The sequence below is a fragment of the Ranitomeya imitator genome, chromosome 3 (assembly GCF_032444005.1).
Source record: "Ranitomeya imitator isolate aRanImi1 chromosome 3, aRanImi1.pri, whole genome shotgun sequence".
Lineage (NCBI taxonomy): Eukaryota > Metazoa > Chordata > Amphibia > Anura > Dendrobatidae > Ranitomeya > Ranitomeya imitator.
This window is the reverse complement of record NC_091284.1, coordinates 21,384,167-21,456,255: the sequence shown is the minus strand read 5'-3', so window position 1 is coordinate 21,456,255 and position 72,089 is coordinate 21,384,167.

Below are 72,089 nucleotides of genomic sequence, written 5' to 3'. Positions count from 1 at the left end.
GATGGGCCGGATGGACGGGCCAGAGGCTGGATCAGTAAAGGGCAGAGAGCTCCACTCCGACTCAGACGCCAGCAAGGTGGAGGTGGGGTACTGGTATGGGCTGGGATCATCAAAGATGAATTTGTGGGACCTTTTCGGGTTGAGGATGGAGTGAAGCTCAACTCCCAGACCTACTGCCAGTTTCTGGAAGACGACTTCTTCAAGCAGTGGTACAGGAAGAAGTCGGTATCGTTCAAGAAAAACATGATTTTCATCAGGACAATGCTCCATCACATGCCTCCAACTACTCCACAGCGTGGCCGGCCAGTAAAGGTCTCAAAGAAGAAAAAACAATGACATGGCCCCCTTGTTCACCTGATCTGAACCCCATAGAGAACCTGTGGTCCCTCATAAAATGTGAGATCTACAGGGAGGGGAACAGTCCACCTCTCGGAACAGTGTCTGGAGGCTGTGGTGGCCGCTGCACGCAATGTTCATCGTAAACAGATCAAGCAACTGACAGAATCTATGAATGGAGGCTGCCGAGTGTCATCATAAAGAAAGGGGGCTGTATTGGGCACTAGTTTTGGGGGGTTTTGTTTTTTCATGTCAGAAATGCTTATTTGTAAATTTTGTGCAGTTATATTGGTTTACCTGGTGAAGATAAACAAGTGAGATGGGAATATATTTGGTTTTTATCAAGTTGCCTAATAATTCTGCACAGTAATAATTACCTGCACAGACAGATATCCTCCTAAGAGCCAAATCTAAAAAAAAAAACACTCCAACTTCCAAAAATATTAAGCTTTGAAATGAGTCTTTTGGGTTGATTGAGAACATAGTTGTTGATCAATAATAAAAATAATCCTCTAAAGTACAACTTGCCTAATAATTCTGGACACAGTGTATATTAAAGGGAACCTGTCAGGTCTCAAAACACTATTAACCCTCAAATATGGGGTTAATCTGCAGGTTAATAGCGATATTAAGCAGTGAGGCTGCTGCATAAAAAAAAGTGCGGCTGCAGAGAGGAAACAAAGTTTATTCCTCCCAGCAGCCTCCGGCTATCAGACGTAGAGGCGCGGCCGGCGCGGCTTCAGTCACTGCACAGCGCATAGTGAGCGGCAGCTGTAACCGCGCACCGGCAATGACTGACAGCCGGCTAATCCGTGGCCACCGCCTCTTACCTATGATCATCCATGGCCGTGCACCGTTCCACCTCCGCTGCAATATTTGTCTGTGGGACGGCCGGAGAAAGCGGAGCGTTGCACCACCTTTTCTCCTATAGTCTCATTGCTCCATTATGGGTCAGGCAGCAGATAAATCGATCTCAGGGATCCAGAAGCCAAATATCAGGAGCAGCTGGACCCCCCGCGATCAGCACCAGATCCCGTAGAACTTTACTTGTTGGTAACGACCCCTTTAGATTTGCCCCCATTACCGCGGTTCTCCGGTTCACTCCAATGTTGCAATGGGCACCAGCGTGTCAGAGATTAGAGTGCGAGCTAAGTGTAGGGTGCTGTATTATGTATGCCGCACCATGAATAATGGACATAAATGGAACATACATCATGTTTTCATCACTCCTAAAATATTAATTTCTCCGTTTGGTGATTGTGGACTCGTCTTATTCGCTGCGCTCTGCAATGACAGGAGGTAGAGGGAGAGATGGAGGGAGAGAGCGCTCCGCCAGTGGATTTCTCCAGGGCCAGATGTCTCGAAAGTGATATCAGCACTTGGATGTTACATGACAGGTTTTAAAGGGCAGATGAGAAAAGACTGGGGCGAGGCGCGGTAATTCATTTACATTCTCCAGACACAAAGGTGATGCCAGCCGGTAAGGGAGCGATGAGCTATGATGAGGGGCTGCGCACCTAGACCGGATTATCACCGAGCAAAGGCGAAGATCAGTCATGTGCTGATCAGGAGAAATGCAGAATAAGGAGAAACACACACGTATGTAAGTAAGGAACACACATATATAAGGGACACACACACATATATACAGTGGGGCAAAAAAGTATTTAGTCAGTCAGCAATAGTGCAAGTTCCACCACTTAAAAAGATGAGAGGCGTCTGTAATTTACATCATAGGTAGACCTCAACTATGGGAGACAAACTGAGAAAAAAAAATCCAGAAAATCACATTGTCTGTTTTTTTAACATTTTATTTGCATATTATGGTGGAAAATAAGTATTTGGTCAGAAACAAAATTTCATCTCAATACTTTGTAATATATCCTTTGTTGGCAATGACAGAGATCAAACGTTTTCTGTAAGTCTTCACAAGGTTGCCACACACTGTTGTTGGTATGTTGGCCCATTCCTCCATGCAGATCTCCTCTAGAGCAGTGATGTTTTTGGCTTTTCGCTTGGCAACACGGACTTTCAACTCCCTCCAAAGGTTTTCTATAGGGTTGAGATCTGGAGACTGGCTAAGCCACTCCAGGACCTTGAAATGCTTCTTACGAAGCCACTCCTTCGTTGCCCTGGCGGTGTGCTTTGGATCATTGTCATGTTGAAAGACCCAGCCACGTTTCATCTTCAATGCCCTTGCTGATGGAAGGAGGTTTGCACTCAAAATCTCACGATACATGGCCCCATTCATTCTTATATGTACCCGGATCAGTCGTCCTGGCCCCTTTGCAGAGAAACAGCCCCAAAGCATGATGTTTCCACCACCATGCTTTACAGTAGGTATGGTGTTTGATGGATGCAACTCAGTATTCTTTTTCCTCCAAACACGACAAGTTGTGTTTCTACCAAACAGTTCCAGTTTGGTTTCATCAGACCATAGGACATTCTCCCAAAACTCCTCTGGATCATCCAAATGCTCTCTAGCAAACTTCAGACAGGCCCGGACATGTACTGGCTTAAGCATTGGGACACATCTGGCACTGCAGGATCTGAGTCCATGGTGGCGTAGTGTGTTACTTATGGTAGGCCTTGTTACATTGGTCCCAGCTCTCTGCAGTTCATTCACTAGGTCCCCCCGCGTGGTTCTGGGATTTTTGCTCACCGTTCTTGTGATCATTCTGACCCCACGGGGTGGGATTTTGCGCGGAGCCCCAGATCGAGGGAGATTATCAGTGGTCTTGTGTGTCTTCCATTTTCTAATTATTGCTCCCACTGTTGATTTCTTCACTCCAAGCTGGTTGGCTATTGCAGATTCAGTCTTCCCAGCCTGGTGCAGGGCTACAATTTTGTTTCTGGTGTCCTTTGACAGCTCTTTGGTCTTCACCATAGTGGAGTTTGGAGTCAGACTGTTTGAGGGTGTGCACAGGTGTCTTTTTATACTGATAACAAGTTTAAACAGGTGTCATTACTACAGGTAATGAGTGGAGGAAAGAGGAGACTCTTAAAGAAGAAGTTACAGGTCTGTGAGAGCCAGAAATCTTGATTGTTTGTTTCTGACCAAATACTTATTTTCCACCATAATATGCAAATAAATTGTTAAAAAAACAGACAATGTGATTTTCTGGATTTTTTTTTCTCAGTTTGTCTCCCATAGTTGAGGTCTACCTATGATGTAAATTACAGACGCCTCTCATCTTTTTAAGTGGTGGAACTTGCACTATTGCTGACTGACTAAATACTTTTTTGCCCCACTGTATATATACACTGCTCAAAAAAATAAAGGGAACACATAAACAACAGACTATAACTTCAAGTAAATCAAACTTCTGTGAAATCAAACTGTCCACTTAGGAAGCAGCACTGATTGACAATCAATTTCACATGTTGTTGTGCAAATAGAATTGACAACAGATGGAAATTATTGGCAATTATCAAGACACCCTCAATAAAGGAGTGATCCTGCATGTGGGGACCACATACCACATCTCAGCACCAATGCTTTCTGGCTGATGTTTTGGTCACTTTTGAATGTTTGTTCTGCTTTCACACTCGTGGTAGCATGAGACGGACTCTACAACACACACACGTGGCTCAGGTAGTGCAGCTCATCCAGGATGGCACATCAATGCGAGCTGTGGCAGGAAGGTTTGCTGTGTCTGTCAGCGTAGTGTCCAGAGGCTGGAGGCGCAACCAGGAGACAGGCCAGGAGACGTGGAGGGGGCCGTAGGAGGGAAACAGCCCAGCAGCAGGACCGCTGCCTCCACCTATGTGCAAGGAGGAACAGGAGGAGCACTGCCAGAGCCCTGCAAAATGACCTCCAGCAGGCCACAAATGTGCATGTGTCTGCACAAATGGTTAGAAACCGACTCTATGAGGATGGTGTGAGTGCCCGACGTCCACAGATGGGGGTTGTGCTCACAGCCCAACACCATGCAGGACGCTTGACATTTGCCACAGAACACCGGGATTGGCAAATTCGCCACTGGCGCCTTGTGCTCCTCACAGATGAAAGCAGGTTCAAACTGAGCACATGTGACAGACTTGACAGAGTCTGGAGATGCCGTGGAGAGCGATCTGCTGCCTGCAACATCCTTCAGCATGACCGGTTTGGCAGTGGGTCAGTAATGGTGTGGGGTGGCATTTCTTTGAAGGGCTGCACAGCCCTCCATGTGCTCGCCAGAGGTAACCTGACTGCCATTAGGCACCGATATGAGATCCTCAGACCCATTGTGAGACCATATGCTGGTGCGGTTGGCCCTGGATTCCTTCTAATCCAGGACAAGGCCAGACCTCATGTGGCTGGAGTGTGTCAGCAGTTTCTGCAAGATGAAGGCATTGAAGCTATGGACTGGCCCGCCCGTTCCCCAGACCTGAATCCGATTGAACAGATCTGGGACATCATGTCTCGCTACATTACAGACTGTCCAGGAGTTGGCGGATGCTTTAGTCCAGGTCTGGGAGATCTCTCAGGAGACCATCTGCCGCCTCATCAGGAGTATGCCCAGGCATTGTAGGGAGGTCATACAGGCACGTGGAGGCCACACACACTACTGAGCATCATTTCCTTGTCTTGAGGCATTTCCACTGAAGTTGGATCAGCCTGAAACTTCATTTTCCACTTTGATTTTGAGCATCATTCCAACTCCAGACCTCCGTGAGATATTAGTCGTGATTTACATTGATCATTTTTAGGTTTTATTGTTCTCAACACATTCCACTATGTAATGAATAAAGATTTACAACTGGAATATTTAATTCAGTGATATCAAGGATGTGGGATTTTAGTTTTTTAGCAGTATCGGCCCCAGAGGCTTACATGTGGAGACGGACGTGCGGCGTGTCTTTCCAGACCGCAGCATGTCTATTTATCTTGCGGAGATGCGAGTTTCCGCAAACAGATATCACATGTACACTGTATTTGATGCTGTGACTTCGCATGGTTCAATGATCACATGCGGAATCACCTGCGTTCAATAGCCGGCAGCGCTTTGGATGGAGCAGACATGTGCTGTGACCAAAGCGCTGCCAATTACTAACCGTGGGAACATACCCTAAAATTTTTCAAATAGCTGAAATATCAAACATCAAACTAGTAAAGGACTAAAATTCCTTTAAAACTGCTCCTATGTACAACAATATAACTACTATAATACTGCCCCTATGTACAAGAATATAACTACTATAATACTGCCCCTATGTACAAGACTATATCTACTATAATACTGCCCCTATGTACAATAATATAACTACTATAATACTGCCCCTATGTACAAGAATATAGCTACTATAATACTGCTCCTATGTACAAGAATATAACTACTATAATACTGCCCCCTATGTACAAGAATATAACTACTATAATACTGCTCCTATGTACAAGAATATAACTACTATAATACTGCTCCTATGTACAAGAATATAACTACTATAATACTGCCCCTATGTACAGGAATATAACTACTATAATACTGCCCCCTATGTACAAGAATATAACTACTATAATACTGCCCCTATGTACAAGAATATAACTACTATAATACTGCCCCTATGTACAAGAATATAACTACTATAATACTGCTCCTATGCACAAGAATATAACTACTATAATACTGCCCCTATGTACAGGAATATAACGACTATAATACTGCCCCTATGTACAAGAATATAACTACTATAATACTGCCCCTATATACAAGAATATAACTACTATAATACTGCCCCTATGTACAAGAATATAACTACTGTAATACTGCCCCTATGTACAAGACTATAACTACTATAATACTGCCCCTATGTACAAGAATATAACTACTATAATACTGCTCCTATATAGAAGAATATAACTACTATAATACTGCCCTTATGTACAACAATATAACTACTGTAATACTGCCCCTATGTACAAGACAATAACTATAATACTGCCCCTATGTACAAGAATATAACGACTATAATACTGCTTCTATATACAAGAATATAAGTACTATAATACTGCCCCTATGTACAACAATATAACTACTGTAATACTGCCCCTATGTACAAGACTATAACTACTATAATACTGCCCCTATGTACAACAATATAACTACTGTAATACTGCCCCTATGTACAAGACTATAACTACTATAATACTGCCCCTATGTACAACAATATAACTACTATAATACTGCCCCCTATGTACAAGAATATAACTACTATAATACTGCTCCTATGTACAAGAATATAACTACTATAATACTGCTCCTATGTACAAGAATATAACTACTATAATACTGCCCCTATGTACAGGAATATAACTACTATAATACTGCCCCCTATGTACAAGAATATAACTACTATAATACTGCCCCTATGTACAAGACTATATCTACTATAATACTGCCCCTATGTACAAGAATATAACTACTATAATACTGCCCCTATGTACAAGAATATAACTACTATAATACTGCCCCTATGTACAAGAATATAACTACTATAATACTGCCCCTATGTACAAGAATATAACTACTATAATACTGCTCCTATGTACAAGAATATAACTACTATAATACTGCCCCTATGTACAGGAATATAACGACTATAATACTGCCCCTATGTACAAGAATATAACTACTATAATACTGCCCCTATATACAAGAATATAACTACTATAATACTGCCCCTATGTACAAGAATATAACTACTATAATACTGCCCCTATGTACAACAATATAACTACTGTAATACTGCCCCTATGTACAAGACTATAACTACTATAATACTGCCCCTATGTACAAGAATATAACTACTATAATACTGCCCCTATGTACAGGAATATAACGACTATAATACTGCCCCTATGTACAAGAATATAACTACTATAATACTGCCCCTATATACAAGAATATAACTACTATAATACTGCCCCTATGTACAAGAATATAACTACTATAATACTGCCCCTATGTACAACAATATAACTACTGTAATACTGCCCCTATGTACAAGACTATAACTACTATAGTACTGCCCCTATGTACAAGAATATAACTACTATAATACTGCTCCTATATACAAGAATATAACTACTATAATACTGCCCTTATGTACAACAATATAACTACTGTAATACTGCCCCTATGTACAAGACTATAACTATAATACTGCCCCTATGTACAAGAATATAACGACTATAATACTGCTTCTATATACAAGAATATAAGTACTATAATACTGCCCCTATGTACAACAATATAACTACTGTAATACTGCCCCTATGTACAAGACCATAACTACTATAATACTGCCCCTATGTACAACAATATAACTACTGTAATACTGCCCTTATGTAGAAGAATATAACTACTATAATACTGCCCCTATGTACAAGAATATAACTACTATAATACTGCCCCTATGTACAACAATATAACTACTGTAATACTGCCCCTATGTACAAGACTATAACTACTATAATACTGCCCCTATGTACAACAATATAACTACTGTAATAATGCCCCTATGTACAAGACTATAACTACTATAATACTGCCCCTATGTACAACAATATAACTACTGTAATACTGCCCCTATGTACAAGACTATAACTACTATAATACTGCCCCTATGTACAACAATATCACTACTGTAATACTGCCCCTATGTACAACAATATAACTACTATAATACTGCCCCTATGTACAAGAATATAACTACTATAATACTGCCCCTATGTACAACAATATAACTACTGTAATACTGCCCCTATGTACAAGACTATAACTACTATAATACTGCCCCTATGTACAACAATATAACTACTGTAATACTGCCCCTATGTACAAGACTATAACTACTATAATACTGCTCCCATGTACAAGAATATAACTACTATAATACTGCTCCTATGTACAAGAATATAACTACTATAATACTGCCCCCTATGTACAAGAATATAACTACTATAATACTGCTCCTATGTACAAGAATATAACTACTATAATACTGCTCCTATGTACAAGAATATAACTACTATAATACTGCCCCTATGTACAAGAATATAACTACTATAATACTGCCCCCTATGTACAAGAATATAACTACTATAATACTGCTCCTATGTACAATAATATAACTACTATAATACTGCTCCTGTGTACAAAAATATAACTACTATAATACTGCCCCTATGTACAAGAATATAACTACTATAATACTGCTCCTATGTACAAGAATATAACTACTATAATACTGCCCCCTATGTACAAGAATATAACTACTATAATACTGCTCCTATGTGCAAGAATATAACTACCATAATACTGCCCCTGTTTACAAGAATATAACTACTATAATACTGCTCCTATGTACACGAATATAACTACTATAATACTGCTCCTATGTACAAGAATATAACTAATATAATACTGTTCCTATGTACACGAATATAACTACTATAATACTGCTCCTATGTACAAGAATATAACTACTATAATACTGCTCCTATGTACAAGAATATAACTACTATAATACTGCCCCTATGTACAAGAATATAACTACTATAATACTGCTCCCTATGTACAAGAATATAACTACTATAATACTGCCCCCTATGTACAAGAATATACCTACTATAATACTGCTCCTATGTACACGAATATAACTACTATAATACTGCTCCTATGTACAAGAATATAACTACTATAATACTGCTCCTATGTACACGAATATAACTACTATAATACTGCTCCTATGTACAAGAATATAACTACTATAATACTGCTCCTATGTACAAGAATATAACTACTATAATACTGCCCCTATCTACAAGAATATAACTACTATAATACTGCTCCTATGCACAAGAATATAACTACTATAATACTGCCCCTATCTACAAGAATATAACTACTATAATACTGCTCCTATGCACAAGAATATAACTACTATAATACTGCTCCTATGTACAAGAATATAACTACTATAATACTGCTCCTATGTACACAAATATAACTACTATAATACTGCTCCTATGTACAAGAATATAACTACTATAATACTGCTCCTATGTACAAGAATATAACTACTATAATACTGCCCCTATCTACAAGAATATAACTACTATAATACTGCCCCTATGTACAAGAATATAACTATCTATAATACTGCTCCTATGTACAAGAATATAACTACTATAATACTGCTCCTATGTACAAGTATATAACTACTATAATACTGCTCCTATGTACAAGAATATAACTACTATAATACTGCTCCTATGCACAAGAATATAACTACTATAATACTGCCCCTATGTACAATAATATAACTACTATAATACTGCTCCTATGTACAAGAATATAACTACTATAATACTGCTCCTATGTACAAAAATATAACTACTATAATACTGCTCCTATGTACAAGAATATAACTACTATAATACTGCCCCTATGTACAAGAATATAACTACTATAATACTGCCCCCTATGTACAAGAATATAACTACTATAATACTGCCCCCTATGTACACGAATATAACTACTATAATACTGCCCCTATGTACAAAAATATAACTACTATAATACTGCTCCTATGTACAAGAATATAACTACTATAATACTGCTCCTATGTACAAGAATATAACTACTATAATACTGCCCCCTATGTACAAGAATATAACTACTATAATACTGCCCCCTATGTACACGAATATAACTACTATAATACTGCCCCTATGTACAAAAATATAACTACTATAATACTGCTCCTATGTACAAGAATATAACTACTATAATACTGCTCCTATGTACAAGAATATAACTACTATAATACTGCTCCTATGTGCAAGAATATAACTACTATAATACTGCTCCTATGTACAAGAATATAACTACTATAATACTGCCCCCTATATACAAGAATATAACTACTATAATACTGCCCCCTATGTACAAGAATATAACTACTATAATACTGCCCCCTATGTACACGAATATAACTACTATAATACTCCAGACCTGAACCCCATTGAAAACCTCTAGAATGTAATCAATAGGATGATGGATAGTCACAAGCCATCAAACAAGGAAGAACTGCTGACATTCTTGCGCCAGTTGCGGCATAAGGTCACTCAGGAGCATTGTGATAGACTGGTGGAAAGCTGCCAAGACGCATGAAAGCTGGGATTAACAATCATGTGTATTCCACAAAATATTGATTTCTGAACTCTTCCTGAGTTAAAACATTAGTATTGTTGTTTCTAAATGATTATGAACTTGTTTTCTTTGCAGTATTTGAGGTCTTCAAGCACTGGATTTTTTTGTTATTTTGACCATTTCTCATTTTCAGAAAACAAATACAACATTTATTGCTTGGAACTTCGGAGACATGTTGTCAGCAGTTTATAGAATAAAAGAACAATTTACATTTTACTCTAAAAATATACCTATAAAGAGAAATCAGACAAACTGAACATTTTGCAGTGGTCTCTTAATTTTTGGCAGAGCTGTATATACAGGATATATATATATATATATATATATATATATATATACATTTATGGCATTTATCTCAGTGGTAGTACATATGATTCCCTTCATCGCACCTCTAAATTAATAAAGCCCCCAAACTAAGGCTCCAAACAAATGCAGACCTTAAACCAAACCCCCAAAACAGATACAGACCCCGAGTCAGGCCCATAAGTACATACCACTCTTGGATGGCCAAAATAACGACCCTCTAAAGTAATCAGCCCCGGAATCAAAACCACCCAATACTTATAGACCTGAGACCAATTCCCCTGAATTAATACAGCCCAAATAAATACAGACCCCAGATCAGACTTATTGAACTAAAATCTTCCCCCCATTAGACCCCCTAAACAAATACACCCCCAGACCAAACCCTTAAGCAAAAGCAGATTCCACATCAAACCACTCAAGTATAGACTCAAGACCCCCCAAAATTAGACTTCAGTTCACACCCCTAAACTAAGAAAGATCCCAAACCAGCCCCCTAAATAGCTGTAGACATTAGACCCCCTGAAAAGGCCAGAACGCAAACCTGTTAAATACAGATCTGACCACCTATACAAGGCAGGACCCCCTTACAAATACAGACCCCAGACAAGACCCTTTGAATAAATAGCAAGCCCAGATCAGATCAATTAAATTAATATAGACCCCAGAATAAAAGACATAATGACTAAATACAGGCCCCAGATCAGACCCCCTAAATAAATACAAATTCCATATCAGACCCCTTAAATAAATGCAGACCCCAACCCGACCCCCTAAATAAATACCAACCTCAGATCAGACCCCCTAAATAAATACAGACCCCCAACACTTGCCGACTTGAGCACAGACCTGTATAATATGAAGCGGCAAGTGTGCAGTATACAGCCGTATACCCTGATACAACGTCACTCATTATTCTGTGTGATTCTCTCGCTCTCCAGTCGCCGCCTGCAGCTTAATAACTGTGAATTCCTACTGTCTGTATTTTCTGATCCCTCTGCTGAGATAGCGGCTCCTTCCCTCCGAGCCGCGTGCAGAGAATGTTTATTGGAAGATTATTTATTATAATCTCATTTAAAATATCCCCCCAAAATTCCAACAAGCGGTGAAGATTCCATTCAGCCTGTTCATGGGAAGATCTTTCTATTAATCAGGATTCCGGCTTTTCCACAATGTGTATCGGGACCTTGACAGAAGAGGCGCAGGAGGAGCAGAGCTCAGATTTTTACCTTTCTTGTATCCTCAGGAGTTATGATTAGCGATGGCGGACCTGTGAATATTTGGGTCCGACGGGTTTGGCAGAACATAATAAAAAAAGTTTATTTCACGTACCCGAACTTAATTCCAAACCAGGACCCCATTAAGTGAATGGGGGCCCGAACATCCAACGGTTTCCACACTCTCATCTGTGTGACAGCGTGGGAAACACTGGCTCTGACTGGTGGTAACCTTACTGAAGGCGTCCTTACTAACCTTAGTAACCTTACCATTGTCATCATCGTACGCCTGATCTCGCTGATATCAGTGATAGCAGACGACGCTGATGAGAGTAGTCTCCAGCCGGCGATTATGCATAATAAGAAACATGTCAGTGAGATATGTAATTAGTGCAGTGCGTGTTTAGCTTACTGTACATGTATTTAGCTACTAAATAAAAAATAAAAATAAAAAAAGTGTGGTGTCCCCCTTATTTTTAATAGCCAGCTGGGGGAATGTGGACAGCTGAGAGCTGGTCTTTATAGTCTGGGAAGGGGCAATAAATATGAAACTTCCCAGGTTATTAATATCCACTCACAGCTCTCTGCATAGCCTTTGCTGGTTATTAAAATGGGGGACCACAAAAAATGACATTGGGTCGCTCCCTTAATAATAATAATAATAATAATAATAATCTTTATTTTTTTTTTAATAACCAGCAAAGGCTAAGCAGACATCTAAGGGCTGATATTAATAGCCTGGGAAGGGGCCTTGGATTTTCTCCCTCCAAGACTAACAATCCCTGCCATCCCAGAAATGGCACATCCATTAGATGCATCAATTTTGTCGCTGAGCACTGGCTCTTCACACTTGCCCTGTTGCGGTAGCAAGTGGGGTAATATTTTGGGGTTGATGTCAGCTGCTTAATGTAATGACATCAAGCCCAGAGGTTAGTAATGGAGAGACATCTATCAGACACCACTATTACTAAACCTGTAATAAACACACCCACAGAGAAAAATCCTTTATTGTACAAAACACTCCCCGGCTCTCTTTTACCTATTTATTACCTTTTTAAAAAAATCATATAATCCTAAGGGGTCTGCTGTAAATCCTTCCCACTTCCCATGATGATCCCCCAACGGCTACATCCGGATGGTATTTTGAGTAGTTACTTGAGTAATGTGACTGCTCCGCCCGACAGCCGGAACACACTGACCGTGGCTTGTGAATCTGGCTGCTGAAAAGAGCGCTGATTTCAGTAAGGTTATCACAGTTCATACCCGATGAACTACGGTGACCTCACTGAAGTCACTGCTTCACAAGAAGGGGGACAAGGGAAATGCTAAATATTGGTGAGGGTATCTGTAATAAATAGTGCATAACAATATAAACTAAATTAAAGACCCTGCAACCAAGAAGCCAGACAGGAGCGATATCAAGTGGACAATCGGAAGATGACATAAAACTGAAAAAGGAGAAAGAAACCGATCATATAGTCCAAGAACAATACTTTACTATTAATACAGGATAGCGGTCAAAGAGCAAAATAAAAACAATTGATAAAAAATGACAATGCTAAATAGGACGCCTAATACAGGAGTATATGAATAAGAATTGCTAATGTTGTTACACAAAGGTGGGTGGGAAGATAACCCCCACCAATAACAATGACACGAAGTAAATGATAATATTTGGATTTAATAAACAATTCAATAAAGTGCTTGGTGCAACACGGTAAGAAATAATGAAACGAGAATAATAAACTAAGTGGTAAAAAATGGTAAAAAATTATAAAAGATCAAATGGTGAAGGTGTGATCAAAAATAACAACATGAATCAATGAACGTCATTCAGTGATGTCAATCATATAGAAGCAGTGCTGGCAACCAGTGTAACGAAACGTGCAGTAAAACATAAGAGTGTGCACAATGTAAAAATAAAGTAAAAGAGCACTTACAAGGTAATGTAGCATGTTTTGCTCCTGGATGGCATCCACCCCGACGCACGTTTCATCACGCAGCCTACGTCATTACCTTGTAAGTGCTCTTTTACTTTGTTTTTTTTACATTGTGCACACTCTTATGTTTTACTGCACGTTTCGTTACACTGGTTGCCAGCACTGCTTGCATGCTTGAATATGATTGTCATCACTGAATGACATTTATTGATTTAACATAGTAACATAGTTAGTAAGGCCGAAAAAAGGCATTTGTCCATCCAGTTCAGCCTATATTCCATCATAATAAATCCCCAGATCTACGTCCTTCTACAGAACCTAATAATTGTATGATACAATATTGTTCTGCTCCAGCAAGACATCCAGGCCTCTCTTGAACCCCTCGACTGAGATCGCCATCACCACCTCCTTGTTGTGAATTCTGTGGTCAAGCTCCCTCCTGTGGTCATGAGTGGTACTTCGGCTGGTTCTGTCTATGAGCTTCCTCTGGTGGATGTGAGTGGGGCTGCGGCTTCTGAGTTTCCTTCCTCAGGTGACGAGGTTAAGTCATTAGGTGCTGCTCTATTTAACTCCACCTAGTTCTTTGTTCCTTGCCTCCAGTCAATGTTCCAGTATTGGCCTTGCTCTCTCCTGGATCGTTCTTGTGGCCTGTCTGCCCTGCATAAGCTAAGTTTTGCTTGTGTTACTTTTGTTTGCTATATTTTCTGTCCAGCTTGCTATATTGGTTTTTCTTGCTTGCTGGAAGCTCTGAGACGCAGAGGGAGCACCTCCGTACCGTTAGTCGGTGCGGAGGGTCTTTTTGCGCCCTCTGCGTGGTTGTTTGTAGGTTTTTGTGTTGACCGCAAAGCTATCTTTCCTATCCTCGGTCTATTCAGTAAGTCGGGCCTCACTTTGCTAAAATCTATTTCATCTCTGTGTTTGTGTTTTCATCTTTACTCACAGTCATTATATGTGGGGGGCTGCCTTTTCCTTTGGGGAATTTCTCTGAGGCAAGTTAGGCTTATTTTTCTATCTTCAGGGCTAGTTAGTTTCTCAGGCTGTGCCCGAGGCGCCTAGGTCTGGTCAGGAGCGCTCCACGGCTACCTCTAGTGTGGTATGATAGGAATAGGGATTGCGGTCAGCAGAGTTCCCACGTCTCAGAGCTCGTCCTATGTTATTAGTAACTATCAGGTCACTTTGTGTGCTCTTAACCACCAGGTCCATTGTGTTTCTGAATCACCAGTTCATAACAGTACTGGAGGCCCAAAGTACTAATGCTTCTCCATAGAGGGAAAGGAGAAGTTCTGAGACCATTGTTTTTTCTTTGCACTGTGTTTTGTCTTTCCTTTCCCCTAGACATTTGGGTGGTTCAGGACACAGGTGTAGTGATGGACATTAAAGGTCTGTCTTCTTGTGTGGATCATCTCACTGCAAGAGTACAAAAAATTCAAGACATTGTGGTTCAGAAATCTATGTTAGAACCTAGAATTCCTATTCCTGATTTATTTTCTGGAGATAGAGCTAAGTTTCTGAATTTCAAAAATAATTGCAAACTGTTTCTGGCTTTGAAACCCCGTTCCTCTGGTGACCCAGTTCAACAAGTTAAGATCATTATTTCTTTATTACGTGGCGACCCTCAAGACTGGGCATTTTCCCTTGCGCCAGGAGATCCTGCATTATGTGATATTGATGTGTTTTTTCTGGCGCTCGGATTGCTTTATGATGAACCTAATTCAGTGGATCAGGCAGAGAAAAATTTGCTGGCTCTGTGTCAGGGTCAGGATGAGGTAGAGATATATTGTCAGAAGTTTAGGAAGTGGTCTGTGCTCACTCAATGGAATGAATGTGCGCTGGCAGCTATTTTCAGAAAGGGTCTCTCTGAAGCCCTTAAGGATGTCATGGTTGGATTTCCTATGCCTGCTGGTCTGAATGAGTCTATGTCTTTGGCCATTCAGATCAGTCGACGCTTGCGTGAGCGTAAAACTGTGCACCATTTGGAGGTATTATCTGAGCATAAACCTGAACCTATGCAGTGCGATAGGACTTTGACCAGAGCTGAACGGCAAGAACACAGACGTCAGAATGGGCTGTGTTTCTACTGTGGTGATTCCACTCATGCTATCTCCGATTGTCCTAAGCGCACTAAGCGGTTCGCTAGGTCTGCCACCATTGGTACGGTACAGTCAAAATTTCTTTTGTCCGTTACTTTGATCTGCTCTTTGTCATCCTATTCTGTCATGGCATTTGTGGATTCAGGCGCAGCCCTGAATTTGATGGACTTGGAGTATGCTAGGCGCTGTGGGTTTTTCTTGGAGCCCTTGCAGTGTCCTATTCCATTAAGAGGAATTGATGCTACGCCTTTGGCCAAGAATAAGCCTCAGTACTGGACCCAGCTGACCATATGCATGGCTCCTGCGCATCAGGAGGATATTCGCTTTTTGGTGTTGCATAATCTGCATGATGTGGTCGTGTTGGGGTTGCCATGGCTACAAGTCCATAACCCAGTATTGGATTGGAAATCAATGTCTGTGTCCAGCTGGGGTTGTCAGGGGGTACATGGTGATGTTCCATTTCTGTCTATTTCATCATCCACCCCTTCTGAGGTCCCAGAGTTCTTGTCAAATTACCGGGATGTATTTGATGAGCCCAAGTCCAATGCCCTACCTCCGCATAGGGATTGCGATTGTGCTATCGATTTGATTCCTGGTAGCAAGTTTCCTAAAGGTCGACTGTTTAATTTGTCTGTGCCTGAGCACGCCGCTATGCGGAGTTACGTAAAGGAATCCTTGGAGAAGGGTCATATTCGCCCGTCGTCGTCGCCATTGGGAGCAGGGTTCTTTTTTGTGGCCAAGAAGGATGGTTCGTTGAGACCTTGTATTGATTACCGCCTTCTAAATAAAATCACGGTCAAATTTCAGTACCCCTTGCCGCTGCTGTCTAATTTGTTTGCTCGGATTAAGGGGGCTAGTTGGTTCACCAAGATAGATCTTCGTGGTGCGTATAATCTTGTGCGTATTAAACGGGGCGATGAATGGAAAACGGCATTTAATACGCCCGAGGGTCATTTTGAGTACCTGGTTATGCCATTCGGGCTTTCTAATGCTCCATCAGTGTTTCAGTCCTTTATGCATGACATCTTCCGAGAGTACCTGGATAAATTCCTGATTGTATACTTGGATGATATTTTGGTCTTCTCGGATGATTGGGAGTCTCACGTGAAGCAGGTCAGAATGGTGTTCCAGGTCCTGCGTGCTAATTCTTTGTTTGTGAAGGGGTCAAAGTGTCTCTTTGGTGTTCAGAAGGTTTCATTTTTGGGTTTCATTTTTTCCCCTTCTACTATCGAGATGGACCCTGTTAAAGTTCAGGCCATTTATGATTGGACTCAGCCAACATCTCTGAAGAGTCTGCAAAAGTTCCTGGGCTTTGCTAATTTTTATCGTCGCTTCATCAATAATTTTTCTAGTATTGCTAAGCCGTTGACTGATTTGACCAAGAAGGGTGCTGATGTGGTCAATTGGTCTTCTGCTGCTGTGGAAGCTTTTCAAGAGTTGAAGCATCGTTTTTCTTCTGCCCCTGTGTTGTGCCAACCAGATGTTTCGCTCCCGTTTCAGGTCGAGGTTGATGCTTCTGAGATTGGAGCAGGGGCTGTTTTGTCGCAAAGAAGTTCTGATGGCTCGGTGATGAAACCATGCGCCTTCTTTTCCAGGAAGTTTTCGCCTGCTGAGCGTAATTATGATGTTGGCAATCGAGAATTGCTGGCCATGAAGTGGGCATTCGAGGAGTGGCATCATTGGCTTGAAGGAGCTAAGCATCGCGTGGTGGTCTTGACTGATCACAAGAACTTGACTTATCTCGAGTCTGCCAAACGGTTGAATCCTACACAGGCTCGTTGGTCGCTGTTTTTCTCCCGTTTTGACTTTGTGGTTTCGTACCTTCCGGGCTCTAAAAATGTGAAGGCGGATGCCCTGTCTAGGAGTTTTGTGCCCGACTCTCCGGGTTTGCCTGAGCCGGCGGGTATTCTCAAAGAGGGGGTAATTTTGTCTGCCATCTCCCCTGATTTGTGGCGGGTGCTGCAAAAATTTCAGGCTAATAGACCTGACCGTTGCCCAGCGGAGAAACTGTTTGTCCCTGATAAATGGACAAGTAGAGTTATCTCTGAGGTTCATTGTTCGGTGTTGGCTGGTCATCCTGTAATCTTTGGTATCAGAGATTTGGTGGCTAGATCCTTTTGGTGGCCATCTCTGTCGCGGGATGTGCGTTCGTTTGTGCAGTCCTGTGGGATTTGTGCTCGGGCTAAGCCCTGCTGTTCTCGTGCCAGTGGGTTGCTTTTGCCCTTGCCAGTCCCAAAGAGGCCCTGGACACATATCTCTATGGATTTTATTTCGGATCTCCCCGTCTCTCAAAAAATGTCGGTCATTTGGGTGGTTTGTGATCGCTTCTCTAAGATGGTCCATTTGGTACCCTTGTCTAAATTGCCTTCCTCCTCTGATTTGGTGCCATTGTTCTTCCAGCATGTGGTTCGTTTACATGGCATTCCGGAGAACATCGTTTCTGACAGAGGTTCCCAGTTTGTTTCGAGGTTTTGGCGAGCCTTTTGTGCTAGGATGGGCATTGATTTGTCTTTTTCCTCGGCTTTCCATCCTCAGACAAATGGCCAGACTGAACGAACCAATCAGACCTTGGAAACATATCTGAGATGTTTTGTTTCTGCTGATCAGGATGATTGGGTGTCCTTTTTGCCTTTGGCTGAGTTCGCCCTTAATAATCGGGCCAGCTCGGCTACTTTGGTTTCACCGTTTTTCTGCAATTCTGGTTTCCATCCTCGTTTCTCTTCAGGGCAGGTTGAGTCTTCTGACTGTCCTGGTGTGGATACTGTAGTGGATAGGTTGCAGCAGATTTGGACTCATGTGGTGGACAATTTGACATTGTCTCAGGAGAAGGCTCAACGTTTCGCTAACCGCAGGCGCTGTGTGGGTCCCCGACTTCTCTTTGGGGATTTGGTTTGGTTGTCATCTCGTTATATTCCTATGAAAGTTTCCTCTCCTAAGCTTAAGCCTCGTTTCATTGGTCCGTATAGGATTTCTGAGGTTCTTAATCCTGTGTCTTTTCGTTTGACCCTTCCAGCTTCTTTTTCCATCCATAACGTATTCCATAGGTCATTGTTGCGGAGATACGTGGCACCTGTGGTTCCATCCGTTGATCCTCCTGCCCCGGTTTTGGTTGAGGGGGAGTTGGAGTATATAGTGGAGAAGATTTTGGATTCTCGTGTTTCGAGACGGAAACTCCAGTACCTGGTTAAGTGGAAGGGTTATGGTCAGGAAGATAATTCCTGGGTCTTTGCCTCTGATGTTCATGCTGCCGATCTGGTTCGTGCCTTTCATTTGGCTCATCCTGGTCGGCCTGGGGGCTCTGGTGAGGGTTTGGTGACCCCTCCTCAAGGGGGGGGTACTGTTGTGAATTCTGTGGTCAAGCTCCCTCCTGTGGTCATGAGTGGTACTTCGGCTGGTTCTGTCTATGAGCTTCCTCTGGTGGATGTGAGTGGGGCTGCGGCTTCTGAATTTCCTTCCTCAGGTGACAAGGTTAAGTCGTTAGGTGCTGCTCTATTTAACTCCACCTAGTTCTTTGTTCCTTGCCTCCAGTCAATGTTCCAGTATTGGCCTTGCTCTCTCCTGGATCGTTCTTGTGGCCTGTCTGCCCTGCATAAGCTAAGTTTTGCTTGTGTTATTTTTGTTTTCTATATTTTCTGTCCAGCTTGCTATATTGGTTTTTCTTGCTTGCTGGAAGCTCTGAGACGCAGAGGGAGCACCTCCGTACCGTTAGTCGGTGCGGAGGGTCTTTTTGCGCCCTCTGCGTGGTTGTTTGTAGGTTTTTGTGTTGACCGCAAAGCTATCTTTCCTATCCTGGGTCGATTCAGTAAGTCGGGCCTCACTTTGCTAAAATCTATTTCATCTCTGTGTTTGTGTTTTCATCTTTACTCACAGTCATTATATGTGGGGGGCTGCCTTTTCCTTTGGGGAATTTCTCTGAGGCAAGGTAGGCTTATTTTTCTATCTTCAGGGCTAGTTAGTTTCTCAGGCTGTGCCCGAGGCGCCTAGGTCTGGTCAGGAGCGCTTCACGGCTACCTCTAGTGTGGTATGATAGGATTAGGGATTGCGGTCAGCAGAGTTCCCACGTCTCAGAGCTCGTCCTATGTTATTAGTAACTATCAGGTCACTTTGTGTGCTCTTAACCACCAGGTCCATTGTGTTTCTGAATCACCAGTTCATAACACCTCCTCAGACAAGCAATTCCAGATTCTCACTGCCCTAACAGTAAAGAATCCTCTTCTATGTTGGTGGAAAAACCTTCTCTCCTCCAGACGCAAAGAATGCCCCCTTGTGCCCGTCACCGTCCTTGGTATAAACAGATCCTCAGCGAGATATTTGTATTGTCCCCTTATATACTTATACATGGTTGTTAGATCGCCCCTCAGTCGTCTTTTTTCTAGACTAAATAATCCTAATTTCGCTAATCTATCTGGGTATTGTAGTTCTCCCATCCCCTTTATTAATTTTGTTGCCCTCCTTTGTACTCTCTCTAGTTCCATTATATCCTTCCTGAGCACCGGTGCCCAAAACTGGACACAGTACTCCATGTGCGGTCTAACTAGGGATTTGTACAGAGGCAGTATAATGCTCTCATCATGTGCATCCAGACATCTTTTAATGCACCCCATGATCCTGTTTGCCTTGGCAGCTGCTGCCTGGCACTGGCTGCTCCAGGTAAGTTTATCATTAACTAGGATCCCCAAGTCCTTCTCCCTGTCAATAGTAACATAGTTAGTAAGGCCTAAAAAAGATTTATGTTGTTATTGTTGATCACACCTTCACCATTTGTTCTTTTATATTTTTAACCATTTTTTACCACTTAGTTCATTATTCTCGTTTCTCACCATGTTGCGCCAAGCACTTTATTGAATTGTTTTTTTAAATCCAAATATTAGCATTTACTTTGTATGATTGTTATTGGTGGGGGTTATCTTCCCACCCACCTTTGTGTAACAACATTAGCAATTCTTATTCATGTACTCCTGTATTAGGCGTCCTATTTTGCATTGTCATTTTTTTATCAATTGTTATTATTTTGCTCTTTGACTGTTTTCCTGTATTTTAATAATAATAATAAGTATTGTCCTTGGACTATGTGATCGGTTTCTTTCTCCTTTTTCAGTTTTATGAAGTCACTGTATGTAGCATGAGAAATTTGCAGCACTGCAGCCTTTCGACAAGCTTTGTTGAGGCTGCCGAACCCAAACAGTAAAACGGGCTTCCATGAGAAATTGATCGGGATCCATACATGTCCGGTACGGTCCCCAAACTTTTCCCTCCGGGTTCGTTCATCTCTAATTATGGTTGGGCGGTATAACAAAGTCATCTCCACTACATCTGTCTGTATTTATATGGATTTTACTGGGGTTTATGACCCTTATCTGACCTTCAGGACTGGGGTGGAGAATCAGATTTTCTTTATATATATTTGTACAATAGGATTTCTGATGATTTCGATCCTTGCGGTTGTAGGATGCGCTTATGGAAGATCTGCCATTAGAGTAAACTTTCGCCGTGTTGGGAATTATGTAAAGAACGTAATATTTTGAGCCTTGATTTGTAGAGCTGTCAAGAGGATCAACGGCGGATTACAGATACACAGCGAGGGGCTTAGGAGAGCTCGGATACGATACTCTGTAAATGGGCCATTTTGTGCGGGAGGGATCGACACAGGAGGATAAATGGAAATAATACCATAAAGTATCAGACTGGTGACATGATCGTAGAATGGGAACTGCCACCTGAGCGAGGTGACCCTACTTCAACATCTATAGAAGGGAAACCATCATCAAGAGGGAACTTTTAGACGATAGAAAATGCAAGATATGGCAGGACAAGGTGGTTGTATTCATATTTCTTAGTGTTCATTCAGTTTTCAGGATGGGAAGGTTCCTACATTACTTGAACCACCAGACCTATTGGCACCAAATCTGGAGATTTATGGGTTAATGTGGAGAATGGGAAGCAGCCACAGATGTCCAATGGTGGCGTTTCTCCTTCACCCATGCAGAGCTATAAGACCTGAGTCATCTTTCGAAGGTGAGAAGATTAGCACAACATGATTGAGATCTGCTTTTCAAGCCCCATCCACAAGGACCATTTGTTTGGAATCAATGTGTCCAGTGGTTAAAGGGGCATTCCAGCCAGAAAGATGACGAATACTAGATTAGTTGGTGTCTGACTACTGGGACTCACATTGATCCAGTGGATACTTGCTTCTGGATTCAATACCCCACTATTGGAAAGCAGGAATGTAGGACATATCGGGAGGGAGGACTAGGGTCAGTAGAGAGCCCAAGAGCAGGCAAACCGTATGGGCAGCCAAAGATAGCAGAGCCACCTGGAAGTATGAGGCCAAGTTCTGGCTCATCACAGTTCTCCTCTCCATGGTGCGTCTGTATGGGTCTGACAGTTCTACAGTAATCCTGTCCATGCCCCATCCTGATCTCTGCTGAGAAGTGGATACATTGTATCCAGTGTAGACAATGAACACATCTGCACCTGCTGCTCAAATACCTCTGCTGGTTTGCTACAATGCATCAATGTGCTGAGGTTGGAGGATGTACAGTGTCAGTCTGGAGTTTTTGCTCATTTTCTCCTGTGTTTTCTGTGAGAGAGAGAGACACTGCTAAACATGTCTGTTCTCCAAACATTTCTGTTCTTCTCCAGCCTCCTCTGTCCTTCTCCAGTCTCCTCTGTCCTTCTCCAGACTTCTCTGTCTTTCTCCAGTCTCATCTGTCCTTTTCTAGACTTCTCTGTCCTTCTCCAAACTTCTCTGTCCTATTCAGACTTCTCTGTCCTTCTCTAGTATTGTCTGTTCTTCTCCAGACTTCTCTGTCCTTCTCCCGTATCCTCTGTCCTTCTCCAGCCTCCTCTGGCCTTTTCCAGCCTCCTCTGGCCTTTTCCAGCCTCCTCTGTCCTTTTCTTGCCTCCTCTGTCCTTTTCCAGCCTCTTCTGGCCTTCTGCAGTCTCCTCTGTCCCTCTCCAGTCTCCTCTGTCCTTCTCCAGTCTTGTCTGTCCTTCTCCAGACTTCTCTGTCCTTCTTCAGACTTCTCTGTCCTTCTCCAATCTCGTCTGTCCTTCTATAGACTTATCTGTCCTTCTCCAGTCTCCTCAGTCATTCTCCACTCTTGTCTGTCCTTCTCCTGACTTCTCTGTCCTTCTTCAGGCTTCTCTGTCCTTCTCCAATCTTGTCTGTCCTTCTAAAGACTTCTCTGTCCTTCTCCAGTCTCCTTTGTCCTTCTCCAGTCTCATCTGTCCTTCTCCAGCCTCCTCTGGCCTTTTCTAGCCTCCTCTGGCATTTTCTAGCCTCCTCTTGCCTTCTCCAGTCTTCTCTGACCTTCTCCAGTCTCCTCTGTCCTTCTCCAGTCTCCTCTGTCCTTCTCCAGTCTCCTCTGTTCACCAGACTTCTGTCCTTCTCCTAACTTCTCTGTCCTTTTCCAGACTTCTCTGTCCATCCTGTTATGAACTGGTGATTCAGAACCACAATGGACCTGGTGGTTAAGAGCACACAAAGTGACCTGATAGTTATGAATAACATAGGACGAGCTCTGAGACGTGGGAACTCTGCTGACCGCAATCCCTAATCCTATCACACCACACTAGAGGTAGCCGTGGAGCGCTCCTGACCAGACCATGGCGCCTTGGGCACAGCCTGAGAAACTAGCTAGCCCTGAAGATAGAAAGATAAGCCTACCTTGCCTCAGAGAAATTCCCCAAAGGAAAAGGCAGCCCCCACATATAATGACTGTGAGTAAAGATGAAAATACAAACACAGAGATGAAATAGATTTTAGCAAAGTGAGGCCCGACTTACTGAATAGACCGAGGATAGGAAAGATAGCTTTGCGATCAGCACAAAAACCTACAAACAACCACGCAGAGGGCACAAAAAGACCCTCCGCACCGACTAACGGTACGGAGGTGCTCCCTCTGCGTCTCAGAGCTTCCAGCAAGCAAGAAAAACCAATATAGCAAGCTAGACAGAAAAAATAGCAAACAAAAGTAACACCAGCAAAACCTAGCTTATGCAGGGTAGACAGGCCACAAGAACGATCCAGGAGAAAGCAAGACCAACACTGGAACATTGACTGGAGGCCAGGAACAAAGAACTAGGTGGAGTTAAATAGAGCAGCACCTAACGACTTAACCTTGTCACCTGAGGAAGGAAACTCAGAAGCCGCAGCCCCACTCACATCCACCAGAGGAAGCTCATAGACAGAACCAGCCGAAGTACCACTCATGACCACAGGAGGGAGCTTGACCACAGAATTCACAACACCATCCCCAGTCTCGTCTATCCTTCCTCAGTCCTTCTCCAGTCTCCTCTAGCCTTCACTAGACTCCTCTGGCATTCTCGAAACTCTTGTGTCCTTCTCCAGTCTCCTCTGGCCTTCTCCAGACTTCTATGGCATTCTCCAGTCTCCTCTGGTCTCCTCCAGACTCCACTGGCCTCCACAAGACTCTTCTGCCCTTCTCCAGACTCCTCAGTCCTTATTCAGACTCCTCTGGCCTCCTCCAGACTCGTCTGTCCTCCTCCAGACCACAGACCGATCGTATATCACGGTAAATCTGTCATGCAGCGACACAAGAGGCAAAAAGTTGCATAGTAACATAGTAACATAGTAACATAGTTAGTAAGGCCGAAAAAAGACATTTGTCCATCCAGTTCAGCCTATATTCCATCATAATAAATCCCCAGATCTACGTCCTTCTACAGAACCTAATAATTGTATGATACAATATTGTTCTGCTCCAGGAAGACATCCAGGCCTCTCTTGAACCCCTCGACTGAGTTCGCCATCACCACCTCCTCAGGCAAGCAATTCCAGATTCTCACTGCCCTAACAGTAAAGAATCCTCTTCTATGTTGGTGGAAAAACCTTCTCTCCTCCAGACGCAAAGAATGCCCCCTTGTGCCCGTCACCTTCCTTGGTATAAACAGATCCTCAGCGAGATATTTGTATTGTCCCCTTATATACTTATACATGGTTATTAGATCGCCCCTCAGTCGTCTTTTTTCTAGACTAAATAATCCTAATTTCGCTAATCTATCTGGGTATTGTAGTTCTCCCATCCCCTTTATTAATTTTGTTGCCCTCCTTTGTACTCTCTCTAGTTCCATTATATCCTTCCTGAGCACCGGTGCCCAAAACTGGACACAGTACTCCATGTGCGGTCTAACTAGGGATTTGTACAGAGGCAGTATAATGCTCTCATCATGTGTATCCAGACCTCTTTTAATGCACCCCATGATCCTGTTTGCCTTGGCAGCTGCTGCCTGGCACTGGCTGCTCCAGGTAAGTTTATCATTAACTAGGATCCCCAAGTCCTTCTCCCTGTCAGATTTACCCAGTGGTTTCCCGTTCAGTGTGTAATGGTGATATTGATTCCCTCTTCCCATGTGTATAACCTTACATTTATCATTGTTAAACCTCATCTGCCACCTTTCAGCCCAAGTTTCCAACTTATCCAGATCCATCTGTAGCAGAATACTATCTTCTCTTGTATTAACTGCTTTACATAGTTTTGTATCATCTGCAAATATCGATATTTTACTGTGTAAACCTTCTACCAGATCATTAATGAATATGTTGAAGAGAACAGGTCCCAATACTGACCCCTGCGGTACCCCACTGGTCACAGCGACCCAGTTAGAGACTATACCATTTATAACCACCCTCTGCTTTCTATCACTAAGCCAGTTACTAACCCATTTACACACAATTTCCCCCAGACCAAGCATTCTCATTTTGTGTACCAACCTCTTGTGCGGCACGGTATCAAACGCTTTGGAAAAATCGAGATATACCACGTCCAATGACTCACCGTGGTCCAGTCTATAGCTTACCTCTTCATAAAAACTGATTAGATTGGTTTGACAGGCATAATTTGTCGATATACCACATTCTGCTAATTTTGTGACTTTTTAGTGCCAGTTTTCACTGAGCCCTGAAGCTCGGTTTGTCGTCAAACAGCAAACACTGATGTAGTGGATCTGAGTTTATGACGTGCAATATTTTGTTAATTCATCAACACTCAAAAAAGTATCATGATCGGCAAAGAAACAGGTGACGGTTTCAGCCCTGCTCTATCAGTAGGTGACACGGACAGCGATCACCCCACACCTAGACATGGTCTTTATATATAGAACCTGGAGATAATGGAAGATGATGCGTACTCCTCAGCCGGGCCCCCAGTATACGGCGTATCCAGCCTCGTCTATGGATTGTCTGTGCCGGTGACTTTCCGCAGTGTATCCTGCCCTATAATGACTTTGTCTCCTGCGCTGACTATTGGCCCAGACAGACGGCGTTTAATCAGATTACTGTTCTCCCCTGTTCATTTCCTAATGCAGAATTAGGGCGATTGTCATGGGAGCCGAGTGCAGAGACCGGATCAGTTCATCTCCGAGAGCACAGCGCCTGTCAACATGGCAGCTTTGGGACTTGACGAGTCCAGGATCGGAGAGCCGGACTGACACATTTATGGGACAATGACAGCTGAGAGTTTCTGCTAATACTCCTACGAGAATTAAAGTTATGAACACGACCGTGCGGGCGGAAAAAAATCACCAACTAATAAATTCACTGCATCCGCCCCAGCTTCTGATACACGTATACATTATATCATTCTTAGCCTTATCGGAGAACCTATTTTTGGTTTTAATCGGGGTTTCCTCATTACAGACCATTAACCCTGGACTCCCTGCAATCAGGTGAAGGCGCCACCGACTATAAACTTCCCCTACAGCGGCCACTAGAGGTGAATTGTGGTGTTACAGGCATCATTGCCATACTTGCCGGAAAGTGGCGCTCCTTTTTTTCAGTTTTAGAGGGGATCCAGGGTCGAAAAAAAAAAACACAAAAAAATTGATGTGCAAAAATAAATTTAAGACCCTACATCGTGGCAGTCTGGCTGGAGTCCTGGGAACTGACTAGACCGCCACTTGAATGCTGGGCACTTTTGCCATTTAGAAAGCCCCGGTGACGTCATGACTTTGTAAATGCTGGCGCACCAGGATGCCGGCATTTGAGGAAGTTTGCATTGCCCAGGTTCAGGTAATTATCAAGGTCCAGAGTCTTGCAAATCCTTTTGCTCAACTCTACTAATAATCCCCCGGAAGAAGGCACACGCAGCCGAAACGCGCGTTGGGGTCGTGGCACCATCAGACCAGAGGTAATGTAATTGTTATTAGTTTGTTTGGTTGTTACCCGTTATTCTGCCGCAAGTGTTATGGACCTGTTAGTGGAGCATATGTGACTATGCCGTTGAGGCAGGAATGATTTGCAGTCCACCTGACCATTGATTTACGTGGTGGTGGGTTATATGGTTGTAACAGTTATCTCTGGTCTGGGGTGTCTTTATGTTGGCACTATTCCCATCAATAGTGTTTTATTATAGATGTATTATCAATAAAAGCATTTGAAATTCTTTGTATGTTTAGGTCTCTTTTGTGCAGTTAATTGTAGGTTTATATAATAATCCATAAGATAGAAGTTTGCCCATCTCAACAACTATGATGTAAGAGCCATGATCAGAGATGACTCCAATCTCCTCGATCAACCGCATATTGTCCTACATGGAGTGCGGGGGCTCCATCTGTCAACTCTCTGTTGTTCTAATCCAGGGGTCCTGATGGGTGTCCATGACTCATGGGGTCTAATGAAGCCTAGCCTAGTTCACCACCTTAGCTCTTCGATTAGACAGAGGAATCGTATAATTTCAGTCAACTAGGCAATGGTTAGAAATCCCTAGTGAGACTTAAGACAAATGAAAAGAAAAAGTTAAAATGCAAAAACAATGCAGTTTTTCCAATAAAAATGTCTTAAAACTTTTTTAAAAAAAATCAACATCTCTTGTATCCCTCCCAATAAGGACACGTAATATAAAATTACCATAAAGGGGTAAATAATGAGCTACAAGTGGCTTCTATTGCTCTGGAGGACCCAGCATGTAATTCCACATTTCTACTGTAGAGGCGCTGCAGGCAAAGTGAGCAGAATCCTCTACAGAATGAATGTGATCATCGGGGGTCCTATTAGCGGGATACAATGCGATGAGCTTATTATTTGCTTACCCTCCTAAAAGAAGAAGAAATCCGTTTAAAGCAGACATCCCCTTTAACAATACAATATCGGAGACTCTCGAACTCTCGGTTGCTTTGTTCTGTATTGCGCTTTGACTACAGTTTCACTATTGCTTCTTTCTTTTCTTTTTTTTTTCCTGCTTCTAAACATATTTTGACAAATGTTTCCTCATTTACCTTCATTTTTGCTATTTCAGTTTTTTTTTTCAGCCCAAGGTGTTTTGATGCCTTTTTAAGCACTGGTGATTTATTGTTTTCAGCAGCCCGCATCAATGGCCCAGAGGCAAAGCTATAATTTTGCCAGAGCAGTTTCTTCTTTGTGTTTTTTTTTTTTTGTATTATTTTTTATTTTATCCATACGTACCGGTTCAGTGCTTAGTGGAAGTCTCCTGTTCGTTCCATGTGAACTGCGCTGACCCTCCGCTCCTGATCTGTTCCCCTTAAAAATGATTCTAGAGCAAAAATATCATTAACGGCGGCGTGAAACCAGCGAAAGACACGGGGAGAGGAGACATTTATGGCCGGAGGAGACAAAAAAGCAACAAAGGCCGGGATTCTATTGGAAGCACAATTGTAACTGCAGGTTATGTTAATATTGTGTTATGTCACAAGCAATCTTTCTTAAATAAAACTAAGTAAATGAAAAAAGTGAACTAAGCTTTATCTAGGTTAATATATATATTTATTAGATCGTTACTGTGGGGTATGCGTGTGTTTATGTATGTGTGTGTATATATACAATAATAATATATATTATTATTATTATTCATTTATATAGCACAATTAATTCTATATTCTCATTTAAAGATTTTTCTGTATTTTCATAACTATGAGAATTCTACATTCTCACTGAAGGCATCAAAACTATGAATTAACACATGTGGAGTTATATACTTAACAAAAAAGTGTGAAACAACTGAAATTATGTCTTATATTCTAGGTTCTTCAAAGTAGCCACCTTTTGCTTTGATGACTGCTTTGCACACTCTTTGCATTCTCTTGATGAGCTTCAAGAGGTAGTCACCAGGAATGGTTTTCACTTCACAGGTGTGCCCTGTCAGGTTTAATAAGTGGGATTTCTTGCCTTATAAATGGGGTTGGGACCATCAGTTGTGTTGTGCAGAAGTCTGGTGGATATACAGCTGATAATCCTACTGAAGAGACTGTTAGAATTTGTATTATGGCAAGAAAAAAGCAGCTAAGTAAAGAAAAACGAGAGGCCAACATTACTTTAAGAAATGAAGGTCAGTCAGTCCGAAAAATTGGGAAAACGTTGAAAGTGTCCCCAAGTGCAGTGGCAAAAACCATCAAGTGCTACAAAGTAACTGGCTCACATGAGGACCGCCCCAGGAAAGGAAGACCAAGAGTCACTTCTGCTTCTGAGGATAAGTTTATCTGAGTCACCAGCCTCAGAAATCGCAGGTTAACAGCAGCTCAGATTAGAGACCAGGTCAATGCCACACAGAGTTCTAGCAGCAGACACATCTCTACAACAACTGTTAAGAGGAGACTTTGTGCAGCAGGCCTTCATGGTAAAATAGCTGCTAGGAAACCACTGCTAAGGACAGGCAACAAGCAGAAGAGACTTGTTTGGGCTAAAGAACACAAGGAATGGACATTAGACCAGTGGAAATCTGTGCTTTGGTCTGATGAGTCCAAATTTGAGATCTTTGGTTCCAACCACCGTGTCTTTGTGCGACGCAGAAAAGGTGAACGAATGGACTCTACATGCCTGGTTCCCACCGTGAAGCATGGAGGAGGAGGTGTGATGGTGTGGGGGGTGCTTTGCTGGTGACAATGTTGGGGATTTATTTAAAATTGAAGGCATACTGAACCAGCATGGCTACCACAGCATTTTGCAGCGGCATGCTATTCCATCCGGTTTGCGTTTAGTTGGACCATCATTTATTTTTCAACAGGACAATGACCCCAAACACCTCCAGGCTGTGTAAGGGCTGTTTGCCCAAGAAGGAGAGTGATAGGGGTGCTACCCCAGATGACCTGGCCTCCACAGTCACCAGACCTGAACCCAATCGAGATGGTTTGGGGTGAGCTGGACCGCAGAGGGAAGGCAAAAGGGCCAACAAGTGCTAAGCATCTCTGGGAACTCCTTCAAGATTGTTGGAAGACCATTCCCGGTGACTACCTCTTGAAGCTCATCAAGAGAATGCCAAGAGTGTGCAAAGCGGTCATCAAAGCAAAAGGTGGCTACTTTGAAGAACCTAGAATATAAGACATAATTTTAGTAGTTTCACACTTTTTTGTTAAGTATATAATTCCACATGTGTTAATTCATAGATTTGATGTCTTCAGTGTGAATATACAATATTCATAGTCCTGAAAATACCGAAAAATCTTTAAATGAGAAGGTGTGTCCAAACTCTTAGTCTGTACTGTATATATATACATATATATATATATACCGTATATATATATATATATATATATATATATATATATACAGTATATATATATATATATATATATATATATATATACATACACACACTGAAAACAATTAGGTATACATATACCCATCCTTAAAAAATGCATACAGTACAACGTATACAAAAATAATATATATTTATAGATTTTGATTTATTTTGTAGGTTGATATATATATATATATATATATAGATACACACAGATATATATATATATATATATACATATATATACATATATGTATATATATAATATATATATGTATATATACACATATATGTATATATATATGTATATATATATATGTGTGTGTATCTATATATATATCAACCTACAAAATAAATCAAAATCTATAAATATATACCGTATTATTTTTGTATAGGTTGTACTGTATGTCTTTTTTAAGGATGGGTATATGTATACCTAATTGTTTTCAGTGTATATATACATATAAAAATACTATTAGAAATTATAATTATTAATTTTCAGTTCAACCGTTAAATTTTAATTTTATTTTATTTTTTCATTTCTTCCGTCATGATGCTTTTTATCTAATTTATGTATATGTGTCACTTGATTATTAAAGTTTTGCTTCTCCTTTTATTTAAGTTTTATTTTACTTTGTATTATCTTTTTACTTATGTAATTATCAAATAAAGAAAGAAAACATGAACTAACCTTTATCTAGGTTAATAAATTATAATATATATCATATATATATCTCAATTGTAATTATTAATTTTCAATTCAACTATTCAATTTTTTTTTATATTAATATTTAATTTATTTTCAGTTTGTTCTATCCTGATGGTTTTTTATTTAATTTATTCATATTTATTTTAGTGGTATATTTTACATTTTTTAAATTAAAATTTATTTAACTTTTTTTTTTTTACTTATAGTTCATATCATCTCATTTTATTGATATGGATATTTTGTTTTCAATATATTGAATGAAAAATCACTAGTCCTGCCTAATACTTTCCCAACATGTTAAGAAATGAACTAACGATTTCTGTCAACCTTCTTACAAGTGTGCAGAATTTCGCTTCTTACTAAATTAGATTATTTTTATACTTTACATTGACTTTATGTCTATTATTTTGTGTTTACTAGGTGTGGATTTCCTCACCCTACAGATAGAGGGCACCAGAGAGCTCTTCCCATTGTGACCCTATAGAGAGCATACATACAGACAGACAGTTTCTGCTATAACATAGGCTTGTGGTGGCAGCAGGGGAGTCGCATAGTTTGAAAGTTGCTGCATTTTCTGCCTTTTTTTTGGTTTTCACACTTGGGATGGCAACGAGTCAATATTTAATCCACTAATACATATGATAATGTTAGTTTGTATATTCAGTAAAGTTGGCGTAATATTTTCCCTTCTGGCATCAGATCTGTATTCTGAGCTAAGTAAACACTGGAAAAGGAGAATTAATGCGGAATATACAAATAAAATCTATATAAATAATTTACAATTTTAGCAAAGTAGCTCGATGGTAAAGGTTTCTGTAAGACAAGAAAAGATTGACACATACAATGCAATAGGATTACTGTACTTTGATTGGTCTGACATTGAATCAGGTGGTCTTTTAATTGAACCCACCAGATGTCGCCTCATGGATCCTGCAGTGTAACCAGATCGTGCTGCCTCACCAGCAGTGATGATCGATTTCAGGTGGTCTTTTATATGAACCCACTAGATGGCGCTTCAGGGATCCAGCAATGTCACGAGATGGCGCTGCCTCACCAGCAGTGATGATTAGGGTTGAGCGAAACGGGTCGGCCATTTTCAGAAGTCGCCGACTTTTGGCAAAGTCGGGTTTCATGAAACCCGACCCGACCCCTGTGTGGGGTCGGCCATGAAGTCGGCGATCTTCTGAATCTGGAATCGGAATTCTGATACCGATTCCCGATATGTTTAAGATATCGGGAATTGGTATCGGAATTCAGATTTAAGTGTAAAATAAAGAATAAAAATAAAAAATATTGCTATACTCACCCTCGGATGCGCCCTAGTTGTAACCGGGAGCCTTCGGGAGCCCATGTGACCGCTCACGCGACCAATCAGAATCCGTGACGTCATCGAAAGGTCCTTCAAGAGCTGAATCTTAGGAAGGAAGGCTGCGGGTTACAACCAGGGCGCGTCCGAGGGTGAGTATATTCCTAATAGGTATATACTTACCCTCGGACGCGCCCTGGTTGTAACCCGCAGCCTTCCTTCCTAAGAATCAGCGCTTGAAGGACCTTTTCGATGATGTCACGGCTTCTGATTGGTCGCTTGACGCCCATGTGACTGCTCACGCGACCAATCACAAGCCGCGACGTCATCGAAAGGTCCTACAAGCGCTGATTCTTAGGAAGGAAGGCTCCCGGTTACAACCAGGGCGCGTCCGAGGGTGAGTATAGCAATATTTTTTATTTTTATTCTTTATTTTACACATTAATATGGATCGCAGGGCCGGAAGGAGAGTTTTCTCTCCTTCAGACCCTGGGAACCATTAGAAACCCAATGCACTGCATTGGGTTTCGTGTTTCGGCCGACCCCGACCCCGACTTTTCTATAGGATCGGCCGATTTCACTCGACCCGACTTTTGAAAAAGTCGGGTTTCGTGAAATCCGACCCGATCCTATAAAAACAAAAGTCGCTCAACCCTAGTGATGATCAATTTCAGGTGGTCTTTTATATGAACCCACCAGATGGTACTTCACAGATCCAGCAATGTAACCAGATGGCACTGCCTCACCAGCAGTGATGATCGATTTCAGGTGGTCTTTTATATGAACCCACCAGATGTCGCCTCATGGATCCAGCAATGTATCCAGATGGCACTGCCTCACCAGCAGTGATGATCGATATCAGGTGGTCTTTTATATGAACCCACCAGATGGCGCTTCACGGATCCAGCAATGTAACTAGATGACGCTGCCTCACCAGCAGTGATGATCTGTTTCAGGTGTTCTTTTATATGAACCCACCAGATGTCGCCTCATGGATCCAGCAATGTATCCAGATGGCACTGCCTCACCAGCAGTGATGATCGATATCAGGTGGTCTTTTATATGAACCCACCAAATGTCGCCTCATGGATCCAGCAATGTATCCAGATGGCACTGCCTCACCAGCAGTGATGATCGATATTAGGTGGTCTTTTATATGAACCCAACAGATGGTGCTTCATGGATCCAGCAATGTCACCAGATGGCACTGCCTCACCAGCAGTGATGATCGATATCAGGTGGTCTTTTATATGAACCCACCAGATGGCATCTCATGGATCCAGCAATGTAACCAGATGGCTCTGCCTTACCAGCAGTGATGATCGATTTCAGGTGGTCTTTTATATGAAGTCACCAGATGGCGCCTCATGGATCCAGCAATGTATCCAGATGACGCTGCCTCACCAGCAGTGATGATCGATTTCAGGTGGTCTATTATATAAAGTCACCAGATGGTGCTTCATGGATCCAGCAATGTAACAAGATGGCGCTGCCTCACCAGCAGTGATGATCGATTTCAGGTGGTCTTTTATATGAACCACCAGATGATGTCTGATGGATCCAGCAATGTAACTAGATGGCGCTGCCTAACCAGCAGTGATAATCGATTTCAGGTGGTCTTGTATATAAACCACCAGATGATGTCTGATGGATCCAGCAATGTAACTAGATGGCGCTGCCTCACCAGCAGTGATGATCGATTTCAGGTGGTCTTTTATATGAACCACCGGATGATGTCTGATGGATCCAGCAATGTAATCAGATGGCGCTGCCTCACCAGCAGTGATGATCGATTTCAGGTGGTCTTTTATATGAACCACCAGATGATGTCTGATGGATCCAGCAATGTAACTAGATGGCGCTGCCTCACCAGCAGTGATGATCGATTTCAGTTGGTCTTTTATATGAACCACCAGATGATGTCTGATGGATCCAGCAATGTAATCAGATGGCACTGCCTCACCAGCAGTGATGATCGATTTCAGGTGGTCTTTTATATGAACGCACCAGATGGTGCTTCATGGATCCAGCAATGTAACCAGATGGCGCTGCCTCACCAGCAGTGATGATCGATTTCAGGTGGTCTTTTATATGAACCCACCAGATGGCGTCTCATGGATCCAGCAATGTAACCAGATGACGCTGCCTCACCAGCAGTGATGATCGATTTCAGGTGGTCTTTTATATGAACCCACCAGATGGTGCTTCATGGATCCAGCAATGTAACCAGATGACGCTGCCTCACCAGCAGTGATGATCGATTTCAGGTGGTCTTTTATATAAATTCATCAGATGGCGCCTCATGGATCCAGCAATGTAACCAGATGGCGCTGTGTCACAATCTGTTACTAAAGTTGAGCAATTCGAGGAAAATTAAATTTTCTTCGAATTCTCCTCCCCCAATATTTTTTGCAATATAATCTGCAACACGCTTGTTACAAATTTGCTTGATTCGACAAGAGAGAGAGGGGTGAGGGGCGGGACGTGAATAATTTTTTTTTATTTTTTAACCGCTTTGGCTTCGGGAGAGACCTGAGAGTATAACAAACAGCTTTTCTTACCCATTTGATTCACGTTGACTAAGTTTGTCGCAAATCAAATTTACTGGCTAAACTCGAGCAGATTTAATTAATCGAATTTCTTCAGATTCATTCATCACTGTGTTACTTATTAAAAGAAGGGCAGAAATCATCTTTGACTTCTACATAAACATGGATTTATAAGAGCAGAAGATAAACAGAAGACAGAAATGTAAATTAGGTTCTTGCATCATGAATATTCTCAGCGTAAAGGCTCCTGTGTAAGCAAAGCTTAATCACTCTACAATGGGAAGTTCGGCAACTTTCTAACACTTTGGTCCCGATTCATCAATTGCATTTTTTTTTTTTTTGCCCTGAGATATTTATTGTCAGTTTTTACTCCAAATTATTCAAAATTAGACATTAAGTTTTGCATTTTTTATAAAACGCTCTTTGAGCGAAAGGTGCAAATTAAAAAAAAGGATTTGGCGCTAATAACAAAATAGTATTAAGACTCCAATCTGGGCAATAAAAAAGATGCAAATGCAATAATGAATTGGTCTCTTTGTGCTTAATTTCCATATACAGGCGCTTCTCGCAAAATTAGAATATCATCAAAAAGTGAATTTATTTCAGTTCTTCGATACAAAAGGTGGAACTCCTATATTCTACAGAGTCATTACACACAGAGTGATCTATTTCACGTGTTTATTTCTGTTAATGTCGATGATTATGGCTTACAGCCAATGAAAACCCAAAAGTCATTATCTCAGTAAACGATAAACAGGTCAGTAGCACGGAACTCTTTTGTTTCTTCGTACTTTGCTACAATGTATCAATAGAGGAAATATTGAACACAGGATTGTCCAGTCTTGGTACATTTGTAACAAATCTCCAGCTATGAGTAGTATTAAGTCTGTACAGACCTTATGTGACTGGCAAGTCCTCGTTATGGACCCTTATGCCGGAGTGTGGCCCCTCTGGCTCCTACTTTGCCCTATAGAAGGCTACAAGCACCATTTTTAGGATCTCTGTACTAAGGTCGTGTGTATCGCCCTAAACGCCAGGATTGATGAAGTCCGATTCTCTAAAGCATCCGCTATCATAGTTTGCTTATGCGTGCGCCCAGATCAATACAGATTACATGATTCTGGTTCCTTGTAGCAATAAAGAGCCGATCAATACTAATTGGATTTTCCAGCTTTGAATAAAATTTGTATCGGCAGAAAGTTAATTAATAGAGAGGCCCGTCAATAACTCGCTCCGTGTGTAAAATACGCCTGCAGTGAAAATCCTTCTTGGGGTACAGGCTTAGGTCATCCTATCCCCCCCCCATAAAGTCACAGCACCAATAACAAGGACCAGAGAGGCAGCCCCCCCCAAGGAAAGCTCTCTAATTTCCTAATCTCTTACTAAATCCTCGACAGAAATTGTGGTCACAATCCGCTGTGACAATGTAACACCTTGTAATTAGCAGCTGGTAAAAATTCTAAAGATTCATAAACTGCAAGACCGGACGGATGAATAATGCTCGGGCTGCCTCATAATCTTCATTTTGTTAAATTTATTCTATATTTTATTCCATTATTTTAGATTATTATTCTGTTATTGAACTATTATGTAGCCTTTTAAATTGTTTATTAATTGTTATTGTGTTATCATTCATTATAATTATGTTTATACTTATTTTTTATTTTACATTTTTACATTTTAATTTTTTCCATATTTTTATTTTCTGTTGCTATACCATGCCTAACCACTTGGTGTGCTGTTTAGAGGGGACACGACCATAAGCTATCTCACTTTTTCTCAGGATGCTTCATATTCTTTTCTTTGTAATTCAATTTTTTTAATAAGTATAATGTTTTATATTATTACATGTTTTATTATTTATTTAGCACTTATCTGTTCTTTATTACTATATAATTTCATTAATTACAACATTATATTTTTTTCCCATTTTTATCTTTTACTTGCAGTACCATGTCTAACCATTTGGTGTGCTGTTTAGAGGAGAGGAGACTATGAGCAATATCTCTTACATTCAGGCTGCCTCATACTCTTTCTTTTGTAATTTTACATTTTATTATTTGACATATTGTTATTCATTATAACACTTTTATTTTGCAGTGATAATCTATTCTTGATATATTTTATTCATTACTAAATTATATATTGTTTTATTGAATACTATATTTTATCTATTTTCTATTACTTATTCTATAAAAATTACTATACTATTTTATACTATTTTTTAACTTAATATATTTTACACACTTTTCAATTTTTACTATTTTTTATTATTTTTTTAACTTAATATATTTTACAAATTTTTACATTTTTACTATTTTTTATTTTTTTGTATTTTCTTTGTAATGCCATATCTAACTACTTGGCGTGTTGCTAAACATGACCATTACCAATCTAGCTTATTAGCTTTTCCTTGAGCTAACTCACATTCTTCTCTATGTAGTTATATTTTTTTAATATGGTATATTGCTTTACTTTGTATTATTTATTATCTACTCTTAATAATTACTATATTACTATATCGATATATACATATATTGTCAGGGAACAGTCGGGGAATCATACAGATCATCCCACTGCTGCCACCAGCCTCAGGAGGCTTCAGGGGTGCGGTTTATAGAGCAAAAGGAACGCAACTATTAAATTATATGTATTTAATCCAAAAAGTAGGCAGTGTTTATAAAAATATACAAAAGATTTTGCAAAAGGAAACAAAATAATACAGTATGTACAATCACTTAATATAAAATGGATAAACAAAAGAAAAGTAGTAAACGTGGTTGCAGGAATGGTGCTATTCTTTATGGAGGGGAGCCCTCTTTCGAAAATAGTACAGTTCTACAGCAAGTTATATTTCCCAGCATTGAACAATGATTGTAAGTCATATTTGCCTTTTAGTAGGTACAAGGCACACATACTATACCTACTTCCCCTTGGTGACTTTAGCTGGAGGCAGGTAACTGGGAGGCGGCTCAGGTGCTAAAAATTATGAGATCCTCAATCTTAAGGATATCTGCCCGCTGAAGGTCCCAGGTGGGAGATATTAATGCCATGTTTTCCATCATGATTTCAGCTTCCTATAGATAGGAGATATGAGATGCAACTTTGTCCATCTGGACGACATTAATTGGGGGCTGATGCGCAAACCGCAACATGATATAAGTAAATCCATTATGTTTGCCACTTCATCACGGCACGGATATTGTCTCCCTATGTCTCCCTATGCCTGTCACCAGAACCCTAATAGTCATAATAGGAATCTGGTGCCGACGAATCTACCACTTTTATACAAATGTTACTTTTTCCCCCTGTGTAGATAACTCTTCTTGTCTTCAAAAGTATCACCTCCCAGCCTCTTGTACAGATTTTGCCTGCTTTTCCTTCGGATAACCCACTTTAATTACCTGTTAGTAGCAGGGGGTTGTAGCTGAACAGGGGTCAGATGGAGTGCTAGACTGCTAGCTCTTATTACCTATACACGTTATGATGAAGCCATGCTTTAACCCACAATATGAGGATGACAAAACACTTTGTGTGATGTTAAGAGGAAACGTGACCATAGCAATCTAGCTTATGCTCATAGTCAGAAACGTTTCGCCTGGAATTTGTAGATGTTTCTTCTGTTGCCGTAAGTTTTGTGCCGCTGTCTGACCATCATTGTCTTTTACTAATTTTGATAAATAATGTCTGTTTTTATGGAAGAAGACAGTTCCAGCTTGTGTGTTTGATTGCCACTGTTTAAGGCGTATAGTAGCTGTGCACCGGACTCTTCTCTTTTTAATTCTATATTTTATTGCATAGATTATATCACTGTGCATTATTATTTAGTATTATTTATTATCTATCTTACTGTAATAATTTTTTAATTAATTTTACTTTTTACTATATATATATATATTTTTTTTTTTTTTTTTTTTTTTTTTAATTTCTTCCATTTTTTTTTTTTTTACTTGGAATTGCAATACCATGCCTAACCATTTGGTGTGCTGTTACGAAGTGACATGACCATGAGAAACGTGGAACTTTTTAAAGTGATGCTCCACCTAGTGACCGTTTAGAATTACTACAGTGACTATTCAAAATGCTCTGTGCTTACAGGGATGTTACAACATCTGCAATTCATTTGGAAAGTCTTTCTGCAAGTTTTTTTTTTGCTATATCTGTGGGAAATTGTGCATAATTGATGAAAAAATAATTTCTCAGGTCTGGCACCGGTGTTGGGGGGAAAAGTCTGGCTTGAGATTGGATGCAATCCCTGTATGTGTTGTGGCTGTTAAGCAGGCATGGGGACTTGGACACATTTTCCGAGCATATCGAAGACACTCGGTTAGCACATGAGCATGCTCAGATAACGCCTTATTTGAGCATGCTCGTTCATCACTAGTCCTAAAACAGCCAACTCCAATTTTTTTTTGATTATTTTATATCAGGAACAGATCGATCCACTCTTAACTAGCAAGATAAACTCCGAACAGCCTGTAATTCATATTGCAACCACTGGGTGGCCACTTATAGACACATATAGCATAAACCTCTCCAGGCAGAGTGACACAACTTTTTTTTTTTCCCCAAAAAAATTTGGTTAATCTTGCGCCTCTCTAGAAAGATGGCGGTTCACGTACATTGTTACAGTCTCTAAACAAAACTGATACATTTATATGCTGCATAATGCAGAGCCGAGGTGGCTGGCGCATTCAGTCCCTGCACTAGTCATAATGCTATGAATCCCTTCTGTCTGGAATATCTCTTTAAGGAAAAGCAGAAAAATGTTGGTCTATTCTCTCAAACATGAAAACGTTTGTGCCATTAAATTTCAATTGGCCTAATTCCCCCATTTAAAAAAAAAAAAAAAAAAGTATAGAAAGATAAATAATGAAAAAAAAAATGTTACGTTTCCATGGCAACACCAAAAACAAGCAGAAGAAAGATTTATTTTATGCAAATTGGCAAAATGGGCTTTTAAGCTCGGGTGATTAAATGCAGAGCACTATTGCAGCTCTTTACAATCCTTATTTCTAGGAGTAATGCTTCATTTAGCCCCGATAGAAGGATCCACCAGAAGAAAAATAATTAAAAAAAAAAGAAATAAAATCCCGGAGAATATATTTTTTTATTTTACATGGAGAAAAGTATGTGCCCCCCTCCAGGAGCTTTTTCTGGCCGAGGAAGTATTTGCCCCTTCAACTAAAAGTCTGATAGAACTAAAACCCATGTAAACATTTGCAATACATTTTTAATTTTTTTTTTTAATTGATACAATTTTTCCAATTAATGTGAATTAGACAATGTTCTGCTCAATTTCTGGTCAGATCGTGTGTCTCCATGGCAACAGACGGTAAACATTCTACTTTTTGCATACGTTTGCATGACTGTAGATTCAGACTACACAGAGTTTGTTTGTAGTCTGTTACCATGGAGACGCTTGTTCTGGTCACTCGCTGTAGAAACAAAACAGTTGAAGCAACTTAGCAATAAGTTTAGGCAAAATGTGCATTTTTTTTTTTTTTTCGTTATACATGTGTTGCGGAAACAATGTTAGATTTATCAGAACAATCATAAAAAGTTTGTCTGTTGGAGCTGTAGACCTAAGAAATACAGGCAGATACTTACTCGCCATGTGATACCGAATATGTATATGTTGTATTTTGTAATTTTTTTTATTATTATTTTATTTTCAATGAGGCATAAAGAGGGTGATTTGAACTTTTGTTTTTTTTTATTTTTGTCATATTTTTAAAAACTTTATTACTTTATTTAATAGTCCCCTTAGGGGACTTTAAGTTGTGATCATCCAATCGCCTGTGCTGCACATAGCAAGGCTTGATTTTTGCTATGTAAAGCACAAAGCACGTTCTCTTATGAATGCCGGCCACAGGACGGTAATCACAGGAGGATCGTAATGATAGGCACAGGGGTCGTCAGACTGCCTGCGGTCATGACAACTCATCGGCGCTCTGTGATCACGAGATAGGAGCGCCATTGGGTGGGATGTTTGACGCACTTCCTGCCGGCGCCTGTAAAATTCCGCTGTCAGTGATTGATAGCGAGATTTCACTGGTTAACACCCAGGGGTGGAGCATATCTCAACTGCGGCTGTTAAAGGCACATGATGGCTGATTAAATTAATTATCATGTATGGGGGCAAAGATGCGAGCTCAGCGGGTGAGCCCGAATCAAAGGCAGGGAAATGAGATATGATGAAAATGTAGGTCATATATCATGAAGTGGTTAAGAACGAGGAAGGGGATGATGATTCGGCCCCCGCAGAGCCCTGATCTCACATCATCCATCTGCCTGGGATCACATAAAGCAACAAAATGTAGCCAGTTCAGAACTTTGGTCCGGCATACTCGGTTTAGCATCTCTTGGGCACCTCTATCACTTCTTATGTCCACAACATCACCGAGATGTCAATATGTCATAGGGTCTAGAAGACGACTAAGGTGGGCAAGAAATGCTGTGTCGAGAAGGCCAGCAAGAGATGTCTAGAAGGCAACAATGGTGGCCAAGAGATGCCGTGTCGAGAAGGCCTTCAAGAGACATCTAGAAGGCAACAATGGTGGCCAAGAGATGCCGTGTCGAGAAGGCCTTCAAAAGACGTCTAGAAGGCAACAATGGTGGCCAAGAGATGCCGTGTCGAGAAGGCCTTCAAGAGATGTCTAGAAGACAACAATGGTGGCCAAGAGATGTCGTGTCGAGAAGGCCTTTAAGAGACAACTAGAAGGCAACAATGGTGGCCAAGAGATGCCGTGTCGAGAAGGCATTCAAGAGACGTCTAGAAGGCAACAATGGTGGCTAAAAGATGCGTGTCGAGAAGGCCTTCAAGAGATGTCTAGAAGGCAACAATGGTGGCCAAGAGATGCCGTGTCGAGAAGGCCTTCAAGAGACGTCTAGAAGGCAACAATGGTGGCCAAGAGATGCCGTGTCGAGAAGGCCTTCAAGAGACGTCTAGAAGGCAACAATGGTGGCCAAGAGATGCCGTGTTGAGATGGCCTTTAAGAGACAACTAGAAGGCAACAATGGTGGCCAAGAGATGCCGGGTCGAGAAGGCCTTTAAGAGACAACTAGAAGGCAACAATGGTGGCCAAGAGATGCCGGGTCGAGAACGCCTGCAAGAGACGTCTAGAAGGCAACAATGGTGGCCAAGAAATGCTGTGTCGAGCAGGCCAGCAAGGGATGAGAGGTCCAGTTGCAACAGACTGGACCAGAGGTCAGAACTTAGAAAATCAACCCTGTTACACCTGCTCTTAATAATGTTCTGCAGATCTGGGCTATGCCTTTAATAAATGTATCCGGCTTCTTCTCTCACACGCTGCTGCTGATTCCTAGAAGCTTGAAAGCCTTGGAGAGTAGAGAGGAGAAGCTCAGAATACATAAGAAGCTGCCGTGAAGACCGAGCTGGAACTCATAGATACTCCGGTCACAGATTCCCTCACCAGGAGGTTCTGCGAGCCGCGGATCTGCACTTGCTGTGGAAAAAGGGAGGGAAAATATATACCGTATATAAAAAAAGAAGTGAAATTCTTTCCTGGCATCTGTTATAAACATATTTTCTTAAATTCCCATATGTCTCCTCTTCCAGCTAATTATCAGGGGTTAAAATAATAATATAATTCTCGTCAGGGAAATTTTAAATGCAAAGCATTTACATTTAATTTTGGAGTAAACATATTTTTTCCTGTGATGGTCCGGATTAAGACTTACATCTGCTAACAGTTTACCCCCAAGGAAAGAGGTGAAAATCAGACCCTTAATGACTAAGAAATATCTGAATGTTGCTTAGCAGTTTCCCTTCTATAATCTATATATATCATTTATATTCTCAGCTCCGTACAATAATGTTTTTTACCACAAGATAAAAAATAATACTGCCCCTGTATAACTACTATAATACTACTGATATGTACAAGAATATAAAGACTATAATATTGCTCCATATGTACAAGAATATAACTACTATAATACTGCCCCTATGTACAAGAATATAGCTACTATAATACTGCTCTTATGTACAAGAATATAACTACTATAATACTGCCCCTATGTACAAGAATATAACTACTATAATACTGCCCCTATGTACAAGAATATAACTACTATAATACTGCTCCTATGTACAAGAATATAACTACTATAATACTGCTCCTATGTACAAGAATATAACTACTATAATACTGCTCCTATGTACAAGAATATAACTACTATAATACTGCCCCTATGTACAAGAATATAACTACTATAATACTGCCCCTATGTACAAGAATATAGCTACTATAATACTGCTCTTATGTACAAGAATATAACTACTATAATACTGCCCCTATGTACAAGAATATAACTACTATAATACTGCCCCTATGTACAAGAATATAACTACTATAATACTGCTCCTATGTACAAGAATATAACTGCTATAATACTGCTCCTATGTACCAGAATATAACTACTATAATACTGCCCCCTATGTACAAGAATATAACTACTATAATACTGCTCCTATGTACAAGAATATAACTACTATAATACTGCTCCTATGTACAAGAATATAACTACTATAATACTGCCCCTATGTACCAGAATATAACTACTATAATACTACCCCTATGAACAAGAATGTAACTACTATAATACTGCCCCTATGTACAAGAATATAACTACTATAATACTGCCCCTATGTACAAGAATATAACTGCTATAATACTGCCCCTATGTACAAGAATATAACTACTATAATACTGCTCCTATGTACAAGAATATAACTACTATAATACTGCCCCTATGTACAAGAATATAACTACTATAATACTGCTGCTATGTACAAGAATATAACTACTATAATAAAGCCCCTATGAACAAGAATGTAACTACTATAATACTGCCCCTATGTACAAGAATATAACTACTATAATACTGCTCCTATGTACAAGAATATAACTACTATAATAATGCTCCTATGTACAAGAATATAACTACTATAATACTGCTCCTATGCACAAGCATATAACTACTATAATACTGCCCCTATGTACAAGAATATAACTACTATAATACTGCTCCTATGTACAAGAATATAACTACTATAATACTGCTCCTATGTACAAGAATATAACTACTATAATACTGCCCCTATGTACAAGAATATAACTACTATAATACTGCCCCTATGGACAAGAATATAACTACTATAATACTGCTCCTATGTACAAGAATATAACTACTATAATACTGCCCCTATGGACAAGAATATAACTACTATAATACTGCCCCTATGTACAAGAATATAACTACTATAATACTGCTCCTATGTACAAGAATATAACTACTATAATACTGCTCCTATGTACAAGAATATAACTACTATAATACTGCTCCTATGCACAAGCATATAACTACTATAATACTGCCCCTATGTACAAGAATATAACTACTATAATACTGCTCCTATGTACAAGAATATAACTACTATAATACTGCTCCTATGTACAAGAATATAACTACTATAATACTGTCCCTATGTACAAGAATATAACTACTATAATACTGCCCCTATGGACAAGAATATAACTACTATAATACTGCTCCTATGTACAAGAATATAACTACTATAATACTGTCCCTATGTACAAGAATATAACTACTATAATACTGCCCCTTATGTACAAGAATATAACTACTATAATACTGCTCCTAAGTACAAGAATATAACTACTATAATACTGCCCCTATGTACAAGAATATAACTACTATAATACTGCTCCTATGGACAAGAATATAACTACTATAATACTGCTCCTATGTACAAGAATATAACTACTATAATACTGCCCCTATGGACAAGAATATAACTACTATAATACTGCCCCTATATACAAGAATATAACGACTATAATACTGCTCCTATGTACAAGGATATAACTACTATAATACTGCTCCTATGTACAAGAATATAACTACTATAATACTGCTCCTATGTACAAGAATAAAAGTGCTATAATACTTCTCCTATTTACAAGAATATAACTACTATAATACTGTATAATGACTTAGAATTATAGCAGTTGTTTTTTATTATTCCACACTATTCCATTCTCTTCTTTCTTCTTACATTTCCATACAGACTGTTACAATCTTTGCACAGAACGTTTATGATCGAGATGAATTAGTCGTTGTCTTGAAACTTTTTTCTGACTTAAACCTGCAGTACAATCATGCTTTAGCTCCTGTGTGTGATTGTTGCAGAGTGACCTGATGTCTGAAAGGTATAATTAGTAATTTATACTTTTTTAGACACCTATAAATCTCCAGACACGGTGCATATATCACATCCAGGACAATTTGTCTTGGGAGATAGTAGATGTCAGCAGAGGAGTTGGTGGGGTTTGTCTGTGGACATCGGCCATCAATCACGACACTGGCACCGGACTGTTACTGTGTATCGGCTCAGTGGGGTTTGCAGTGTGTGATGTCGTCCATTCTTGTTATCTTGTTGCATCCTGTAATGATCCTATAGACTCCTAGTGGAGAGCAGTCATTGGGAACAATGCTGAGGAGGAGCATAGAAACTCTGTGTCTTCTCTAGAATCTTAGAGAAGCTTCCGTTGTTCTTGAAGATCCGTATTATTTTCTGTATATATTTCAGTCCCAGGTGAACAGTGTCTTCCCTACTTTGGCTTTTTTGGTGATTTTACCCTGGCACCAGGGCATATGAGCAGGTACCTCCTTGGTTAGAGGTTGAGAATTGAAGTCCTAGATCCATGTTCCCCAACTCTGGTCCTCAAGATCCACCAAGAGGTCATGTTTCCCGGATCTGCTTAGTATTGCCCAAGTGATAATTACATCACCTGAACAGGCAAGAATTCAGTCTCCTGTACAATACTGATGAAATCCTAAAAACGTGACCTGTTGGTGGCTCTTGAAGAGCGGAGTTGAGGAACACCGTCCTAGATCATACATGACTCCTGGAAATGGTAGAAAAGGGTTGACGTAGCCAGCGAATCCTCAGCTCGGATGAGAAACCGCTGCTGCTCAGTTGTAGCAATAGGGAAAGGAAATGATAAAAAATTGCAAAAAAATGTTTATTTGCAGAATTAAAGTAGAACATTCCAAGTACTATAGAAAACATAATAAACGTGAGAGATGTTCTTCCATGTTTGGAACTTGGTACGCACCGAAATTCAGTGTGAAACGTAGGAATATGGAATGTGGGAATGTTCTGTTTGATACAATTCTACAGTTTTTATGTATCAAAAACTGGCTGGATATTCCCATCTTTCCTTAGAAAAGTGTATATACCTAGTGTACAGAGGTGGTAGGTAACAGAAGAGTGACAAGTTATCAATATGGCCCAGAATTGGGTGCTAGACTTAGTCCAAGCATTGTGCGTAAAAGCAGCAGATACATTGTATCCAGTGTGTGTTCACCTTGAGGAGTAAAAGCAGGAGACGTTACATTGCAGATATACAGATGTAACGAAACGCCAACAAAGAACAGTGTCACAGTTCCATTTTGTATTGTAGTGAATAAACACGGCCATAGAAAGTACCAACAATCATAGGGCAACTGCTCCACGTGCGACAGGCTGGAGTGTTACACAGGACTAAACAACACGAGAAGAGAACAAATAAGAGAGCGCGCATCCCTATTATTTCAACAAGTGTGAGAATATCAAAATGTCCAGTCAAAAAATAAATGTATAACAGCAGGTCTGTATTAAACAGTAACTGACCAGGACAAAGATTAAAAATTCAAATAACACCCTTAGAAAGGTGAATCTCTATAAAATCAGGCGGGCGATGACAAATCCGTGTAGCAACACCATGGGCAAAGAGTGTATATTAAAAAAAATGGGTGGGAAAGCATCATATGGGACACATAGAATATAAATAATCCATTGTTAACGGACTAAAAAAAGCACCAAATATATAAAAGTGAATAGGTGCAACTTTTATCTAGTAAAAAAAAGAACAAGTTTTATAAACCACAATGAGAGTGAATCACTAGAACATATACCACCCCATATGTGCACCTTAGGGCAGGGCCGGACTGGCCATCGGCAATTCTGGCAAATGCCAGAAGGGCCTGTCTGATTGTGGGCCACCTTCTCTGCTACATGAACAGAATCGGTGTTCTCAAAACACCTATACTGTTAAGTGTTCTGATGAAGGTATCATTAGAAATACCCCTGCGGGGAAATATTAGTAATACTGTATATCCTATCTGATGCTTGGGGACGGCACAGCATGGGCCTGTGTGATTTCAAATGTCAGGGCTAAATTTCAGCCCCAGTCCATACCTGCCTTAGGGTAGATTAGCCCCAGCTGAGATCAAAACCAGCATAAGTCGAAATGACAAGGAGATTACTTACCCATACCTAAAGTGCCCACGTGCCGCATTGGAGCCCCGACGCGCGTTTCGCTCCTCACTTCCTCGGGGGGCAGTGTCTTCCAAAGCATCAATATTGTTTAAATATCCCTGAACCAAGCCGTGTCACCAATCATGGCACGCTGTGCATGTAGCGCAGACAGATATTGATAGATATATATAAATATACACACTATTACAAATAGATTAAGTCCAACAGGACTTGTGACGATTATTTCCAAGCCGTCAATTGGTCCCGATGACTAGGTGCACACGAACAGAAATCCAGGGAAGATGGTAATTAAATCCAATGGAAGGGCAACATCCGCTATAAAAACTTAAAAAACAACAAGAACACACATTAAAAACCAAATAAATTAAAGAACCCCATCTAGAATCACATAGAGGGCGCAAGAGCTGAAGAAAGAAACTATAGAAAAGGAGAGAAACTAAGTTTCTCATTTAGACCATGCGGAGTCATAGTCCCCAATTTAACCATCCACTTACATTCCAATTGGGCCAGCCTGCGTTTGAGATCGCCATCCCTGATGCCACCATGGATGCGATCAATACCACGTACTTTAAATAGTTCAGAGTTGCAGACATGTCTCAATTAGAACTGGCGTGGAACTGTCTTCAAAGATGCTACGTCATCAATAGTAAGGGCAGAATTAATATCTCTGATGTGTTCCCTCACACGTACCCATAACTCACGAGACGTGAGACCTATGTATATCAAATTGCATGGACACGTGGCCTAATGCACCACAAAGTCACTAGCACATGAGATATATTCCCGGATCTTAAAGGTCTGGCTACCATCAGATGATTGAAATGTAAAGGCCCTTTCAATATAGCGACAAGCCAAACAGGAACCACATGGAGAACAGCCCTGGAATGGCCTTGAGGTTGTTGCTCCTCCGAGCTGTAAGATGAGGTCTATCCGGTCGCACACTACCCAATACCGAGTCTGTCTTCAGAACGGACCAATGTTTATTAAGGATATTTCTAATGGTTCCCCAGTGATCATTATGAGTAGAAATAAACCTAATACTATATGTTTCTTCAGACCTCTTCCTGGCACCGGAAAGTTGATGGCCACGTTTGGAGGTCTTAGCGTGCTGATAGCCACACTTAATACACTGTAGACTGTATCCATGTGCACCAAATCTGCCCCGCAGATCAGCTGCCTGCTCATTAGTAGAACACAGTCGTCTGATTCTCAGAAATTGACTAAGCGGAACAGCCTGGATGGTAGATACGGGATGGGCGAGTGTGGCATGCAATAAAGCATTGTCAGATGTTTCTTTCCTATATACATCAGTCTGAACTCCATTATCATCTGACACGGCAATCTGGATGTCCAAAAACTCCATACTCTGTTTATCAGATTTGTATGTGAGTTTGATATTATACTCATTCATATTAAGTTGTTTCATAAAGGTATCAAGATCACGTTCAGTGCCCCGCCAAATAATCAGCAGGTCACAAATGTAACGATACCAGCACTGCACATGGGCAAAGGCCTGGGCGCCACCCCCAAACAACTCCTTCTCCCAATAACCGAGAAAGAGGTTGGCGTAGGATGGCGCGCAGGCCGTGCCCATGGCGGTGCCGGGCCTCTGTAAGAAAAAAGGACTGCAGGTGATAGAAAAGATGTCAAAAATAACCTAAACTTGTAAATATCTGAACTTGAACATACAAAATTACATAATTTCTAGAAAACTGCTCATTCATACCAGTCCAATATTAATAAACCATAACGCTGCAGCCATAGGAAACTGATTGTTCGTCTTAGCAAAGAGTTTAGCACCACGGACAGTGCAAATATATCAACTAAGGCTTTGTCTCCATGTACAACATCCCAATTCACCAGCACTTCATGTTCCATATATCACCATCAAGTGCCTCCATTCTGTTCCCTCAATATCGCCATACGGTATTCTATAGTACCGCTATACTGTAAAGATTTACTGTATTAAAGTCCATAACACATGGCCACATATTCATCCACCAACACAGCCATTAACTACCCCAATAAAACTACTAAAGTCCATATAATACCGCCGACTAATCAGTAAATAACGGTAATGGTAAATAATCCATAACCGGAGCGCACATCTCCATCCTCATTCATGGGCTCTCTATTCTCTGATTCTTTCTTACGGCCACATTTTATTCTATAAATCATAGATTTAAAGTGACAATAAAAATTCCTATTGAAATATGGCTACATCAGGATTTGCACTTAACGTGTCCCAGGAAATCTCAGTATTAATGAGAGCAGAAAAAATGATCTGACGGCCGTAATTATAAACAGGACAGATTTTTCTTTAAGGGCTATTAAATGTACTGAATAATTCAGAATACTGACATGTACGATGATTTAATGAATGCTACGTTTGTGAGCACATTCCATATTATATGACTGGATGAACTCCAGGATGTGCGATAGGGCCGGACTCGGAAAAAATTACCTGGATCGCTTTTTACTCACCATTGGAGGCTGAATTATAGTAGTTGTACTTTTCAAAATAGAAGTTATATTCTTGTACATAGGAGCAGTATTATAGTAGTTATGTTCTTGTACATAGGAGCAGTATTATAGTAGTTATATTCTTGTACATAGAAGCAGTATTATAGTAGTTATATTCTTCTACATAGGGGGCAGTATTATAGTATTTATATTCTTGTACATAGGGGCAGTATTATAGTAGTTTTATTCTTGTACATAGGAGCAGTATTATAGTAGTTATATTCTTGTACATAGGAGCAGTATTATGGTAGTTATTTTCTTGTACATAGGAGCAGTATTATAGCAGTTATATTCTTGTACATAGGGGCAGTATTATAGTAGTTATATTCTTGTACATAGGAGCAGTATTATGGTAGTTATTTTCTTGTACATAGGAGCAGTATTATAGCAGTTTTATTCTTGTACATAGGAGCAGTATTATAGTAGTTATATTCTTGTACATAGGAGCAGTATTATGGTAGTTATTTTCTTGTACATAGGAGCAGTATTATAGCAGTTATATTCTTGTACATAGGGGCAGTATTATAGTAGTTATATTCTTGTATATAGGAGCAGTATTATGGTAGTTATTTTCTTGTACATAGGAGCAGTATTATAGCAGTTATATTCTTGTACATAGGGGCAGTATTATAGTAGTTATATTCTTGTACATAGGAGCAGTATTATGGTAGTTATTTTCTTGTACATAGGAGCAGTATTATAATAGTTATATTCTTGTACATAGGAGCAGTATTATAGTAGTTATATTCTTGTACATAGGAGCAGTATTATAGTAGTTATATTCTTGTACATAGGAGCAGTATTATAGTAGTTATATTCTTGTACATAGGGGCAGTATTATAGTAGTTATATTCTTGTACATAGGAGCAGTATTATGGTAGTTATTTTCTTGTACATAGGATCAGTATTATAATAGTTATATTCTTGTACATAGGAGCAGTATTATAGTAGTTATATTCTTGTACATAGGAGCAGTATTATAGTAGTTATATTCTTGTACATAGGGGCAGTATTATAGTAGTTATATTCTTGTACATAGGAGCAGTATTATAGTAGTTATATACTTGTACATAGGAGCAGTATTATAGTAGTTATATTCTTGTACATAGGGGCAGTATTATAGCAGTTATATTCTTGTACATAGGGGCAGTATTATAGTAGTTATATTCTTGTACATAGGAGCAGTATTATAGTAGTTATATACTTGTACATAGGAGCAGTATTATAGTAGTTATATTCTTGTACATAGGGTCAGTATTATAGCAGTTATATTCTTGTACATAGGGGCAGTATTATAGTAGTTAAATTCTTGTACATAGGGGCAGAATTATAGTAGGTATATTCTTGTACATAGGAGCAGTATAACAGTAGTTATATTCTTGTATATAGGAGTTGTATTATAGTAGTTATAATCTTGTACATAGGAGCAGTATTATAGTAGTTATATTCTTGTACATGGGGCAGTATTATAGTAGTTATATTCTTGTACATAAGAGGCAGTATTATAGTAGTTATATTTTTGTACATAGGGGCAGTATTATAGTAGTTATATTCTTGTACATACGAGCAGTATTATAGTAGTTATATACTTGTACGTAGGAGCAGTATTATAGTAGTTATATTCTTGTACGTAGGGGCAGTATTATAGTAGTTATATTCTTGTACATAGGGGCAGTATTATAGTAGTTATATTCTTGTACATGGGGCAGTATTATAATAGTTATATTCTTGTACATATGAGGCAGTATTATAGTAGTTATATTTTTGTACATAGGGGACAGTATTATAGTAGTTATATTCTTGTACATAGGGGCAGTATTATAGTAGTTATATTCTTGTACATAGGGGCAGTATTATAGTAGTTATATTCTTGTACATGGGGCAGTATTATAATAGTTATATTCTTGTACATATGAGGCAGTATTATAGTAGTTATATTTTTGTACACAGGGGACAGTATTATAGTAGTTATATTCTTGTACATAGGGGACAGAATTATAGTAGTTATATTCTTATAAATAGGTGCAGTATTATAGTAGTTATATTCTTGTACATAGGGGCAGTATTATAGTAGTTATATTCTTGTACATGGGGCAGTATTATAATAGTTATATTCTTGTACATATGAGGCAGTATTATAGTAGTTATATTTTTGTACACAGGGGACAGTATTATAGTAGTTATATTCTTGTACATAGGGGACAGAATTATAGTAGTTATATTCTTATAAATAGGTGCAGTATTATAGTAGTTATATTCTTGTACATAGGGGCAGTATTATAGTAGTTATATTCTTGTACATGGGGCAGTATTATAATAGTTATATTCTTGTACATATGAGGCAGTATTATAGTAGTTATATTTTTGTACATAGGGGACAGTATTATAGTAGTTATATTCTTGTACATAGGGGCAGTATTATAGTAGTTATATTCTTGTACATGGGGCAGTATTATAATAGTTATATTCTTGTACATATGAGGCAGTATTATAGTAGTTATATTTTTGTACATAGGGGACAGTATTATAGTAGTTATATTCTTTTACATAGGGGACAGTATTATAGTAGTTATATTCTTATAAATAGGTGCATTATTATAGTAGTTATATTCTTCTACATAGGGGCAGTATTATAGTAGTTATATTCTTGTACATACGAGCAGTATTATAGTAGTTATATACTTGTACGTAGGAGCAGTATTATAGTAGTTATATTCTTGTACATAAGGGCAGTATTATAGTAGTTATATTCTTGTACATAGGGGCAGTATTATAGTAGTTATATTCTTGTACATAGGGGCAGTATTATAGTAGTTATATTCTTGTACATAGGAGCAGTATAACAGTAGTTATATTCTTGTATATAGGAGTTGTATTATAGTAGTTATATTCTTGTACGTAGGAGCAGTAATACAGTAGTTATAATCTTGTACAAAGGAGCAATATTATAGTAGTTGTATTCTTGTACATGGGGCAGTATTATAATAGTTATATTCTTGTACATATGAGGCAGTATTATAGTAGTTATATTTTTTTACATAGGGGACAGTATTATAGTAGTTATATTCTTGTACATAGGAGCAGTATTATAGTAGTTATATTCTTGTACAAAGGGGACAGTATTATAGTAGTTATATTCTTCTACATAGGGGCAGTATTATAGTAGTTATATTCTTGTACATAGGAGCAGTATTATGGTAGTTATATTATTGTACATAGGAGCAGTATTATAGCAGTTATATTATTGTACATAGGGGCAGTATTATAGTAGTTATATTCTTGTACATAGGAGCAGTTTTATAGTAGTTATATTCTTGTATATAGGGGCAGTATTATAGTAGTTATATTCTTGTACATAAGGGCAGTATTATAGTAGTTATATTCTTGTACATAGGGGCAGTATTATAGTAGTTATATTCTTGTACATAGGAGCAGTTTAACAGTAGTTATATTCTTGTATATAGGAGTTGTATTATAGTAGTTATATTCTTGTACATAGGAGCAGTAATACAGTAGTTATAATCTTGTACAAAGGAGCAATATTATAGTAGTTGTATTCTTGTACATGGGGCAGTATTATAATAGTTATATTCTTGTACATATGAGGCAGTATTATAGTAGTTATATTTTTGTACAAAGGGGACAGTATTATAGTAGTTATATTCTTATAAATAGGTGCAGTATTATAGTAGTTATATTCTTCTACATAGGGGCAGTATTATAGTAGTTATATTCTTCTACATAGGGGACATTGTTATAGTAGTTATATTCTTGTACATAGGAGCAGTATTATAGTAGTTATATTCTTGTACATAGGGGATAGTATTATAGTAGTTATATTCTTATAAATAGGTGCAGTATTATAGTAGTTATATTCTTCTACATAGGAGCAGTATTATATTAGTTATATTCTTGTACATAGGAGCAGTATTATGGTAGTTATATTCTTGTACAAAGGAGCAGTATGATAGCAGTTATATTCTTGTACATAGGGGCAGTATTATAGTAGTTATATTCTTGTACATAGGAGCAGTTTTACAGTAGTTATATTCTTGTATATAGGGGCAGTATTATAGTAGTTATATTCTTGTACATAGGGGAAGTAATATAATAGTTATATTCTTGTACATAGAGGCAGTATTATAGTAGTTATATTCTTATACATAGGGGCAGTATTATAGTAGTTATATTCTTGTACATAGGGGCAGTATTATAGTAGTTATATTCTTGTACATAGGAGCAGTATTATAGTAGTTATATTCTTGTACATAGGGGACAGTATTATAGTAGTTATATTCTTATAAATAGGTGCAGTATTATAGTAGTTATATTCTTCTACATAGGGGCAGTATTATATTAGTTATATTCTTGTACATAGGAGCAGTATTATGGTAGTTATATTCTTGTACATAGGAGCAGTATGATAGCAGTTATATTCTTGTACATAGGGGCAGTATTATAGTAGTTATATTCTTGTACATAGGGGAAGTAATATAATAGTTATATTCTTGTACATAGAGGCAGTATTATAGTAGTTATATTCTTATACATAGGGGCAGTATTATAGTAGTTATATTCTTGTATATAGGGGCAGTATTATAGTAGTTATATTCTTGTACATAGGGGAAGTAATATAATAGTTATATTCTTGTACATAGAGGCAGTATTATAGTAGTTATATTCTTATACATAGGGGCAGTATTATAGTAGTTATATTCTTGTACATAGGGGCAGTATTATAGTAGTTATATTCTTGTACATAGGAGCAGTATTATAGTAGTTATATTCTTGCACATAGGAGCAGTTTTATAGTAGTTATATTCTTGTATATTGGGGAAGTAATATAATAGTTATATTCTTGTACATAGAGGCAGTATTATAGTAGTTATATTCTTATACATAGGGGCAGTAATATAGTAGTTATATTCTTGTACATAGGGGAAGTAATATAATAGTTATATTCTTGTACATAGGAGCAGTATTATAGTAGTTATATTCTTGTACATAGGGGAAGTAATATAATAGTTATATTCTTGTACATAGAGGCAGTATTATAGTAGTTATATTCTTCTACATAGGGGCAGTATTATATTAGTTATATTCTTGTACATAGGAGCAGTATTATGGTAGTTATATTCTTGTACATAGGAGCAGTATGATAGCAGTTATATTCTTGTACATAGGGGCAGTATTATAGTAGTTATATTCTTGTACATAGGGGAAGTAATATAATAGTTATATTCTTGTACATAGAGGCAGTATTATAGTAGTTATATTCTTATACATAGGGGCAGTATTATAGTAGTTATATTCTTGTACACAGGGGCAGTATTATAGTAGTTATATTCTTGTACATAGGAGCAGTATTATAGTAGTTATATTCTTGCACATAGGAGCAGTTTTATAGTAGTTATATTCTTGTATATTGGGGAAGTAATATAATAGTTATATTCTTGTACATAGAGGCAGTATTATAGTAGTTATATTCTTATACATAGGGGCAGTAATATAGTAGTTATATTCTTGTACATAGGGGAAGTAATATAATAGTTATATTCTTGTACATAGGAGCAGTATTATAGTAGTTATATTCTTGTACATAGGGGAAGTAATATAATAGTTATATTCTTGTACATAGAGGCAGTATTATAGTAGTTATATTCTTATACATAGGGGCAGTAATATAGTAGTTATATTCTTGTACATAGGGGAAGTAATATAATAGTTATATTCTTGTACATAGGAGCAGTATTATAGTAGTTATATTCTTGTACATAGAGGCAGTATTATAGTAGTTATATTCTTGTACATAGGAGCAGTATTATAGTAGTTATATTCTTGTACATAGGGGCAGTATTATAGTAGTTATACTCTTGTACATAGGAGCAGTATTATAGTAGTCATATTCTTGTACATAGGGGGCAGTATTTTAGTTGTTACGTTCCATAACAAACAATTCTCATATATCTGGAAGCCGCCTTAGTTTCCGATGAGACAGGAGATGCATTTCAGACTACTTGGACTCCATCAGACACTGCGATTGTGTTGTCCTCATGGTGCTCTGTCGGGTTATGATGGAGCACTGCGTTGCTTATTATAAGTGTTGACTGAAATTGCCATTTAAACTTTAAGTTTTCCCCCGTCCGCTTCATCTCTGTAAAGTTTGGTTCTGGCCTTGGATTTTCTCATCTCATAACCTTTAGAAGCAACCTCCATTCAGAATTAGCAAATGGACCTGAAAATAGCTGATCCTCCCTTTTGTTTGCGGCATTTAAAGAGATTAAACTGGCAGCGATCCAGGCGCAGATGATCTTCACCTGAAGTGCACTCCTGACAGTGTCCAGTAAAATGTTGAATTTCATTCCTTCACGCTGACAGGTTACACTCATGGCTGCACTTCTGCCATATAAGTTTATCGCTTATTTGGGCTCCAGCTCATGGTCAACAAGCAGGTACAGGCTGACCTTCCCCCTGAGACAGAACTGTATCTGAACCAACGTTAATCGGCTGGGACTCGTATATCAATAAAATGTGTCCATAATCTCACTGCGGAGAAGGATTGATGATATTAGCTAGGCTGTGAACTTGGGGCAGGACACTTGAATTTGCTGCTGCTCAGCTGTGGGGGATATTATTGCTTTTTGTTTTTTTGCTATGTTTTCCTTCTGTCTTTATAGGTTCTGCAAAGGTATAGAAAAGTCACCATTATAGCAGAGCCCAGCTATGTAGCAACATAGGAAAGGTCTGGAGATTCTTCTTTACTATGTAGCAGAGCTCATAAAAGTAGCAGGTTTGAGTAGATCAGGTGCTTCACGGTAGATAAGCAGGGTGGAGTTAGTAAACTAATTCACTGTACGGTAGATTTAGCAGAGCCCAGCGATGTAGCAGAGTATTGTTAGTAAGGTAATTCACTGTAGGTATAGCAGAGCACAGAGACATAGCAGAGTAGAGTTAGTAAACTAATTCACTGTAGGTACAGCAGAGCCCAGCGATGTAGCAGATTAGAGTTAGTAAACTAATTCACTGTAGGTACAGCAGAGCCCAGCGATGTAGCAGAGTAGAGTTAGTAAACTAATTCACTTTAGGTATAGCAGAGCCCAGGGATGTAGCAGAGTAGAGTTAGTAAACTAATTCATTGTAGGTACAGCAGAGCCCAGCGATGTAGCAGAGTAGAGTTAGTAAACTAATTAATTGTAGGTATAGCAGAGCCCAGCGATGTAGCAGAGTAGATTTAGTAAACTAATTCTCTGTAGGTACAGCAGAGCCCAGCGATGTAGCAGAGTAGAGTTAGTAAACTAATTCACTGTAGGTATAGCAGAGCCCAGGGATGTAGCAGAGTAGAGTTAGTAAACTAATTCACTGTAGGTATAGCAGAGCCGAACGATGTAGCAGATTAGAGTTAGTAAACTAATTCACTGTAGGTATAGCAGAGCCCAGCGATGTAGCAGAGTTAGTAAACTAATTCACTGTAGGTATAGCAGAGCCCAGCAATGTAGCAGATCAGAGATATTAAACTCATTTCGCTGTAGGTATAGCAGAGCCTAGCGATGTAGCAGATTAGAGTTAGTAAACTAATTCACTGTAGGTATAGCAGATCCCAGTGATGTAGCAGATTAGAGATAGTAAACTCATTCACAGTAGGTATAGCAGAGCCCAGCAATGTAGCAGAGAAGAGTTAGTAAAATAAGTCACTGTAGGTATAGCAGAAGACAGCGATGTAGCAGAGTAGAGTTAGTAAAACAATTCACTGTAGGTATTGCAGAGCCCAGCGATGTAGCAGAGAAGGGTTAGTAAAACTAATTCACTGTAGGTATAGCAGAGCCCAGCGATGTAGCAGATTAGAGTTAGTATACTAATTCACTGTAGGTATAGCAGAGCCCAGCAATGTAGGAGAGTAGAGTTAGTAAGCTAATTCTCTGTAGGTATAGCAGAGCCAAGCAATGTAGCAGAGTAGAGTTACTAATCTAATTCACTGTAGGTGTAGCAGAGCCCAGCGATGTAGGAGAGTAGAGATAGTAATCTAATTTACTGAAGGTATAGCAAAGCCCAGTGATGTAGCAGTGTAGAGTTAGTAAACTTGTTCACTGTAGGTATAGCAGAGCTCAACGATGTAGCAGAGTAGAGTTAGTAAACTAATTCACCGTAGGTAAAGCAGAAGACAGCGATGTAGTAGAGTAGAGTTAGTAAACTAATTTACTGTAGGTATAGCAGAGCCCCGCAATGTAGCAAAGTAGAGTTAGTAAACTAATTCACTGTCGGTATAGCAGATCCCAGCAATGTAGCGGAGAAGAGTTAGTAAACTAATTCACTGTAGGTACAGCAGAGCCCAGCGATATAGCAGAGAAGGGTTAGTAAACTACTTCACTGTAGGTATAGCAGAACCCAGCGATGTAGCAAGATAGAGTTAGTAAATTAATTTTATGTAGGTATAGCAGAGCCAAGATATGTAGCAGAGAAGAGTTAGTAAACTAATTCACCATAGGTATAGCAGAAGACAGGGATGTAGCAGAGTAGAGTTAGTAAACTAATTCTCTGTAGATATAGCAGAGCCAAGCAATGTAGCAAAGAAGAGTTAGTAAACTAATTCACTGTAGGTACAGCAGAGCCGAGCGATATAGCAGAGAAGGGTTAGTAAACTACTTCACTGTAGGTATAGCAGAGCCCAGCGATGTAGCAGAGTAGAGTTAGTAAACTAATTCACTGTAAGCATAGCAGAGCCCAGTGATGCAGTAGAGTTAGTAAGCTAAATCACTGTAGGTATAGCAGACCCCAGCTATGTAGCAGAGTAGAGTAAACTAATTCACTGTAGGTAAAGCAGAGCCCAGTGATGTAGCAGAGTAGAGTTAGTAAACTAATTCACTGTAGGTATAGCAGAACCCAGCGATGTAGCAGTGTAGAGTAAGTAAACTAATTCACTGTAGATATAGTAGAGCCCAGCGATGTAGCAGAGTAGAGTTAGTAAACTAATTCACTGTAGGTATAGCAGAGCCCAGCGATGTAGCAGATTAAAGTTAGCAAACTAATTCACTGTAGGCATAGCAGAGCCCAGCGATATAGCAGATTAGAGTTAGTAAACTAATTCACTGTAGGCATAGCAGAGCCCAGCGATATAGCAGATTAGAGTTAGTAAACTAATTCACTGTAGGTATAGCAGAGCCCAGCGATGTAGCAGAGTTGCTTTGAGAAGATCTATTAATCATAGGTAATCTGTAGCAGGCCAACTATAAGAATACTCAGGCGGCATGTTTGGGAGATGTGCAGAGGATTAGAATAGTAAATTAAAACACAGTTGAACAGACGGAACTAGTAAAGCAGGAGAAAGCGGGAAAGCTGGCGATGGAGCTGGAATAAGTGAGTGTGAGCAGACGACTACCCGATCCTTCTTCACCTCCATATGATCGCCGTGGATCCCATTATCCACATAGATTGAAGGTGCAGAGCTGGGACCTGCCGCCTTCTGATCATTACGCCATTTGCTATATGGACAGAACTTGGTTGTGAATATTCTTTTACTTGCAGATTTCTGTAAACATTCTGAGAGTTGCTACTTTGCAAATATTCTGGATTTTTCAAAGACCAAAAACCTCCTTTTTTTTCTCTCCTTCTACCCCTTAATAAGGAAAAAGTAAATTGTTTACTGAGCCTACAACGAGGTCTAAGGAGCAAACAAGATCTCAAAGGAAGAAACAACATTCTGTGCCGCCGCGCCGGCTTTGATTTCTGCACCGTTTTCATCCATTCCCATTAATTTTGATTTTTGCTGTTTATGTTTTGGGATCAGAGGTTTATTAGATTCCTGCTGAGATGAAAAACTTTTAAAATCACAGGGACGGAGCAAATACCTGGAGCAAAGGCCGACAAATCAAAAGCCATTTTATCTTTTAAATTGACCCAGTATCTGCGCTTTGCAAATACAGATCTATTATGTGATTCTTTGCTGCAGACATCTCTCCAAACAAGACGAGGCTTATTATTTCTTCACATTTGCAGGATAAATCTGGGTCATGAAGCAATGGGTGTTTTTTTGACGCAACTTCGGCATAAAGTTCAACAAAAGAGATGAAAAAGTATATAGGAAAATAAAAAAACGCTGGCCGACCGGCGTGTGGTCAAGTGGCAAGTTTAGCTCATCAACATGCCCTCTAGTGGCCTTTTAAAGGACCAGAAACAAAAGCGTAAACTATTTGTTGGTGGTCCCACCGATCCCAAGATTAGAGTTCATTCATTGTCTGTAGGACTGATGAAGATAATGAGCGCCGTCCCATAGACAATGAGTCCATTTATGGACCATGTGTGCCCACTCTTCCAATGGGGCATTTCTGACCTCCATTTTCGGTATCTGTGGGGGGGTCAGATCCCCAGCGATCAGTAAGTTACTATTATGTGGATAGGTGATGATTTGTCACGTTGGGAAACCCTCTAACCTGACTAGGAATGAGCATCTGTGATCAGTAGTAAAAGCCAAAACCAAACGTACAGCCCTCTACCTGGGAAAACAATTAATAAATCTTTATTTTTCTGCAAGTATAAAAATGGAATAGTATAGCAAAATAAGAAATAAAACAAAAGTAACATAACATAGTAACATAACATAGTTAGTAAGGCCGAAAAAAGACATTTGTCCATCCAGTTCAGCCTATATTCCATCATAATAAATCCCCAGATCTACGTCCTTCTACAGAACCTAATTGTATGATACAATATTGTTCTGCTCCAGGAAGACATCCAGGCCTCTCTTGAACCCCTCGACTGAGTTCGCCATCACCACCTCCTCAGGCAAGCAATTCCAGATTCTCACTGCCCTAACAGTAAAGAATCCTCTTCTATGTTGGTGGAAAAACCTTCTCTCCTCCAGACGCAAAGAATGCCCCCTTGTGCCCGTCACCTTCCTTGGTATAAACAGATCCTCAGCGAGATATTTGTATTGTCCCCTTATATACTTATACATGGTTATTAGATCGCCCCTCAGTCGTCTTTTTTCTAGACTAAATAATCCTAATTTCGCTAATCTATCTGGGTATTGTAGTTCTCCCATCCCCTTTATTAATTTTGTTGCCCTCCTTTGTACTCTCTCTAGTTCCATTATATCCTTCCTGAGCACCGGTGCCCAAAACTGGACACAGTACTCCATGTGCGGTCTAACTAGGGATTTGTACAGAGGCAGTATAATGCTCTCATCATGTGTATCCAGACCTCTTTTAATGCACCCCATGATCCTGTTTGCCTTGGCAGCTGCTGCCTGGCACTGGCTGCTCCAGGTAAGTTTATCATTAACTAGGATCCCCAAGTCCTTCTCCCTGTCAGATTTACCCAGTGGTTTCCCGTTCAGTGTGTAATGGTGATATTGATTCCTTCTTCCCATGTGTATAACCTTACATTTATCATTGTTAAACCTCATCTGCCACCTTTCAGCCCAAGTTTCCAACTTATCCAGATCCATCTGTAGCAGAATACTATCTTCTCTTGTATTAACTGCTTTACATAGTTTTGTATCATCTGCAAATATCGATATTTTACTGTGTAAACCTTCTACCAGATCATTAATGAATATGTTGAAGAGAACAGGTCCCAATACTGACCCCTGCGGTACCCCACTGGTCACAGCGACCCAGTTAGAGACTATACCATTTATAACCACCCTCTGCTTTCTATCACTAAGCCAGTTACTAACCCATTTACACACATTTTCCCCCAGACCAAGCATTCTCATTTTGTGTACCAACCTCTTGTGCGGCACGGTATCAAACGCTTTGGAAAAATCGAGATATACCACGTCCAATGACTCACCGTGGTCCAGTCTATAGCTTACCTCTTCATAAAAACTGATTAGATTGGTTTGACAGGAGCGATTTCTCATAAACCCATGCTGATATGGAGTTAAACAGTTATTCTCATTGAGATAATCCAGAATAACATCCCTCAGAAACCCTTCAAATATTTTACCAACAATAGAGGTTAGACTTACTGGCCTATAATTTCCAGGTTCACTTTTAGAGCCCTTTTTGAATATTGGCACCACATTTGCTATGCGCCAGTCCTGCGGAACAGACCCTGTCGCTATAGAGTCACTAAAAATAAGAAATAATGGTTTATCTATTACATTACTTAGTTCTCTTAGTACTCGTGGGTGTATGCCATCCGGACCCGGAGATTTATCTAATGATGATATCCACATCATTAGGAAATAATAACACATCCATATGGTAATATAATTACATTTTAAAACGTAAAACTTAAAAAAAAATAAGTAAAATAATGCTAATAATATTACATTATTATTGGTAATATTAGAATTAATTATAATACAGTTCAATACAGTAAAACATTAATGCAGACATAGAACGTTATTAAATAAAAATGTAAAAAATAATCAGAAATAAAAAAAAAACTACAGCACTCACAGTATAACATTAAAAGTAGCTAAAGGAGCACTCCAACATCCCTCCGACTCTAGTTGACACACCTGGTCCTGGGTGTTTATAAATCCCCAGTCAGCTGCAGAGAGTTGCCGGTGATATTCACATTTTTCTGTTGTGAAGGCAAGGAGCTGCATCTGTCAGCTACCTTCCTCTCTGGAGGTGTTTGGGGATGTTTGATGTTACCACTCTGAGTCTGCTGAAGCTAAGTTAATTCCTCTTGTCTATCTACCTTTTTGTCTTTAGGTTAAAGTGGGGAATGATCATTGCTCATCCCACTCCCTCCTGATCCAGGGCGTAGCTCTCGGGAGATACAGGGCTTAGGTTTCCTTACTCAGCGATTGGTGAGAAATCAATTTAGTGGCGGTAGGGCAGGTAGGTTGTTATCAGATCAGATAGGGGTCTTTGCTCACACTTTCTCTAGTGTCTGAGCTTCCTTCCCCTCATCCCTTCGTGTTGCACTTAGTCTTTCCCACACTGTGCTTGACAGTTAAAACTGCTTAAGGACTTTTGGTGACCATGATGTCACCAAAGGTCCTATAACTGCGCGAGTCTAGAGTAACAAGAAACAGGTTGGTATGTGTAGTGTGTTTATGTACATGTGTATGTGTGTGCAGTGTGTATATATATTAATGTGTGTATATTCTTGTGTATGTGCAGTGTGTGTATATTCATGTGTATGTGTATGGTCAGTGTGTATATACATGTTTATGTGTGTGCAGTGTGTGTGTATTCACATGTATGTATGTGCAGTGTGCGCATATTCATGTATGAGCAGTGCAGTATGTGTGCGTGCATATATATATATATATATATATATATATATATATATATATATACACTGTATATATACACATTAATTAAAGAAAAGGGAGAAAAATCTCCACTTCCACTGGTAAAGATAATAAATCTTTATTTTGAATACATTCAAAAAGTATTCCCATATGCTAGAAATAACTGGTGTGTTTCTGGCGCTAAGTGCGCCCTTAGTCGTAGTTACTCTTTAGGATCTTGGGAAAGACTTATAAAAGACATACGGTAATACCAATCATATAGGAACGCCGCTAATTAATGAAGAACAGTATGTATGTGCATTATAGAATCAAAAGAAACACAGAAAATGACAAACACAGAAACACGTTTTCTGTTTTTCTTTTGTACTTAATGTTTTTTATAAGTTTCCCATGATCCTAAAGAGTAACTGTGACTAAGGGCGCACTTAGCACCAGAAATGCATCCGTTTCTTCTACTACCGTACTTTTTTTAAGGCACCCAATATAAAAGTTTATTATTTTTACCACTGAAAGTGTCGATTTTTCTCACTTTTATTCATTCATTCTCACAGTAATTCTGCATGAGATGTTATGGATCAATTGAACACCACGAACTTTTAGAAAAAAAGGGAAAACTAGATAAGATAATAAATGAATAAAAATACTGGCATTATGTTTTAGGTAAATATTATGGTCATTTTTGACAATTTTTAAAGTCTAATATCCAGGCGAATGATTGATCAGTGATGCAAGGAGCAGTTCAAAGTTAGTTTTCCCCAGATTCCACTCCCCTTCACATCCCTGCCTCCCAGAATCGAGGAACCCGCCTAGAATTCCTGGAAATTAGGGGCAGATCCAGTGAGATTCAAGAGATCTAATGACTCTTCAAGGAGGTCTTCTATCCCCTGCCTCTTATTTTTGAAGCCTTTTGGACCAATCCATAAAAAAAAACACCTGCTTTTGGATCATAGCACAATTCAATATTTTAAGTCCCTAATTCCATTGATGTATCACTTACTTGCAACAGTTTTGATATAAGCCGTTTTCTCTGCTACAGAGCTAACAGTTCTCTGAATGCAGAGCTCTGTTTAACCCCGCCCACACCACTGATTGGTAGCTTTCTGTATACACTGTGCATAGGCAGAAAACTGCCAATCAGTGGTGAAGGTGGGATTAGACTACATGGCAGTAGGTTTACTATTTAATAAAACTGTGATTTTATTAAAACTTTTGCAAGCAGCCTAGTAAGTGACACATCGCTGGAATCAGGATCTCTGTCTCTACATTATGCTGCTATTATTTTAGGTGGAAAAAGACCTTCAGGTGCTGCGGGAGCCATACGACGGTATTAGACAACTCCAGAGTAACATGCACGTAGTATGTCATAGTCGTGACTATTAGTGATACTTTGTAACTATCTTTTCATCAGATTTTCTTTGCCGGGTGTTAACATTCCGCTGCACAATTCTTCCGAGAACCTTAAATGAGCCCAATTATTTTTCTGCCGCACTCGTTGAAGTTAAGTAATTCTAATTGCTTTAATTTTAATCACAATTTTTTTATGGCACGTCTTTACTGGAGGAAAAAAAATGCTTAAGTGCAATATACAATTACTAGTTTAAGTAATAATTATAATTAGTCTTAATTTCAGTATAAAATCTGTCATTCTCATGGGCAAAAAGTTTCTTTTTTTTTTTTTCCCCGTTAGTGTTGCCTAATTTACTAATACAGCTCGGAAATCTATCTTGGAAAAGTGGGATCTTCACCATGTTTATCCTCAGAAGTGTTGGGTAAGCAGAAAGGGAAATGGGTACATTTAAATGTCATAGGTAATAGATTGTGTGTGCGGGAAGTTTAGTGCAGATTTTATTTATTTTGCTGATATCGGCGTAAAAAGCGGCGGCGTCTGATAAGGTGAGGGGGTGCTGAGCGCGGCTGGTGATGAAAGGACCACATAAAAAGTTACTGGAGAAATCAAGGGGAAATAAAATATATAGATATAATATACATAAGTGCATAGATAAGAAAAAAATATGAGAAAAATAGATAGAAGATAGATAGATAGATAGATAGATAGATAGATGATAGATAGATGATAGATAGATAGATAGATAATAGATAGATAGATAGATAGATAGATAGATAGATAGATAGATAGATAGATAGATAATATATAGATAGATAGATAGATAGATAATATATAGATAATAGATAGATAATAGATAATAGATAGATAATAGATAGATAGATAGATGATAGATAGATAGATGATAGATGATAGATAGATGATAGATAGATAGATAATAGATAGATAGATAGATAGATAATATATAGATAGATAGATAGATAGATAATAGATAGATAATAGATAATAGATAGATAATAGATAGATAGATGATAGATAGATAGATGATAGATAGATAGATGATAGATAGATAGATAGATAGATGATAGATAGATGATAGATAGATAGATAGATAATAGATAGATAGATAGATAGATAATATATAGATAGATAGATAGATAATAGATAGATAATAGATAGATAATAGATAATAGATAGATAATAGATAGATAGATAGATGATAGATAGATAGATAGATGATAGATAGATAGATAGATAGATGATAGATAGATAGATAGATAGATAGATAGATGATAGATAGATGATAGATAGATAGATAGATAATATATAGATAATAGATAGATAATAGATAATAGATAGATTATAGATACATAGATGATAGATAGATAGATGATAGATAGATAGATAGATAGATGATAGATAAATGATAGATAGATGATAGATAGATAGATAGATAGATAGATGATAGATAATAGATAGATGATAGATAGATGATAGATAGATAGATAGATAATAGATAGATGATAGATAGATAGATGATAGATAGATAGATAGATAGATAGATAGATAGATAGATAGATAGATAGATGATAGATAGATAGATAGATAGATAGATAGATAGATAGATAGATGATAGATAGATGATAGATAGATAGATAGATAGATAGATAGATAGATGATAGATAATAGATAGATGATAGATAGATAGATGATAGATAGATAGATAATAGATAGATAGATAATAGATAGATAGATAGATAATAGATAGATGATAGATAGATGATAGATAGATAGATGATTGATAGATGATAGATAGATAGATAATAGATAGATGATAGATAGATGATAGATAGATAATAGATAGATGATAGATAGATGATAGATAGATAATAGATGATAGATATATAATATATAATAGATAGATGATAGATAGATAATAGATATATAATAGACAGATAGATAGATAGATAGATAGATAGATAATAGATAGATGATAGATAGATAATAGATGATAGCTAGATGATATATAATAGATAGATAGATAGAAAGATAGAGATAGATAGATAGATATTAGATAGATATATAGATAATAGATAGATAATAGACAGATAGATAGATATATAATAGACAGACGATAGATGTATTATAGATAGTGTAGTGCAGCGGTGTCCACACTGTGCAGTGATGAGGCAGTGACCCAGCAAAAGTTCAGCGTAAAGTCTCTTTTAATGAACAGCGTACTCACAAACAGAAAATAAATCGGATCCTCCGGATCGCAGCCAGGAAAACAAAAACAGTCCATGACAAGCTGCCGTGGGCGACTGCACCGCCGTGTATGCTGAGGGTGCCAGACCTTTTGGCTCCGCCTGTCCCTGTGTTGCCTCACACTGGTTATGCTCTGCAGAGACTCCTGCTCTGCCTTCTTGCAAAACCAGAACTGACACACCCAACCCTCATCTGCCGGAGTTTTTACAAATGAACCTGTGTCCATCGGCCTCATGGAAAAACCTAGAGCCGGCGAGGAAACGGACTGCCCCACTACCATTTATTTAAAAAATAAAAGCCCAGAGCAGGTTTCTGTATATCTACACTAGCCACATAGCATGCCAAAGACCAATACTCACTTTTATTTTGCATTGCAATCACAGCTATGCCTGTGACTGCAATGAACTCCCATGGCCTCCATATGCTTTGTACATCCTGGGGGACATATAGCAACCCTCACATATAACACCAGTCACTGCCTCACAATAGATAATAGTTAGATAGATAATAGATAGATATACATAGATAATAGATTAATAGATTGATTTCTCCCGTGTCCTTCTTCTTGCCGGGACCTGAGCAGACTCCACATCTCGTCCGTGGATCATTACAGTGACGGTGTGCGGTGTGACCCTCGCTGTCGGTTAATATGCAGTCAGGACGCGATGGCCGCTCATTAGGACCTTTCCAACCTGCGCCATTTACCTCCGGTCGCTGACATTTCACCTTTGTCATTTGTGGAGCCGCTTTCTTAAAGGCCGAGATTCCAATGGCAGGATGCAGATACAAACGAGAGGACGTGAGGCTGCAGAGTATCGCCTCAAAGGCCGATGAGAAAAACTGTGTAACTCTCTCAGTGCCGCCCTGGTGTGGAGGTTATTACCACGGAATTATCGGGGAGGGAGAACTGATCTGCACGAGGCGTGACATATCCAGAGCAGCAGAGACTCAACTGTGTAACAGCCCATATACACAGGTACAGCAGGCTGCAGGTGAGCACTGAGTGATCTGTCATGTGTACATCAGCTGCCATTGTTCTCGGCAGCACATACTGTTTACACAGGATGACAAGCTCCTGAGAAAGATGAGCATCAAAATTAGAGTGAGACGATAGAAAGGACTGAGGAAACGCAGAGCATCACAGCTATGATAGAAAGGAGTGAGGACAGGCAGAGCATCACAGCTATGAAAGAAAGGAGTCTGGAAGGGAGATTATTGCAGCTATGAAAGGAGTCAGGACACGGAGAGCATCGCAGCTATGATAGAAAGGAGTGAAGACAAGCAGAACATCGCAGCTATGAGGAGATATGTGTCAGGAAATGGAGAGCATTGCAGCTATGATAGTAACTTGGAGTCAGGACAAGCAGAGCATCAAAGCCATAATAGAAAGGAGTGAAGATGTGCAGAGCATCACAGCTATGATAGAAAGGAGTGAGGAAACATAGAGCATCACAGCTATGATAGAAAGGAGTGAGGAAACATAGAGCATCACAGCTATGATAGAAAGGAGTGGGAGCACGTAGAGCATCACAGCTATGATAGAAAGGAGTGAGGAAACAAAGAGCATCACAGCTATGATAGAAAGGAGTGGGAGCACGTAGAGCATCGCAGCTATGATAGAAAGGAGTGAGGACACATAGAGCATCACAGCTATGATAGAAAGGAGTGAGGAAACATAGAGCATCACAGCTACGATAGAAAGGAGTGAGGAAACATAGAGCATCACAGCTATGATAGAAAGGAGTGAGGAAACATAGAGCATCACAGCTATGATAGAAAGGAGTGGGAGCACGTAGAGCATCACAGCTATGATAGAAAGGAGTGAGGACAGGCAGAGCATCACAGCTATGAAAGAAAGGAGTCTGGAAGGGAGATTATCGCAGCTATGAAAGGAGTCAGGACACGGAGAGCATCGCAGCTATGATAGAAAGGAGTGAAGACAAGCAGAACATCGCAGCTATGAGGAGATATGTGTCAGGAAATGGAGAGCATTGCAGCTATGATAGTAACTTGGAGTCAGGACAAGCAGAGCATCACAGCCATAATAGAAAGGAGTGAAGATGTGCAGAGCATCACAGCTATGATAGAAAGGAGTGAGGAAACATAGAGCATCACAGCTATGATAGAAAGGAGTGAGGAAACATAGAGCATCACAGCTATGATAGAAAGGAGTGGGAGCACGTAGAGCATCACAGCTATGATAGAAAGGAGTGAGGAAACAAAGAGCATCACAGCTATGATAGAAAGGAGTGGGAGCACGTAGAGCATCGCAGCTATGATAGAAAGGAGTGAGGACACATAGAGCATCACAGCTATGATAGAAAGGAGTGAGGAAACATAGAGCATCACAGCTACGATAGAAAGGAGTGAGGAAACATAGAGCATCACAGCTATGATAGAAAGGAGTGAGGAAACATAGAGCATCACAGCTATGATAGAAAGGAGTGGGAGCACGTAGAGCATCACAGCTATGATAGAAAGGAGTGAGGACAGGCAGAGCATCACAGCTATGAAAGAAAGGAGTCTGGAAGGGAGATTATCGCAGCTATGAAAGGAGTCAGGACACGGAGAGCATCGCAGCTATGATAGAAAGGAGTGAAGACAAGCAGAACATCGCAGCTATGAGGAGATATGTGTCAGGAAATGGAGAGCATTGCAGCTATGATAGTAACTTGGAGTCAGGACAAGCAGAGCATCACAGCCATAATAGAAAGGAGTGAAGATGTGCAGAGCATCACAGCTATGATAGAAAGGAGTGAGGAAACATAGAGCATCACAGCTATGATAGAAAGGAGTGAGGAAACATAGAGCATCACAGCTATGATAGAAAGGAGTGGGAGCACGTAGAGCATCGCAGCTATGATAGAAAGGAGTGAGGAAACATAGAGCATCACAGCTACGATAGAAAGGAGTGGGAGCACGTAGAGCATCGCAGCTATGATAGAAAGGAGTGAGGAAACATAGAGCATCACAGCTACGATAGAAAGGTATCCAGTTGTGCAGAGTATTGCAGTTTGCACTGTTTGGAGCCTTGCAATTATAAACCTGTGGAGGCAGTAAGCCGGAGTAATGTTCTGTAGAGTAGCCGAGGGTCTTTGGATCAAGTGGGATAAGACCACTTCCTTGTAGTGCAGCCATGGTGTCAGGACCAGGCAGTGTGATGATATTCTGCGTTCAGTTTTGCATCACTCCAGAACTTGCTTCATTTAATATAATGGGATTTGTACAAGATGCGATTGTCAACAAATTACAGTATTTGTCGCGGCTCCATCTTCTGCTCCTTCCTTGTTGATCAAACTAATGCTTTGATGTGCCCTTTATGTGAGGTCGGAAGAGGGGCATAACCAATATGTTATGGAAATGAAGCCTGACAAGCACCATCATACTGGTCTGACACTTCTAATAGGATCATCTCATGTGCATATTGAAGGCAAAATGATATCACAGATCCAACTATACAGTAATAAAGGAAACGGCCTAAGAACAGTGATCCTAAGAGGTCCAAACACAGAGGTTCACGTATTATTCCAGTGTTAGATGCTTGTAGACTACATAGGGGGTAATATAATAGTAGTTATATTCATGCATATAGGGGGCAGTATTATAGTAGTTATATACTTGTACATAGGAGCAGTATTATAGTAGTTATATACTTGTACATAGGGGGTAAGATAATAGTAGTTATATTCATGTATATAGGGAGCAGTATTATAGTAGTTATATACTTGTATATAGGGACAGTATTATAGAAGTTATATACTTGTACATAAGGGCAGTATTATAGTAGTTATATTCTTGGATATAGGAGCAGTATTATAGTAGTTATATTCTTGTACATAGGGGCAGTATTATAGTTGTTATATTCTTGTACATAAGGGCAGTATTATTGTAGTTATATTCTTGTACATAGGGGCAGTATTATGGTAGTTATATTCTTGTACATAGGGGCAGTATTATAGCAGTTATATTCTTGTACATAGGGGGTAAGATAATAGTACTTATATTCATGTATATAGGGAGCAGTATTATAGTAGTTATATACTTGTATATAGGGACAGTATTATAGTAGTTATATACTTGTACATAGGGGCAGTATTATAGTAGTTATATTCTTGTACATAGGTGCAGTATTATAGTAGTTATATTCTTGTACAAAGGAGCAGTATTATAGTAGTTACATTCTTGTACATAGGGGGTAAGATAATAGTAGTTATATTCATGTATATAGGGAGCAGTATTATAGTAGTTATATACTTGTATATAGGGGCAGTATTACAGTAGTTATATACTTGTACATAAGGGCAGTATTATAGTAGTTATATTCTTGGATATAGGAGCAGTATTATAGTAGTTATATTCTTGTACATAAGGGCAGTATTATTGTAGTTATATTCTTGTACATAGGGGCAGTATTATGGTAGTTATATTCTTGTACATAGGAGCAGTATTATAGTAGTTATATTCTTGTACATAGTAGCAGTATTATAGTAGTTATATTCTTGTACATAGGGGCAGTATTATTGTAGTTATATTCTTGTACATAGGAGCAGTATTATAGTAGTTATATTCTTGTACATAGGAGCAGTATTATAGTAGTTATATTCTTGTACATAGGGGCAGTATTATAGTAGTTATATTCTTGTACATAGGGGCAGTATTATAGTAGTTATATTCTTGTACATAAGGGCAGTGTTATTGTAGTTATATTCTTGTACATAGGAGCAGTATTATAGTAGTTATATTCTTGTACATAGGGGGCAGAATTATAGTAGTTATATTCTTGTGCATAGGGGCAGTATTATAGTAGTTATATTATTATACATAGGGGCAGTATTATAGTAGTTATATTCTTGTACATAGGGGCAGTATTATAGTAGTTATATTCTTGTACATAGGAGTAGTATTATAGTAGTTATATTCTTGTACATAAGGGCAGTATTATAGTAGTTATATTTTTGTACATAGGAGCAGTATTATAGTAGTTATATTCTTGTACATAGGGGCAGTATTATAGTAGTTATATTCTTGTACATAGGGGCAGTATTATAGTAGTTATATTCTTGTACATAAGGGCAGTGTTATTGTAGTTATATTCTTGTACATAGGAGCAGTATTATAGTAGTTATATTCTTGTACATAGGGGGCAGTATTATAGTAGTTATATTCTTGTGCATAGGGGCAGTATTATAGTAGTTATATTATTATACATAGGGGCAGTATTATAGTAGT